This window comes from Clavelina lepadiformis, chromosome 4, assembly GCF_947623445.1.
Source record: "Clavelina lepadiformis chromosome 4, kaClaLepa1.1, whole genome shotgun sequence".
In the NCBI taxonomy this organism is placed as follows: Eukaryota; Metazoa; Chordata; class Ascidiacea; order Aplousobranchia; family Clavelinidae; genus Clavelina; species Clavelina lepadiformis.
The window spans coordinates 15,126,730-15,181,309 of record NC_135243.1 but is presented as its reverse complement, the minus strand read 5'-3'; the positions used below and the strand labels follow the sequence as shown (position 1 = coordinate 15,181,309).

Here is a 54,580-nt window from a genome sequence, read left to right as displayed (position 1 = left end):
GTATTGCATTGGGAGCAACATCTTCTACAAAAAAAGTACTGTGACGGTTACGTCATGAGTTGTTTTGTAAATGCTGAAATTTTATTTTGGGATCTTGCAATTCAGTTGTTGACCAGACTTGAATTCTCCTTAATGACGTTGAGTTATACCTTATGTTTGTTCTGCGTAATCCACGCATCATTTTATCATAAACAAGAAATCAAACTTGAACTAAAAGTTAATGTATTCCTTACCCCCCTATCAACTTCTATCTATAGGCCTACTTATTTTTCAATATTATGTTTTGAGGTAGATGATTTTTTATGTTACTTTATTTGCATGGACATAGGCTAACTAAGCCAAATACTTATCAACGGTCACTTAGGCTTCTCCCCATTATCTACCTACAAAGCATTCTTTTAGTCTTTTCTTACGCTAAGCACTTTTAACTACATTTTATATTAACCCACCTTTATTGCTTTCATAAATGACATACATTAAGTACTAGCGTTATCACACGCCGTACGATTATTTTGCCTTGTTTGTCATCATATACCAGGTTGCAAGCTGCGATCCTGTATAAGTCAGAACCTGTTAATTTGTGACTGTCCCGATATAGCCTCGATTTACATATGGGTCCGCTAAACTTGCATACAACAAATGCAAGGAGAAAGCGAATGGAGGCGAATGGCGATTTAAACTTATTATTCAGACTGATCGAACTTTTATTTTCTTCTCCTGCATTGCAAATCCCCTTTACCCTAACCCACCCTTATGCTTACATTATCTTGCAATAAAAATTCGGCAAACCAAACGCGTTGTCCGATATCATTTGTGTCAAAATATTGAAATGCATTTAGTTATAATGGCAATAATTTCATTCAATCTCTTGTGTTATGTTTTGTGTGCAATTACATTTACGATACGATATTACTTTGGTTGTGGTATAAGTAAAAGCTATAAAAAAATATCAAAATATTTAAAAACCCTTCTATACAACATAGTATTAGCGAAGAATCTTTACTGCTATTTTTTTCTATTGCATGTGTCAAGACGTGTGATTTTCGATGATTGCGAGAATCTGGCTGGAGAGAACACAAATGCTTCATTCTCAAGAACCTGAACGCTGCCAACGCCAACATTCCTACCTCAAAACTTTTATAAATTGGGGGAATTATTGTGCTGGTCGTGATAATAAATTATAATAAGTTCTATAATTGACATTTTAAAGGGATTGTGTGTTCTCAAGTTAGATGCAATTTAATATTTAAACAGGTGTATTTTTCTTGCTTAATCGGTTATTCAAATATTGTAGGGCTAAACCGACATACTACCCATAGCTGAAGTGTGTCAAGTAGCCATTGTGTTTACGGCGCAAAGTTTTGATGGTACTTGATGAAAAGTAGATGATGTAGAATAATACATGTGACATGTTACACGTAGCATGGCAAGCAACACAGGTCTGTCGCCCATTGGTTGGATACAGCGGTATAAAAACTTAGGTTTGGTTAAATCTCTCTCTTCTCATCTTATCCGTTTACCTTCTGGATTATTCATTATTGAATTCAAGTGATAGCTCTATTTGAATGTGAAATGGTGATGAAATTGTTTCTGATGTGACTACGACTACATTTCGAACAATATAACAATTTAGACTTTATGAATGTGGTGCTGATTTAAAGAAACAATTAGAGAAAGCAGGCGCAACAGAGTCAAAGACACAATTGTCTAGGAGTTCTAAAAGAAAGACTAAAAGCCTTTGGCTTTAGGCCAACCTTAAAACAATCAACATCGCCATCCCCACAATCTGTTGAAATAACATTAGCATTACAATTACCATCACAAACCTTAGTATTACAGTAAAATAAGAAACAGGATATAGTTTGGCATTCTTAAAGTTAACTTTATATTTTTCTACACGAGCTTTTGCAAGCATAAGCTTGCTTCTGCAGATGTACTGTGAAAATGTAGTATTACAAGTATACTTTGTTTCCACTGACTGCTGACTTTCGGATATTAATTTCATTCCCAACTTGATTTCTTCAAAAGAAGATCATAGCTTAAAATTCATGACAAGCTTGTAGCAAGACTTGTTGTCAGGATCACAAAACGAAAATAACTATAATAAATATTGTAGTATGCTAACTGCTAACACAGTATAAAGTCTGCAGTTTAGTCTCCAATACCTTATTCAAATAGAATGTTGCAACTAAATAAACGTTTTTACAAAAGTCATAAAATTTGTTACGTAATTGTCGGAAGCAAAGTCATAAAATCATTAAAGTGTTACGGTATCTGGGGTAAAGAGAAGAGATTGCATTAAAATAAAATTAAAATAGGATGAACGCTTTTGGTAATAAAATCCTTTGTCAAAGTATGACGTCACTTTTATGGCCGAAAGAAACCATCTGGTGACACCGACAGTTGTTCGGTTGGATTAATCATTTTACATGCGATTAGCCTTACAACGATTGCTTTAGTTTAAAAGATGGAATGTTTACCGTTAGCTCATACTAATGGTTAATCTGTGCCTTCCTTTTTCCCTTTTCTGTGAGCTAATCCTTGACGAATCGTGTGAAGAAACAGTGCCTATCAGTAACAGCTAGCATGGCCAATAAACCCATCTATGAATTAATACAGTTTATTTCTTGTTGGATACTTCTAGTTTATTTATTTTTTCCGACGTTTTTGTTATATTGTTGGCAGAAATCTAATTTGAAATCTGCACGGAAATTTCACAGTGACACCATAAAAGCTAAGCTAAATTTAAGATTTTTATGTAGTTTTCCAACTTAATGAAGGGATAGTGTTTATGTTTCGTCATAATTAGATCTTTATATGGAATGACTAAGTCAGTATAGGCAAAATAAGGTTACAGACCAAAAGGCTATTATTTGTTGTACCGGTACTTAATCCTGTTCAAAATATGAACAATATAGCCCAGGGGTCGGGAACCTTTTTGGCTAAGGCAGCCATGAAAGCTACATAGTTTTAATTGTATTTCCGTGAAAGCAACATAATATTTTTCAACGGTTAATGCAACTAACGTATGCGTTTTTAAGCAAAACTAACAATTTTAGACAACGTTAAATGTCTGAATTTACTCTTTAATAAGATGCTTCTTACTGTTAATGCGACTTACAAATAGAGAAAAAGTTTTATTCGTAACAATCGTGCTAATAAATGCCAGCAAATATTTATCTACGAGCCAGATGCCGTCATCAAAAGAGCCACATATGGTTCTCGAGCCATAGTCTAGTTTCCCGTCCTCTGATATAGCCTACTATTTTTTTAACTTTTGAGGATGATGTGATGTGCACCAAAGAAAACAAATTAGATTAGGTGCTATGGTACCAATTAGATCTATCTATCTATGCTTATGTCAATTTTTCTCAGGTGTTATGTCTCACTTCGTTAAAGTCATCATAAAAAGGTGAAAAACATCAACTTAGCCTATTGTTGTACTTATCAGTTTTATTAGGTTAAGCGATGCGATTCGATAAGGGTTCATGAATAAGGTCATCGGATACAGAATAAGTTGAAAATGGCCATACGCCAAGAAATTCAAAGAGGCAGATAATTGACTTTGATATTGACAGCACACCATTCTATTGTTGGCAGACAATAGTATTTGCGACATTTACATTTTACCTTCAAACATAATACATATTAACAAAAATTAGTGAGTCTTAATTCAAACCGTAAGTAGGCCCAGCATTGCAACTAAATGGTATTAGGTCTACGAAGTAATAAACAAAGAAAGTTGCAGATTTACCAAAGTGAGTAATTAATTTCTGAGCTAGTTAGGTACTGAGAATAATCTTAGATTACAGCTGCATGTTATCGTATTTAGTTGTGCATCGTCTGTTCCGTTTATTTGGCATGTGTCTCGTCAAGCAAATCGAGTGAATCATCTATGAACCCACCTATGTTATGGGGACCTGTGCAGCTAATTTGATGTTGTTGGTCCGCAATAAAATCTCAGTGCAAATTGTTAATTACACGAAAAGTACTTTCTGTTATTTAAAACTTTTATTATTACTAAGTGTAGATAGGTACCATCTTCCATCCAAGTGTGGCTTATTGCAAGTTGATACACCAGCAAACTTGTAAATTTTATAAATTTTCCAAAAAAGTGCGTCTAATTAGGAGGTTTGACCATACAATATATACAATACATTCCAGATGAATGCTATGAATTCATTATAATATGACTCAGTTTTATTACTGGTAAAGCTGGCAAATCGCACTGTTGTGAGCTTGAAAATATGTCGTATGGTGACGCCACTATCATACAATGTTTTCATGAGGAGTTTACGATAAGAAAGCTATTTTAAAATGCTGCCAAGCAGACATATTTAGCTGCATCTATTTCATTGGAAATATTCTTCCTTGAAAGCTATATTTTATGGTTTATCCAAATTTAAATGTTATAACATAGCCAATAAACCTAACCTAAATTTAAGTTTCCATATAAATTTTGACTTAAATTAAACCCCAAATAGCTTCAATCGATTTTTCGCATACCCATCGTATAACTGCTTGTCTTTAACAATGGCCTGCATGACCTACTTACAGTAAAATAGTCACTTTGCTTTTGTGACAAACGTTATGCATCATAAAGAAGACTACTTTTTATCACTAGGCCTACTGGAACATTATCCGAATTGTTTGCATTGACGTTCTCATTTGTTAAAACTGCAAAAAGTTAAAGACATGTCTTATTTTACTAATCGTTTTTGCTGGTGGGTAGTGAAAACGAAGAGAAGATGTATTTAAATGGCAAGTGCTTAATCGTAATAACACCACAGCACAAAGTTTGTGACTGATAAAGACAACTGAGCTTTTGCACGTGAATCCTGCCAATGAAATGTAGGTCGTGGGCCAAATTTGCAAGTTCATTATATTGTGCTGGCACACGCACTTTTATAATTAAGACGATAAAGGCAAGCTAGATAACCGTGTATCAAATAACAAATTATCACAACTTATTACTTATTTCGTCTTTTTTTAACCAAGTTGTAAATCTTAGTGCTGCACAGTGTAATGGGCTTTAGTTTGATAGTTCTGTACATGTCACAGTGTTCCATTACCGCAATACCTTGCATTGTGTTCGCCTTTTTCCTTAAAAGTCGTTATCGCTTTGCTGCCACCACAAAGAGCTGAGACATTTTGTCTGATGAAAAATTTACCTACATTACTGCTTAGGCATTATTTTTATTTTAAAGCGGTCATTTTGAAACATGGTCGATAAATCAACTTTAATTTGAGACATAATTTTTTTCAAGAATTTTTTTTGGGCATATAAGCCTCTGGTTTTTTGGCTCATTATTTTCAGAAAAAAGATGACTTATACCCTGGATTATACTTTTGCAGTGATTTGTTTTTCTTTTTGAGCCAAAGATGTCAAAGTCTATTTTGTCGTTACATAATCACAATAACTATATAGCAACGGTAACTATATTTATTTCGCAGTATACTTATACCCTTTTTATATCTAGTCATTGGTGGAACTAGAATCAGTTTATTGCCATAATATTTCAGACTTTTTGTTGCAAGATTATAGGCTTAAGTATTCCATTTCTATAGTTGGTTGCCATTACTTTTTATATTTAAGCTGATACTGTTAAGTTTATGCCCAAATCTATACTGTGATTGTAATGTAACAAGAACTACCGTTAGTCTAATTATGATTAATTGTTTTAAAGGAGTTTATAGAGCTAAACTAGGCGAAAATGCACTTAAATGATAGGGCTCCCATCAAAGCTGGCCCCCAGAGCACTCTACCATATAAAGCCAGCGCTGGAGGAGCCAACTTTACTACTGTATACTGACTGTATGCATCAGACTGTCCATCAGTGCACAACGCTTTAAAGGCCTACCACTTACCAGTACTTTCTAAGGCTGTAGGCTACGTTATGATAACATGGTCATGCCATTATTCTTTGTATTATACCTTAGCTGCCATACATATAGGCTAGCGCTGCAGAGTATGGTAGTTTTTGCCGAGATCTCGGAGTTGCAGAATCAAAATTTCGCTATGCACGGACTCAGCTGGTGTGCACTGCGACTCGTGGCCCAACCTGTCTGGCGTTTGTAGTAGGCAAGGCATAGCCTTTTGCAATAGAAAAGGAAACAAACATCAGTGTCTTCTTTTTGTTGTTTTACTGTTTTGTGCAAAAGAACTCTGGTGTGCTCATGCCATACTCTGTAGTATTGGGTTGGGTATTGACTAGTATTGCTCTATGTCATGGTATGTTACCGTAATTCCTGTATGGAAAACGTACATTTTAGCACAGGGAGATTTATGCCAAAATATAGGGTCTAGGCCAGTGGTTCCCAACCGCGGCTCTTAGAGCCGCATGCGGCTCCAAGGTAGCTTTCTTGCGGCTCTCAATGACCCCTGAAAATCCCACAAAAAAATAAAAAATCTATTTGTAATAATTAGGGCGATTATTTTTTGACTTGTCAAAAAAAGTCAAAAATTGGTCAAAATTTATAGCGTTAGGTCAAAATTGTTTACAAATTTTTCATTTTACATCTTACAGTTACACCTTGTAGCCTACTTTATACTGTTGTGAACGGTCCATTGTCTACTTATTGTGAATCATAAACCGCCTCCTGAATCCTAAACCACAATTTCGCCTCGCTTTGACAAAGTTGTTAAAGCTGAAAGCCAATGCCAAGTCGGACATTAAATTGATTTGTGTTATTTTTCTTGTTAGTGTTGCTATTCGTTGGTACATGATTTCATGCTTTAAAATTTTCGTTATAATTACTTGAGTATTTTCATGCGGCTCCATACGTACTCTCAAGTTTGAAATTCGGCCCCGACACCAAAAAAGGTTGGGAACCACTGGTCTAGGCTGTATTTTACGCCACACCATAAGTATGAAAACAATTTCGTCACAATAGATTTTTATTTTAATAAATGGAGCCGATTCAAAAGCGATAGGCTTTGTTCTGCTTATACTGGTATGTGCATTGTCATAAGATAAAATTAAACGGAATTTCTCATACAAAGTTTCCATACAGGACGTAAGTCCGATTAGCAGCAAGCCGGCAACATTATTCCGATTAAAAACTGTTCAAAGTTGAGTGACAAAACAATTTACATATTGATGTTAGATAAATGTATAGTTACACACAAGAAGTTTTAGTGTAGATATGCACTGATGAAAGATTGGATAGGGTTGGGTAGCCAGTGTATGGAAAAACGTTTTATGCTGATAAAAGCCTAAATAAAGCAAGGTATAATCAATGTATAGCGACAAAATTTGTATTGTCACTTGTATAATTTTATCCTGCCTAACATACTTAGGAACTGTTTTGTTTAGCCAATAATTATACAAGTAATTGTAACTTTTTTGTAGTGGACTCAATTTTTCTTCAAATACAGCCAGTCTACGTAATTTCTGCCAGTGTACAAAAACAAAATTTTTCACTTTCACATGTATTCGTGTTAGTTTACCCGTTTTCTGATTGGTTGATTTTTTAAAAATAGACATGAGATGTTTTTTGTATTAAATTTTTAGACAATTTTTTATTAGTAAATTCAGCGTTATTCTGAAAAATGTTTCTTAAAGCACCCCCTAAAAATGTCAGGTTAAGTTGAACAAATTGTTTCAGTCATGTAGTGTTTGAAGGCTCGGCTCTGATGCATAGGACACGCGAAAACAAACGGTATGTCAGGAAGTTGCAGGTCACTTGAAACAAAATAACTCCATCTAGACAAAATTCGATTGGAAATTAATAAGAACTGAGAATGCTTTCTCTGCATGCTTTCATACTGACAACAAAGATTTATTTTAAAAGGAAAAGATTGTTGTCACATGCTTTAATCGTTTCGTACTTTTTTGCTGCTATGATTATGTCCTTACTCTTTACTGTAGAGGGTACCTGCGCCTCACAGTTTTATTGTCCTTCGTGTTTTGTTCAAAGCATTTTTGATGAAGCAAATTTTGCTAACAAGAATAATTGATGAGTTTGCAGACTATTAAGCGGCTATATTTGGTATCTGAATTAAGGCTTATTAAGTCAAGTGTCCAAAAAGTTTTTATATGAAATTTTTATCTGATGTGCAGGTGCTACAAAATACAGACTGAGAATTAGTTATTCTCAACCACTGACTTACAGTTGCTTTATGTCAGTGTTAGTACTATGGAGGTAAGTAACAGCTCACTGTAATTCAGTCGCAGGCTTGGACACATGGGGTAATTTTAGATTTTGGTCCCCCACCTCTAAGTCTCTACCTCATGATATCTATTGTTGCACTCTGAAAGTTAACAGGTTGAAACCTTGTGTTCCTGAAACCTTTCTGCAGATTGCAGCTCTTGTTAGTGTTGACTGATAGCAGACTGCAAACTGAGTGGTGGATACAGTACCAGTTCGCATTTGATTTGTGTAACTTACTGGAGAAAAATACAATACAATGTTGGACATATCCATTGTAGTGTTGTGCTAACTTGATTTTCAAAATATGCATGTTAAGCATTTAAAATAAATCTTACGGTTTTGAATTTCTTTGCAAGACGTTTTGCAACACATGCAACACTTTTCGTTTTAAAGGATTTCTTATTACATTGTAAGCTATCTGGCAGCTTAACATTAAATAGGCTAGTGATATGTTTTCTGCATTTTACAACGATTTTGTTGGTGATGGTAGTTGTGTTTTTATATATTATGCATTAAAGCAAACTTTTTTGTAGGTTAGTGGCTGGTAAAGAAAAATTATAAATTTAAAGCAAGTTTCACTATGTCACGTCATAGGCAACCTCAAGTGTTAGAAATTGAACCACCAAGTGAACTGCATTTTAAAGGTGATACACTATATTAATGTTTGCACATACTATACCACTTTAGTTAGAGCAAGATAAGTTTGCTATATACCTAATCTGCCGAATGGCGTCCTTTAATTTCAGTTTATAATTTGCTTTACTCGGCCTCTTCAGTATTTTCTATTAAGCTATAGAGGTCAATAAATTACATTGTCGTATATGCTCGCAGATATTGAAGATGCCGATTTAGATAAATATATATCTGAAAATTACATAATTAACAATAGTCGGCAAGTTTATGAAAAGTCAATGTAACCTACTAATTAAGCTTACTTTGTTATTACTACGCTGTATATATGTTGGATCATTAACAAAGATACTCTTGACCAAGGAGATTTTAGTAAACAGATACTGGTACACGTAAAATTCGCATTGGTAATGGAGTTAGTAGGGCTGGGTAATTCATAATACCGAAACCAGAGCATTCAAATCCAAAATGCCAAGTTATTCTTTTATTTTTCAGGACCCTTTAGTGAAGTAGTAACTTCACATTTAAAACTCACAAATCCCTCAAGTCAAAGAGTGTGTTTTAAAGTAAAGACTACTGCACCAAGAAGATATTGTGTGCGACCAAACAGTGGATTTGTTGAACCAAGTGGTCATGTCAATGTTTCTGGTACGGTTTGGTAAACCTCTTGTAAACATTATTAACTTCCAGGAAGTTGCTATTTTAGAGTTTTTATAAGAAATGCATTTATACCTGTGATGGCCTACCTTGGACACGTGCACCGATTATGGTGCATTGCATGATTGTTGGTGGAACATTGTATTCCAAGAAAAAGTAGATCTTTTGATTGAATTATTTTATACACCACATTTTAGCAGACTTTTAAAGAATTATAAGACAACCTGTTGAACCGTAACATAATTGGTATGGCACTGAAAAAGTGGTGTATTGGCATGTTATTAAAATAGATATCCTCAATCTTCGCATAACTAATACTTGACGATGATTAAAATTATTCATCGCCCAAGTACTGTTACCGAATTCGTTTTCCAGTTGATTCACTGGAAGCTCATTAACTTTAATCTGATAGAACTGAAGAAATTACATTCAGCTATCTGAAGTCGCGAGTTATTCAAAATTGGTTAGTTGTCAGGATAGGAAGTCTACTACTTTTCGAAAGCTTCCACTCCGTTTTTTATTTGTTTAATATTTTTGTGGCTTTACCCAAGTTTGAAATTGCTCTCCTAGACCAAATGTCACTACTATGAGAGTAGAGCGGGGGTGTCCATACTTTTGGGGCACTCGAGCTACATTTACAATGACCCAGACAAAATGATCGACCAGTAAGGTTACCATTAGATCAATTGCTAAATGTAGGTAGTTAAAGGGCTATTTAGTTATGTAGGCACTTTAACTCAGAACACCTTTCTCGAATGTAAAAAAAACTAAAAGTTCTATCAATTTTTTATTGTCATGCTCTCGATTTATTGGGCACCCCTGGTGTAGAGTCACCGAGTATCTGGTACTAGTATATGTACATGCAATTAATTTTAATTAACGTTTCTTTTATGCTGTTTTACATGTCTTTTTTCGTTTATGGAGAGCGATTGTTTAAAAGACATGAAAAATTTTCTCCCCATTCTTGCTTTTCTAACATATTCCATGTATGTGTAACCATTAAGTGGTCAAAGCATTCACACCATGTTGTCCAACGTTTTTATTCCCTCCGTCTCCCTTACTAATTTAGTGCAAAATGTAGTAAGCTAATTTTACAGAAATGGATGCAAGGAAAGTTAACCAACTGAAACGTAGCATATATTCGATTTCAAAACACTTTCAACGTATTGGTTGTAACTTAATTGCGTTGGCAAGGTTTGAGGTTAAAATCTGCTGGTTACAACAACATTATTGGTTTATTAGTCCGTCCACTGCTATGCCAGATGACCTATCTTTGTAAATAGGAGTATATATAAACTTGTAAAAATTTTGTATTTACATATACAAGTGTTACATGGTTACATTTTAGTATAAGTATTATACCTTGTTACAAATATAATAAGGTTGGCCATCTCTGATTTATACTAATACCTAAGAAATATGTTTTAAGTCATGCTCCAGCCAATGGATTCTGATAGTCAGGACAAAGGTAAACACAAATTTATGGTTCAGTCTATGTTTGCTCCAGAAAAAGTGGACGACGTGGAAAAATTGGTATGTATGTTGCTTGTTGTCTAGTCAGCGTTATTTTTTTTAATTTTTACAAATAATGATGAACTTTTACAGATATTTGAAACATGTTGAATTTATTGTATACCTCGGTTGAACATAAAACTAAAAAGACGAGAAAAGTACATGATAATTAAATCAAGTTGTAAACTTTCATACATAATACCAAAAATGCTGCTTTGTTCAATCATCTTGGTCCCACCCCATTTTGGATTTCATAAATTTTCAGATTTATGTTTTGTTCGCAAAACTTTTAGTAGTGCATGTGGACCAGCAACAAAATGCTGTGCCTGCATAATAAAAATGCAATCAATAATTTATTCAACACAGCAAAAACGTAGTAGCATAGTTTGTTAAAGTGTAAATATTTTCTAAGGAAGATCAAATATTTCAGTTTTTTTCTGTGTTAATTGATGGTACGTTCAGGAACTGTGAGTTATGTCGGAAAAAGTCTTTGTTCACTTACAAATACAGTGCACATAGCATTGAAAACAGATATATAAAGCAAAGCCTGGAGTTATTTTTTATAATGTAATTTACGTTGGAAATTTCTGTCCCAAAACAAATTGGATTTAATAGCCAGATGGTGGAATATTATGGCAAACGTCCTAATTAGGCGCACTCTTTTGGAAACTTTCCAATTACAAGTTTGCTTGTGCATCAACTTGCAATAAGTCATACTTGGGGGGGGGGGGGATGGTACCTATCTACACTTAGTAATAATAAAACTTTAAACAACAGCAACTACTTTTCATGTAACTAGCTATGTGCACTGCGATATTGCGGGCCAAAAACATCAATTTAGCCGCACTGGTCCCCAAACATACCCGGTGAGTATTGATGTTAAAAAAACGATTCACTCAAATTGTTTCACGAGACACATGCCAAATAAACGGAACAGTTGATGCACAACTTAATATGATAACGTACAAGTGTACTTTATGACTATTTTTAGTACCTAACTAGTTCAGAAATTAATTATGTACTCGTTTTGGTAAATCTGCAACTTTCTTTGTTTATTACTTCGTAATCCCAATGCTATTAAGTTGCAATGCCACTTACGGTTTGAATTAAGACTCACTACTTTTTGTTAATATGTATTATGTTTGGTGAAGGTAAAATGTAAATATAGCAAATAGTATTGTCTGCCTACAATAAAATGGCGTGCTGTCAATATCAAAGTCAATTATCTGCCTCTTTGAATTTCTTGACGGTTGGCCTTTTTCAACTTAATCTGTATCCGATGACATTATTCATGAACCCTTATCGAATTGCGTCGCTTAACCTAATAAAATTGATAAGTACAACAATAGGCTAAGATGATGTTTTTCACCTTTTTATGATGACTTTAACGAAGTGAGACATAACAGCTGAGAAAAATTAAAACACGTGAGACTTAACACTAAACAAAACACGTGGGGCACAACACCTAATAAAAAAAGAAAAAAAGGCATTAACAAATAATAAATAGCACTAAGATTGCTGCAAAACGTTGCAAAGCAAACAAAGAATACCACACAAGATATTCACATCAAAAGCTTTGTTGCCACCTCTCGTCTATATATAGACTTGACATCATTGAATACACGCTTCACTGCAGCAAATACGCCACTTGCACTAATTCCCTTTACCTTTAGAAATTTATCAGTAGCATTTTTCATGTCCTCATTGGTCCACTGTGTTAAAGTTTTTTTTTCATAGAACAAATAAAAACTTTTTTGAATTTAACAGTGTAGAACGTGCCGCAACAAAGTTCAGCCAGCCAATGTGAAACATGTTATTGGCATAAAATACGTTCAGATGAGAAGGTCAGACCACATGCAATGAGCCTATCTTTATCATATGGTTAGATTAAAGACAGGTCAACAAAAGGACCTGGAAGGCGATAACTTATTTTTTGTTTGTTTCTTATAATGACCTGTGCGCATTTTTTGGTGACCATTCTGCGTGCGCCCGATTTAGGACGTTTGACCATAACTGGTTTATACTGATCTATTCTATTATGTTTTATCTAAGTCTGAACAACATTTAATCCTACTGATAAAATAGAAAACCTTTCAAGTTTGCATGATTGAGTATAATACAGTATTAAGTATTTGCAAGTACTGCACGGTAGTTGTTCTGGAATGTTTTTATGAGATTGTTGCATTCATATAGAAACAGTATTGTGCCCTAGTTAAATTAACTGTGTGATGTTGGCAATATGACTATTGGTGGTGTTAATGATCGTGGTTGTAACAAGTACAGTACAAATACTACCTAAATAGTTCTAGTAATATATACTAATGCAGTATAAGCTATCATCATCAAGTGATCTTTTTTAATAGGATTTCATAAAATTATGGCTCGTTTATTTTGCTTTTTTGTTAGCTTTGCAGTTATTCACTGCTAAGGCCATGTAAACCAATATCATTCAAAAGTATTCTTTTCAATATTGTTTGTGAACTCAACTTGTAAGCTTGCTGTGTGGCATTTTGTTTGCATACGTTATGGTCATGTTCATGTGGTTTACATTTATTTTACCTTATGTCACCATTATTATCATGCTGGAATAATGCAATTAACTAATAAGATCGAAATTCTTTTTTGTTTATTTAGTGGCAGGATGCAGACCAAGCAGATCTCATGGATTCTAAATTGAGATGTGTTTTTGAAGAAGAAAATGAAAATGTAAGTGTATTATGTATGAATTACAATTACATTGCTTTGCCCCCGAGCCCTCTCAACTTATCATTGGCCACGTTGTGAAATAGACCAGGTTGCCGAAGTAGAGCACCACCACAGAGTATACTTTTTGTGTTGGCTACGAAAAACATCTCTTATTCCCGCTCTGCAAAATTTTAATTTGCATTGCACAAGAAACGCGAAACATCTTTCTAGTCTGATTTATGTTAAACTACTAGTATTTACTTGCTGAGCACCATGTAACTAAAATTTTGTCTGTTATTGTCGAAAATATGTATCATGTTATATTAAAACCTCTGTTTTTTCCCAAACTTTGACCCATGATGTAGGCCTGGTGCACAACTGTACATGGTATACAATACAGATATCTGACTTTTTTGTGCTTATAGCCTTTAGTTTTATTAGTTGTTACACATGTGACATACAAGTTAATTTTTTTGTGCTTTCTCAGCATACCTCTTCTAGCATTTTTAACCTCTTCGGTACCCGCAGTAAAGCAGGGGTTGGCAACCTACCGCCCACCAAGCAAAATCATCCGGCCCGCAGTCCCTTTACAAATTGTAGTAACTATGTGGCCGACAGAGTGCTATTATATTTTTTGAATCTGCCCTTCGTGCAGTATTTGACATTGCCTACGTACGAGAAACTACCATAAGAGAAACCGTACTTTAAGGTTGGGAACAAAGCTATGATTCACCGTGCCGAACTTCATCTGTGCTCAGTTCATCACTGCGCATAGTGAATAAATTTTTTTGTTTCATCACAATCCTTTGTCTTTGCTTCACAAACACTCCACGCTCGTGAATGCAAGTAACTGTAAAGGTTTGGTAAACTGTTTGGAGTCTGTAAAGACGTAACTTCCAGTTACTTCAAGCACTCATATTTCGTCATTTTTTATTTGTATTCACCAAATTACTGGTATATTGATCGACCAGAAGTACACTCAATGTACTTTTCATTTTGGGCGCAGAAGTCACATAGTATAAGACCAGAGATGGGAAAACACTTCCAACAAAAGCATATATATAACCTTTTGACTCAAACTGTTTGACTCAATCCATTCATTTATTATAGAATTTAAGTCAAGTTTGTCTGCTTGTTCCTTTAACATGTTTAAAATACAAAAGTGATTAAGCCATTTCTGAGACATGGTCGTACGCAAATAAGTTTTCAGACGACGTATGGTACTGAAAGATCGTTCTGCTTCACAGGTGGTACACGGTAATGACAGATAAATGCGAAGCAAGGTCAGAACATTTGGAAATAAATTTTTATAGCATGCATCGGCTTTAAAAAAATCACAGAAACTAGCTCAAATAATTTTGACTCAGCAACTATTCTAAGCTGTTGTATTTCAAGATTAAGACGATTTGTGTCCAAATCATTGCCATACAGCTCTGCAATGCAAGTTGAAATAGGTTTGCTTGGTTGGAGTAATGCATGTTCAACCGCTGAAACTGATGTAAAATCATCCTGAGGGTACCTTTTCTTCAGTGCAATGCAGCATTCCTTGAGAACTTTCACGTAGAGAGACGGATAGTACTCTTTTGCAGAAGCATTTCCTGTCTGCTAAAGCACAAGGCTTCTCGTACCTGATCAACGAGGTAAACTTGGAAGTTGGAGGCCCAAGTATCTTGATTCTGATTCACATTTTTTGAAAAACAGCTTCGCACGCTGTTTGTTGCCAAAACCAGACAAGATGATATACATATTTTCGCTAAGATTTTGAAAATGGCCTACAGTAATGCCACGACGTTGGACTTCAACATGAATAGGCGGCACGTGCGTCAGAAGAAATTGTGAAACTTGAAACATGAAATAAGTTAAAAATTTCTTCATAGAGTGGAGACGAGCATTTGCATTTCTATGAGTGGAACTGTCAAATGAGAAATCGTTTGACAAACTCGCCAACCAATCCCGAACGCTTTGATACTGAGAAAGGAATGAATCCAGAGTAGGAACTCGTAAAACCCGAGATCACAGATGGTCGGCGAGATTTAAATGAGCTGCAGTCGCTATTGAGTTTAAACTGATTGTAGCTTGATAATAATCGTTTAGGAGAAGCCATGATTAAATTCACCACAGCACTTAAGATTCTAATGGCAGCAATACTCTCAATAGTGGTGTTGAAAGCATCTGGTATAGCAAGATTTATTTGATGACCTGCACAGTAAATATTATGTCATCGCTGGATTAGTCTGCTTAAACCATGCTTGCACACCGGTGAGACGGCAACACATGTTATCTGCGCCATCATATGTTTGCCCACGACAATTTTTCAAGTCGAGTCCAACTAAAGTAACGCAGCTCTTAATAAGGTTAAATAAGATGAGAGAATCTGTGTTGTCGGTTGCATAAAACCCTAAACTTTGTTCTTGTACACATAAATTCTCGTCAACATATCGAGTGCAATTGCAAACAATATCCCAACTTGATTAATCACCCCAAAAAGTTGGCATCAATGTTTGGCAGCACTTACACGTGTGAACAACTCTTTTCGTCAATGGAAATCACCAAGAACAAGTTGAGAACACAACTTACTGATGAGCACTTGCAAGATGTTATGCTTCTTGCTTCATCCAACCTACCACCTGAACTTCAGGAACCTTCAAGTATGAAACAACATCAAAAATAACATTAATCTTCTACTGTCAATAAACTTATGTGTTTTCGTTGTGAGCTGTTACTACTTTTGTTAGTATTCATCTATAGCTAAATAAGGAGATAATCTGATTAAAATGCCCTAATTCGCATGTTTTAACACCTTCATAAACAGTGAAGGAAATAGAATTGTTACTGGAAAATTACTATGGCCCGCTGTGACCTTGCAAAGTTTAGTTTTGGCCCACAGATTTGCCGACCTCTGTAGAGCACATTCATTGGCATTTTCTTTATTTAAACTAATCAATCAATTTAAAATACTGTAGAACCCCGGTTAAAAACTTCTTCAACGAGGTACGGAATCTTGCTATTGCAATGTGTAACTTTTTGTTTCGCTAATGTGACCGCTCCAATTTGCAAAGCATAACCGCAATAAAGTTGTCACGAAACAGTTAATATAGAACCTCCCGTAACACAACCATTATTGTATTATTATGTATTATCATATTATATTATTACGACGGTATTGTGTTATTGCGCTAACTCGACTACTTCACTATGATCCTGTTGGTGGTCGACCCGGGGTTCTGCTGTACTTAATTATATTTCGTGGTGTCTTTATTATAGACAACAAAACATTCAGAATATACCATGATTTATTTTAACTATAAAGTTGATGGTAGCTGAACTGTGTTAACCCAATACGATCAGTATATAGTAAAATAAAAAAGCAGGACATAGGATGGCACTCTAGAGTTAACTTTTATTTTTAATACCGGTTCTCAATTATTTTAACTATGTTTTACTTGTGCAAACATTTCATTTACTACCTTTTAGCCTTGTTATATCTGCAGTTGTGTTTTTTGTTTTGTTTAGTTATTTAAGTATTTTCAGTTAAACAATTATCAATTTGTTTTAAACTGAAAGCAGAAAAATCAAAGTAGTTCGGAAGCACCTCCTTCAATTGTCCCTGCTTCTGTTCAGCAAAGCTTACAAGCTCCTGATCTGCAGGCTGAACTTAAATCAATAATGGAGGAGTGTAAAAGGCTTCAATCAGAGAATGCTAAACTGAAGCAACTATATGATGAAGCAAAGGTACATTTGTAAAGAATTTTGAAGTTGATTTAAGCTGTATTTTTATGTAATGAGATGTTATGTTTGCCTTCATGAATAAATATACAAGTAGTTTAGTCTCTGATTATATTAGTAGTAACCCTCTTTCGGAGTGTTTTCTTTAAGATCATAGCTGGGCAACCGCTCTTTAAAAGAGCGTCGCACCATATTACCAACATCATCATGTCAGGTTGTTACTTATTGCCTTAATTTAGTCTCAAAGCAGTTTTCGTTCACAGCATAAAATTTTTGTCCACATAAATGTAAAACAAATCTTTTGGAAGTTCCCTCTATTTTTTTGAGGAGAAAGCGAAGAAAAGAATTTCAAAATTAGTGATTTTAGCTAATGTAGATCTGCTACATATTTAGTTTGATTTGACAGATTTAATAACAATTAGAGCAAAATCAATGAAATTTTACTGCTTTCAAGGTCATGTCATTGAAAAGAATAACATTTACATCACTGAAAGAAATTCTCCTTTTTACTAATATGAAAACAGAAAACTGTTAAAATTGGTTTAGTGGTCATACCTATGCTAAAAATAACATGAAAATCAACTGCAACTAATTGCCTTGCTACGAGTTGTTAAACTGTCAAAAAGACTTAGCTGACCTGCCACTGACATACTTGATTTAAACACCAGTCTTTAAGCAAGAATGTTTTACTTTGTGACATCATAATCTTCTCGACCTTAATAATCAGCAAAATTGTCATATTTTGACAATTGTTTGACAACCACACCATGATGAAAAATTTTTTCTGATATACTCGTTCATATGCATTCTCATTATACTTTCTGACAACTATTCTTATCATTAGAGTTTGCTTGTTTTCAGACTTGCTCCTTGCTTTAAATCGTCTAGTTGGATTGTTTCTCTGTCTTGCTCATTTAAAAAAGTGTTTCAATTTTGCTGTTTGTTCTCCCTGTTTTTAAATGGTTGCTGTGTTTTCTAGCCCTTCCGCAGTTAAACACCTGTGTTTCCCTGCCATTTTTGCAATCAGTGACTTTTTAAGGGTTTAGGCGATCCATTTTTGCAATTTTATTTGATTTTATTTTATAGTTTTGAAAAGTTTGTGAAAATGAAAACACAGAGATCTTAATTTTGCAAACATTCGCTGTGTATACTGCATTCTTCTGGATCATTGTTACTGTGGATAGGTTGCAAACACAACTTGTGAGATGCTCGATTGATCAAAAGTTCCTCCTGAAAACAACAAGTTCTTGCTTACTGTAATTTATGGGAAATATCTGGCACAATTACTGGAAAACCAAAGTTGCCATAAATTCATCGCAGTAATTAGTTAAAATACCAATGAAGTAAACCATATTAATTGATATTTGAATCAAATTTGTAATGATTTGAAGTTAACCAATTCTAGCAAATTTTGTTTTAATTTGTTCTGTTATTATTGTTAATTCTACTTTGGCTATTTTCCTTGCTTGGTCTTTGAGAAATGTTGAGGACTTTTTTAATACAGTAGTTTAGGAGGTTCGTCAGAGCAAGCAAAATTATGGCTACTTAACATCATTTTCTTAAACAGAGCTTTTCATTTGCTTAAGTTCTTTGAGGCTCTGCCTTCCAGAACCAGGTTTTTAAGTCACATTCTGTTATAGTAACCATTCCCTAACAACTTTCAAAAAAGTTTTATGCCACCCCCCACGTTGGACAGAACTGTTTAAAGCAGCTGTGGAGTATTTATTTCATTATGTAATATTGCCTATTGCAGAATACTGATTAACCAAAAATTTGTGCCTGTTGTCAGTTTTATTCTTATCTTTGTCCTTATATCCAAAATAGAGCAAGCCTTCACCAGCTTCTTCAGAGAACAACAAAATTCAGAAGAACCAGCAATTCACACTTTTCATCATACTTGCTTTTATTATGGGAGTTTTATTAGGATATATTCTCCTATAAAATTGCAGTCAGTCCGCATCACTGAAATCAATAACATTGAATGGGATTTCTTATTGAACGATGATCAGAAAAATATTATCTGGAATTTGGCAAAGTGCAAAGATATACATCTTCAATGCAATATCTTTTATTTATTGTTGTATTGATAAACATTGTATACTTATTTATCCAACGTTAAGCTTTTATAGCGGTTAATTTGAACGAAATGTCTTAATACCTGCTAAATGACAAGCAGTACCCATACGATTCATTTTATTCAATAGATAGAATATCCCAAATGTGCACACATTGATATAGGAACCATATGTATTAACTTTGTGGTTTGCTAAGTGTTAAACTGTTCATACTGTATTTGCTGTTTGTTTACCAATTGATTGATTAGACAATTTAAAAATGTCTCATACATCCTCATTCAATTTATTTTCTGCACCCCCTAAAGGTGAAAGTTGTATTGTATATAGTTTGGATCTTTGTATTCCTTTTGTTTATTACAGCAACTCAGAACAGATCTAAGTAAAATCTGTGATGAGAAAATGCAAGTTTGTACCGACACATAACCTTAATTTAAGTTCTGTGCCATGATTGTGCTAAAACAGCAATTACGTGTATAACAGATTATACTGCTGTAGCTTCACAATGGTGAAGACATTGTGCTAATAAAATAATACTACAATGTTTTATTCAATTTGCCTGAACATATGAAGATAATCACTAAAAAGCACTACCCTGCATGTATCTTTATTGTATCATGTTTGTCTTTAAAATGTTGGCCATAGGCCTATATAAGTCATGTAAACATACAGTTGTGCTTGACTTGCTGGTGTGAAGTATTTAGTTAGCGTAAACGTGTTACGTATGAATGTTTATACAAATTAGTGGCGTTATACTAGCATTCTTTTGGGAGACATTCTTTATCAGTAAAATTCTCGCTTTTCACGTTCCTATAAAATGTAATATAATAAAAATGAGCTGTCTGTTTGCAATTTATCTTCAAAGCAACTGCGGACTAGGCATGCTATAAAACAAAAAATGCTTTTCCAAACAAGTACGACAGAAAATGCTCTTAAAAGGAGAGCCCTGAATCCTGGAATCCGTCAGCCGAAATTTTGTACACACCATCAAATGCGTCTGGCCTTCACGAACAATACTGACCATAGCTAGAGCATGTCATTACACTTAATCATTCTCGAAGTATAGGTATCACGTGTGATATGATCTAGAATCTAGACCAGCACGACTTTTTTCGATTTTCATTTGCCGAAATTCCTCGACCGGTTGTCGAATTTCTTCGACCCATTAAGATTAATGCTTTCTTTTGGCTCTTCGAATCGTATCACGAGCCCTACGGCAACGACTAGTACGACAACAAAGTATCGGTGACCCCTTGGAAATTCACGATTGATCCGTAATCGGCCAGGAAAGGCAAATTCAAAGTCAATATAAGTATCGAAACGGTAGTGGACCACAAAGCGAATCATGATATAGTAGCAAAACTGTCGACAAAGCGGAAATTTGTGGACAGTGAGCAAGTAGCACAATTGAATTAACTGCCCAGAAAAATCGCAACAAATTCAGGATCTAATTAGTCTCCACGGCACAAAGTACGAGACCTTAACGGAAACTGGAGCTCATTGCCTGCCCCGCAAAAGTTGGGGGACCTGAAAGAATGAACTGAAAATAACTGAAATGCAAGCTTTGTCGCTCATCAGGCGAGCCACAGGGAAACCGTAATCAATTGCAAAAACGCCCGAATTTGGAACTTTGACTTCGCTAACCAGGCGTGTGATAAACGGAATTGATTAGAAAGGGATAGCGTCAATGGCTTGGCTCTATAGCCGACTAAACCAATGCAGTAACTTAAAACTATATCTTCCAAAAAGGCAACAGCAATTCCAATCCTGCCAACTGCCAGTCAATAATGGAGAAAAAACAATGTGGAGGTTCAAACTTATATCGCCTGCCAACTGTAGGCAGCAAACCAGCACTATGAGCTGGATTTAAAACTGTTCATGTTTTCCGCACGAAGGCAGGATCAAAGTGAGTAATAAAATACCGTCGTACAAGCTAACAAATACAATGTAAACGTGACGCGTTGCTTAAAGGATCAGCCTCCGAAGCAAATTGCTTATCGAATCGGGAAGTCCACAAAGAGGGTTCTCCACCTCGTACGCGTAAAACAAACTCCGTGTCTCCTAGGTACGGGCCGCGGTATCTCGATCGCAATTACCAATCGGCCAACTAAACGTGTTACCAACAACTGGCCGTCGGTTAACTACCGACAAGCTGGGCTTCCATAGAAAAAAGCACTCACCGATAACTTGAGACAACAGTCAGGAATCGCCTGTCAACTCTATAGTGATGAAAAAATTCTGATTATTCATAGATTCATAGATTCATAGATTCATAGATTCATAGATTCATAGATTCATAGATTCATAGATTCATAGATTCATAGATTCATAGATTCATAGATTCATAGATTCATAGATTCATAGATTCATAGATTCATAGATTCATAGATTCATAGATTCATAGATTCATAGATTCATAGATTCATAGATTCATAGATTCATTCTTAGATTCTTAGAACCTATTTATTGCAAACTAGGCAATAAGCTGTGGCGTTTGGATATAATCAAATTAAACAAGTTTTATAATTGGCATTATAAAAAGCGGTTTTTTGTGTGTTTCTCTGGCTGGAATTAAGTAAATGTTAAAACAGACGTATTTATCGTGATAATCTCTTATTCAAACAAGAAATTCTGAACCGACATATTTAACGCAGATTGAAGTGTTTCAAATAGCATTGTTTTCACGGCGTAAAGTCTGAGTGTACTTGAAAACGTTCAGATAACGACAATATGCGACACGTGGTTTTATGGTAGCAATGATTGGTTCTAGTATCTTTAATCAAATCGTAGTTTCAAACCAACATGTGGCGTAGTTAAGTATATCAAGTGGTTTTCTGTATGTGAATTCTTTGTGAGAAAAAGGCTTAGATTGGAATTATGTATACGTGATTGTGGGCTAATTGGCAAAAGCTGATTGGTCAATATTTTAGTATAAAAACAAATGTTGGATTTTAAATCGCTCTCTTCTCTTATTCTGAGAAATTCTCTTCTTTCGGAGTTATTCCTGTAAATTGAAGTAATTGCTAAGATATTGGGAATTGGAATCATGGTGTAAATATTCTAATTCGGACAAGTTATTCGGACAATATAACAATTTGAACTTACGAAGTTGGTGTTGATTTAAGAAGCAGAATAGAGACAGTAAACGCAACGGAGTCAAAGACAATCATAGGAGTCAGACAATAAAACTGAAAGACTGGGTTTGGCTTAGGCCATCCCTAGACCATTACACCACCACCAAAATCCCATAAAGCAAACCAAAAAGGCCGGAATTGACTGCCTCCACGGCAACATTTAAACACAAAGCACATTGGTACTAATTAATGCGCGGGGCCATTAAAGCTAACTGCCCATAAACAAATTAGATTAGGGGGAGCGTCATCTCGCGGCTAGAATTTTATGATACATGTATTTACTGTAAACAGTAAACTTATTTGAGTTTCGTAGACATGCTAATCTTCAATCTTTGTGGAACCACTATAATTCAATTCTGGCATGTTTTAAGCCCTCCAAGATTTTCCGCTTTATCCCGTTTACTACGAGCGTATTCTTGTTTGACTAGTCTACGAGGAGATTAGCACCATATTTTTCGCTCGCCAAAGGCTGAAGAACTCTTTTGACTTGAAGAGCACATTCACTTATGAGTATCTTAACTTAATATACTTGTTGAATTATCTGAATCTATTGTTGCGTGCGGTTAGAATACTCTAAATTTTTGTCAACCGAAAGGTTTTAATATTACAACAGAAATTGTTTACAAGAAAAGGTTTTTATTGTAGGTGCTACTACTGTTTATAAGATGTCTAATACATGAGTTGCAATCACCATGACTAGCTCAGACAGCTCGTCTGTTGATTTCGATTATCCACGCAGATAACGCATTCTATCTCTATGATTAACTTGACTAAATCTCGACCTCCGCTCGCTGGTAGAAGTGCGAGCTTATAAAACGTGAAAGCGATGGGAGTTAAAATGTTCGATATGAAAAAAAGCTGTGAGTCAGGTAAAAAGCGTAACAGGTATAACGGGTAAAACGATATTTTGACAATATGATACATGTAGCTAAAGCTGACACATTGAGACATATATAAATAATAATCAGTGTTAGAGTTAAAAACTGGACATTTCCAATAAAACCTTCTTATCAGCATAGATGCTGTAAAACAGCCTGGAAACGTACTAAAAGGGGTGTTAACACAAAGTTATTCAGAGCAAGTTTCCAAATATCAAATGATAATTTAAATGTTTATTAAAAAACAAATTTATAAACTTCGATCAGTAGCTAGAAAACACTTTTGCAAGAAATATGAAATGGTATCAAAAAATACCACACAGGCTGCTTCACATCTGCAATGAATTTGGAGTGAAACCTTCTAATATATAATTAAAGTACGATAACATTTTCTATATGGTATTGCTATACCATCGCTATACCACCAAATGATGTAATGGTATTAAAAAATACCTCCCAGGCAGCGACAAGTCAATGGCGAAAATACATAATACAAGAATACAACGCGGTTCAGCTATCAATCAACCATCAAATTTCCTATTGTGAATAGAAAATAGTATGAATTTCATATCATAATGGATTCTATCGTCAACAAGTAATACCATTGTCTGAGGTAACAATTTATCATTGTAATTTTTAATTGTATGTTATATTGTCGTGTCATGTTAAAGAGCCTGTCCAGTGCCAAGCAGTTTGTTGAAGAAGATTTTAAAATCTGCTGATCAAACCATACTAATACACTATTTTGTTATGAAGATGCTTAATTTTTAAGTAATGGAATTTCTGCTGTTTCCCATGCCAATAATTGCGGTCAAATTGGTTTTGCGGACCAAAAGTGGCGGGTGGGCTTGCATTTGGACTGCGGTGGTTTAGGCTACTCGACGTCTTACTTTTATTATAATTCTCAAATAATTTTAGATTTACTTTGAAAAAATAATTATTTTTTCTTGGAATAATTCTAACCTTTTCTTTTGCCTTACACAAGTCTTTTTGGTGGAAGTTGAATGATTAAATTGTCAGTCAAATTAATTCCTAGACTTAGAAATTTAACACTATTTTTTATGAAGACAACTCAACATAGTAGAGTAGTAGACGACGACGTTAGGCGTTGATAGTGCATTTGTAATAAAAAGCAGTCGCCCTTGCTTACGCAAACCGCAAGATAAAAGGACCAACCCGATTTCAGGTTAGCGAAATATAGTAAGCCTATTTAGGGTGATTCATGGTTGTGAATACGGTATCTAACTCGGTATTCCACCACTCGACTGATGGCCGTAAATCTCTTATTGAGGAACTGATGGTAGGTGACGATGTGCAAAATCCGCTCGAGAAACCGTTGTCCAGTAGAAGACGCGTTATTTTGCCGAACTCTTGACCCAGGTTGGGATAGGAGATGCAGGTTTTGAAGACGCCATGAATTTAGATTTGGTGTTAGATTGGTATTAATTAGAATATATGTTTTTAGGTTAGCTTTATGTTACATTACTATGCTGTAATGTTCAAGTTAGACTAACAGACAACCTCGAAAAATAGATTCAAACGTGTAGTTCTTCTCTTTTAAATAGTGACATGAAAAAAGGGCTAATTGTATATTTTGATAGGTCTACTTTCATTCTGACAGAAAAGTGACGTATGAACTAATTAAAACCTTTATTCTTTATTACATCATTGAAGGGAGTGTTTGATATTAAAAAATGTTTTGCATGGCTTTATGATCGTAACGCATGCTACGTTAACTTTTCCATGAACAAAAAAGTAGTTTACTGAAGATCAAAGTTCTGATTCAAGTATAAATACTTCAGATGATTTTATGACGTGCGAGGGTAAGTGTGGTGTTCATTACGAATGCGTTTAGAGAATGCCATATATCTGTTATTTATAAGATAAGACCCTTAAATCTGTTAAGTACTGGCATCGTACCTGGTAGTTTTGTTGTACGATATCACGGCTGTTAGCCTATAGCCCTATACCATGTATCATGGGCTTATTGTTAAGCAAAAGTTTAACTTGGCCTTCTAAAATTACGAGACTATCGAAGAGTAAACGGGAGTTTCATTCTTGCAGAGAATTCGTTGTCATTGAGTGAATTCAGACTCTTACTTCGTGATGATGATTTCGTCGACTACTTTAACAAGTTTACATGTTTACCGGTAAATTATGTTTAATACGTTGCATTGCTTTGACCAGCAGCCGATACACTAGTACAAAATGCCAAAATCAAACTTAGTTCAAAGCGACGGGTATTTTGATCAAGTTGTCGAACCGGAAATGAACCTTAGCTTCTAAACCGGTTTGACCGGATGAAAAACAGAACTGGACTCGGAACCAGAACCCAATATATTAAGCTTTTCTGAGCCCAAACTGAACCTGGACCAATGAAGCAAAATTTCGAACCGGAGTTAAACCTTTTTCGACCGTAACCACTTTTTAAGTGCGGTATAACTTCATCGAAAAGTAACTGAAAATCTTTGTTTTCGGCTACCACTCTTAATAAAATTCACTGAGCCAACAAAGTGCTACATAGGAAGTGCATTTGAAGAAATTAAATCGGCAATTAGTTTGACAATGTTATCGTAACCCAGAGCATACTCCCCAAGTAAGTTTCCTGAACCTGGAGCGGAGAACGTGTGTGTCCTATGCAAACCCAAACTGGAGTAGAACCGGTAAAACAAAGTTTCGTCAAACCTGAATCAAAATTAAGCCATTTTCAGCTGCGGTTCGACACCTTGATTTTGATGGTATAAATCGTGGCCTGGGATTGATGTCTAAAGTTTTGAGCCAAACTTTTTTACAGGCTTTTTGTCAGCTAGTTGCTTACAGCAAGAAACAACAACAGTTCATTTTGGAACCACGCTTACCCAGCCAACATTATGTAAGTATCTTTTTGTGTCTTTTGTAATCATTTATACGGTTGGAAAATACTTTTCTGTACAGATTTATTAAATGGATAATAAAATAATCGTAATTTATGTCGAAAGTGAAATATTTCATGTTTTTGTAAAGGAAAATTACGTAAAATTAAAATAGGCTGTCATATTTATAAAACTCGGTCATACAAGGTATACCCACAGGTATATCAGTCAGCGCAAACTAAGCCAAGCAATCCAATGTTATCTTTTAGGTTTGATGAAGGTTTAAAATTCCATGTTAAAAATTTGTTATCGTATACCAATATCATTTTTGATAGGTGGTAGATTGTAATGGTATTATCGAATGGCTTTGGAGAAAAAGGTTTTCCTTGTTTGTAAAGTGCGCGCTTTTCCATCAGTACAAGCTAGCAAAGCTTCTAATCGAGTATAACATGTTACAACAAGAAAATGGTAGTTGTACCACAACAGGTGTGATATGTTTTATTTCCCTACGTTTATATTTGCAATTACAAGTCATAGTAAATTGTGACAGAAAATATTTTTAAATGTTTGTATGCAAAATAGTTATTTAGCTTATAAAATAATATTCCCAGTAAAGTATTATTAACTATTTCTACTCCAGCTAGTTTTTTGGTTATACAGTATTAGTTTAGTTCTAATCGATTGTTTAGTTCTATAAATTTTACAGTTTTAAAGAACTTTTATTAAAAGATTTTATTTCAAAAGGGGATTTTGAACTCTGGTAGTAATAAGCATGGTACCGATATCTTTTAATGGTTTCATTATATTCACAGTAACATCATGGAATACTTAAATTTTATAAAGAAATCGCTGCAATAAATTTTTCTAACTTAGGGTAATGATCATGCGAACTTTGTAACGTCAGATCGAAGTTCTCGCCAAAACTTATGTGTAAATAAAGATGATTTACAGAATTCCTTTTCACTATCTTTAGGTTTTCGGAAATCATTTTGATATTCAGCTCTGACCCAAAACCATATAATTTTTAAATAATCTTTGTTTCTAATCATTTCAAGAAAAACTTGCAGAAAGAAATGCAACAAAAGATGCACTGAAATGGCTACAGAAAAAGTGCTTCGGGCAAGTATCTTCAATGCGTCGTTTTAGAAAGTTTCTCCAAAGAACTTGGCATGGTTACAAACTTTATCTATTTTGGATAGATGCTGAAAACTTGTAAGTTTGTATAGTAAGGTGGATTTACTTAATAATGCTGCATCATACAAAAGAAAAATAACGGCCTTAATATGAATGCAGTATAATTACAATGTCATTGAATTGACAATTTCATCATATATTTCACATAACTTGGGGAAACGAAAAATGTGCTTGTTGAGCTATTTTCACCATATTGTTCGGTTATAGTCGTTACACACTACGATTGTAACAAGTACTTTTGGAGATGGAGTTATGTGATGCTAAGTGTGGCTTTAATCATGATGCTAAATATGGTTCTAACTTTGTTGAAAACTTCTTATTAAATTGAAAGTTGAACTGGGTTGAAACTTAAGTTCTTTTTCGTGACCTAAACTTGTAACTTTTTTGACAAACGTAGTTTGAAATTTGTTAACAATTTTTTAAATATACAGTATTCTTAATAGAATTGTCTGAAATCAATCGATGGTCACAATCCATAAATTGATGTAAAACAAGTGCTTTGACTTATTTTGTGTTTGCGTAACTTTATAGCTTAGTGTGGGTAAATTCAGCTGTTGTTGATTAAAAGTGTCAAACTTAATTTTGACATTTTACCCGGATTTGTGTGTCTTTTAAGGTGGCGCATGTCAACCTAACTTGTGACGGCTCCAGGGCATATTATATGCTCTTCTCACAAATTGTTTGTATTGGTAGCTTATTGGCAATGATCAAATTTATTACAAGTCATTGTAATACTCTTGGATAAAGACTTCGATAAAACAACACTTCAAAAAGTTTTTAATCGCAGATGGCGATTTTGTTGAACACTGTATGTAGACAATGATTCAATATGCTTTTCATTGGTTTGTAAAGTTGTACGTCATATAGTTACCAGAATTTAAAGAGAAGAACAACGAATTGCATGGATTTATTTTCCCACATCAAAGAAAAATATTTTGTCGGTACCAGCGACCTTTGTTTTCAACAGCACATATTAAACGCAGCATGGTTAAATCTTCCAGATTTTCATTGCCAAGCAATGGTTGACATTGGAAGTCGCATTTACGACATAAAATTTGTTCTTTGTCTTCAAAAGGTAAATATGCTTTTTTTTAATTTAATCATCGCACTGTATTCTGTAATAAAAAAAATATATAAAATCAGTTTTATATGCACGGCAATGACAATATTTTAGTTAATCTTCTTCGGTTTTGAAACGTTTTCCTTTTGCTAATCAAGGAAAAAATTTTTTAAATTAATCATTTTGTAATTATTACCGGTAATATTGATATAAATTGTAATGGTTTGTTATGGTTTGGTAGAAATGAAGTCTGACCAAATATATTTTATTGCCTTGAAACCTATTGAACCTATTGCGAACGGAAGCATGCGTGACCATAACAATGCACATATATTCAAATTAGACGACGAGTTGTTCCAGCTTTGTAGTTTGGCAGCGATATAAAACCATGGTAATGCTGTTTGGCAACATATTCTCCACGCTAGCTATACTTAGTGGATCTGGGAAGATAAAGGATAATAACCTCGTGAAGACTACTAAACGTTTATAAGAAATATTCAAAAATTGCTACCGAACTGTTGAAAGAATAGCCATATAGTAGCTTGGAGTTTGAATTTTTCATGGTGAAAGATTTCCTCCGTTCGATGTCAAATGCGGACAGCGACCATTGAGTAATTAATAAATACATGAACAAATACCACTCCTGTGAGCTTATACGTCATATAGTTACAGTAATATCATTTTCTTTGCAATTATTGTCTTTTGGCAGTATTAATTAAACTCAGTTTACACATAGTAGTAACTTCTTGTTTGGTAAAAGCTCCAGTAAGAGGCTATCTTTACTTAGACTGTATGCTTTGTTAATTGTGTTCTGTTTTTTTTTGAGATTTCGATCCATTTGGAGCTTACATCTATGTTTGTGGCCGCTATTGTGATTGCCTTAAAGATAAAATTTGTAATTATGCTATTATTCTGTATATTTTAGCTTTGTCTTCATCGGCTTACCACGTATTGGCTTCCTCGATATCTAATAACTGCTCGAATAACTCCTCATTCAGACGATGATAAATTACGCTACAACTCGGCACAACAATACCTGAAACGGTCAAATACGCCTTGCAATTTACCCAACGAACCTGTGCCAAAAAGCAAGCACAATATTGATGGTAATTCCTTTAGACCTCTACAGTCATGAGTACTAGATAATTAACTAATTTACCTGCAACTAACCAAAATAAATTTTTCAAACTTTAGATGACAAAGAAGTCAACATTACAGAAGCGCTTTCGGGCTTCGATTTAATAGCCCTTAAAAGCAAAGCAACTGATGAATACAAAAATAAGCAAGAAAGATATGAAATTCTTCATGAAAGCCAAATAAACACAACAATAAATACAGACATAAAGCGGACGGTTTCCTTTGCAGAAGACAACCATCTGGAAAAGTCAAGCTTGGGAAAAACGAAAGGCGATATACTCGTACATGCGCACTCCAAGCAAGCTTCTGAGCCAACAATAAGAAAACAGTTAAACCAAACTTCAAATGGAGAATCTTTTCCTGAGCACAGTCGTCCTGAGTTGGAAAAAGAAAATACAAACAGAAGGCGAACAGTTTCCTTTGCAGAAGAAAGCTATCCGGAAAAGCCAAGCTTGGAAGAAAACACCAAGAAAGAAAAGAAAGATGATGCACATCCGTACCCCAAGCATGTTTCTCAGCAAAAATTAAGAAGACGATCAAGTCCAACCGCAAATAGAGAATCTCCCGCTGGGCGCAGTCGTCATGGATTGGAACCGGAAAATATTGTGAGTAATGATGAGTTGAAGAGTTTCAAATCAAAAAAAATAAAACATGGGGAAAATGGAGTCTCAAAAGCATCTTCTGGAGGAAGTGAAAGTTCGGAAAGTTGGGAGGGTGTACATGACATATTTCGGAAAAGCAAAAAAGATAAAAACTTCCAATTTAGTGATCGCCATCGAAAACGATCGATAGTAGCCCGCCGACAGCGCTTTGAACAAGCTTTACAAAATACTAGCAGCCGTAAAACAAGCATTAGGTCTGAGCAACTGCAAAAACTGAAAAACGAAGGAAAAACTAAATCTGACCAGCAGGTAAAGTTGTTTAAAAATGTTATTCTTATTTAATTCAAGATATAACCAACTTTTTGCACCCTCTACCAATTGATCTATCCAAAAACTCTTTGATCAATTGTAGCCTATTTGGAATTTCCTTACATTAGGTCTTTGTTGTTCTTACGAACGGGATAACTTGATCCTCGTGTAAACTTTATGAAATTGAAATTTGACTATACTGAAACAAGCTTCTACATTCATGATAATAATCCATGTCACAAATACATAACATCACTGACTAGCTAAATCAAACCGCTCTGCATTATAGTTTTCCTGTCACGTGGTAGAGTACAAAGAAATCAAACAGATCATAAAAAAACACTAATTCCCCTATCACCTATAAACTTACGTACGTGCCTTTGCAAAGTTGTTTATGTGATATTATTTTCCCATTTTGAACACACTAAGAGATCAACAATGAATTAATATATTCAGTTACTCAATCTGATCTTCTTTTTACGTTTCATACATCCAGCTTTCATAGTTTCTGCAATGGCTTTAAATGCGGTTGATTCTTTTATGTACACGGAAACATACACAGAAATGTACTACAGGTTATCAAAAATTTTCAAAATTTTCATGCCATTCAAACATGCTTGTAGGCATGCCTACTCGTAACCGGTCGTTCGATAACCTCGGTCAAATTTTAAAACATCTTTATCCGCGAGCAGAGGATCGCTAGGATTGAGGTATGTTTTTCCAAAGAATTTTATTCACAGACATTCCAGTTTAGTACGATGTACACCTCGTGCACGGTCGTTCATTGATGTTATGTATGTGGGTTATGGTTTACTATTACACTTCGTTACTTTTACATTTCGTAACGTTACATATTGTCAGAGCTGTATGCAAGTGTTAAACTTGAATTTTGATAACAAATACCGAAGCTTACCGAAATGTTCGGGAAATATGTGAGCAGCTGGCTTAACCCTTAAACAGTAATTGAGGGCCTGGGAGGCCCGGTGAGAAAGAAAATTCTTTTATTTTTTTTATTTTTTGGTTTTAAGAGCTGTTGCTCCAGAAATGCCTTAAATAGTGTCGTTTGCAAAACTTAAAACCGAAGTGTAAGGATTAATGAGTCCAAAAAAAAGTTTGTTGGCTAAAAACAAAAGCACACCTCAAATTGTAATTTAGGGCCTCGGAGGCCCGGTTCTAGTTTAAAGTAAACTTTAGAATTATAATCAATGTAAGTTACATTGCATTTGTACAGTGAATCTCAATAAGATAAGTTTTTTTTTAGGTGCACAACAAAAATATGTCATAACAACCAAAATATATCATATGTGTCCATAGTTAGGTGAAGTACTGCTAACCGGGTTTGCGAGATGCTTGGAGTGTCTGTGGTTAGAGTTGTGTTTGTCAAACACTCATTCATTCACATTCCTGTTGCTACATCCATGCATTTATAGGCAACTTTGGCCTAAAATCATTTTCTCAAAACGAATACAGCCGATGTAATGAATCGAGAAACTATTGACTTACTTTTTCATATTATTTTAGTATTGGGCCTGAGAGGCCCGTAATCGCTGTTTGTGTTACAGAACAGTAATTACAGTTTAAGGGTTAAATAGGGGCAAAGTATCAAGTGCATAACATCGGTACTAAAGTACTTTTATTGGTGTGGTATTGGAAAACAACGGGAAATAGGCTATCAAGAAAATACTTACTTTTCTTACTCACTTTCCTGCTATGCAGCATATTGAAATCTTGCCTCATTTTGTCTCATGTTCCTAAATACGTAGTAGGCATCCTTCTGTTTCGTGAGGAGTTCCAGCTGCAGAATTTGCTATATTCATAAAAATTAATGACTTCAGAAAGATAAGCCCAGTGCTTTCCCATTCAACAGAATATCGATGGCTTTGCTGAGTTCTTCCATGGTAGGCTCGGTGTCAAATTTCTCTAGAACGTGTGGTTCTTCGGTGACATCAAGTGCAACCTAAAAGACACCGCGTGTAACAAGCAGACGAAAGATAACCCGCAGTTTAGGTTCTATCTTTTAATTAACTTCAAATTTACATAGATACATGTAGGCTACAAGTACAAATAAAAAACATACTGATTCGGCATAATATGGTAGCTGCGATCTCCTGACTTTTGTCAAACAAGTTTTCAGTGATTGACTAACTGCTAGTGCGAAAAAAATCGCTCGCACTACCACGTTACAAACAACCGTATATCTGAGCGTGCTGTCCGTCACTGCTATGGACAACAGTTGCACGAGTTTGTCAATAACACTATCGGCGAAACCGTAATCAGTGACTAGCAATGGCCCAGAATGTCAGCGCAATGCCGTGTTTTTTCTCTATCTCTGACAGGGAAGAACCGATGTAGTACAACCAGACCGGTATACAATCTGGCTTGCGTCCGCATTTCCCTGCCAGAAGAAGATGTAGTTTTTCTACTTTACAGATCCATTGTCTGGGTTTCTCTTGCAGCGTTGCGATCACAATGTTTCCTTTTTGCCATTCGCGGGCCTTGACAGCCGTCTTACGGGCGTCGTCAACTGCTTTTAGACCCTCCAGTTCACACAGTTCTTACATTCCAGCTTGCTGCTATTTAAAGAGTTCAAGTCTTCTACTGCTAATTGTATGATATGGGACTTAACGACCCACCTGTCAAGCTGATGAGCTTTGAGCTACAAGCACCCACTGAAGTGGTTACTTGGTTAATCACATGGAGATGGCGATGTTGATTGTTTTAGGTTGGCCTAAAGCCTTTGGCTTTGGCCAAAGGGTCGCATAGAAATTTATTTTCTAAAATGGGGTCGCAGAACTAACAAGTTTAAGAAGCCCTGGCATAATGTATATACTGTAGTCTTAAACAGGAAAACGTTAAAACACTTATATGGTCGCACCGAGTTTGTAAGAAGGGCGCATTACCCAAAAGCAGACCTGGGCTAAGATATATGAAGACCTTGTGACCTGACCGTTACAATTATCTTATCATAAGAAAACAACATATGCTAAAATAAGATTCAACTATTGATTGCTGCAGAACATCTGTGTTTAAGAATTGCCCTCGTAGGTAGTAGGTAATAACACATGACCACAATGATCTCTGATTAACATGATATATTCGATATAGTATATCTTATATTAACACAAACACGACTTGACTTGAACTCAAATGATGGTACACCGAATGAGTATATCAGGACAGAAACTAAACATGAACCGAAGAGCGATCCAATAGATTGAATAATATTTAACTTACTAACTTATACCCAATGTTAGCTAGCTGATATCCAGTTAGTTTTTTCCTAATCCTTTCCGTTGTGATGATTGGCTAATAATCACACTTCATTAACACAACACATTGCACTGCACAACACATAACTCAGATAGCGTTCTAATCACAATGAATGAGCGTTCGCCACACTCACCACACAGCACGATTAGAATAGTTTGTGGAGAAACTACCATAGTGCCCTCATAATAATAAACACACATACATAACTACAGTAATTAATTAAATCAAATCGCATCGCACTTGTTTTACTGCCAAGTAGAAGAATTTAAAGAAAACAAAACACTGATTAGTGATTACCCTATTCCACCTTCGCCCCACACCGTGCTTGTGGGAAAAGTATATGTATGACAACTAGCTGTCGTTGTCATTTAACATTTTTCATTAAGTTCGAATTACCGTATGGTTTTGTTTACCAGATCGTAGATAACTTGCAAAGTGTCATAAAGCCAAAAGGATCTTGGAAAACAGTAAGAGCCAAATCATACCATCAAGAAACCGCAAATGAACGAAAATTATCCTCTTTATTCAAGACAAATGACACAAACTTGACTATGAAAAAAGTTGGAGGAAAAACTTTGTTAAAAGTAAATTTGGTTAAATTTTAGAAACAGAATAATTTTAGAAATTGTGTCACCGTTAAGTACAAAATGCACCGATATCATAGCTTACTTACGTAGTAACAATGTAAACTACAGTTCATGTTTTGGTTAGAATTTTATCCTTTCCTAAATAGTGTTAAAAAGTAAAATATGGCAACATGAAAAACATTTCTACTTTTTTCTGTAGACAGCATTGGTTGTTTCCACTAACATTTCGCCTATTTCTGGATCTAATGATAACAAGGGCGAAAGTGTGCCTGGCACTAATGGTTCATTTTGCGACATAACTCAGGAAGATGCTAGTACACCTGTGATTCGACGACATTCACTTGCCAGGTTCAGTTGCAATAAGTATAGTTTGTTTGTTTTACTTTTATATATTTTCTAACTCAGTGCAAGATTATTAGTAGTACTGGATCAAACGTGCTGGAGTTGATAAATTCGCCACATCTGCTTGCACTTTACTTGGGAGAGATATCCAGATTCGAGACGATCGGTGTCTAACATGTTTGTGTAACCTGCTTTGTTGGTTTTTTTAACGGTTTGTAGGGTGACCATTGAATATTCCTTTGTCAGTCGTATATTTCATATAGGCTTGGGTGTAATTGCATATGGTAAGGTATAGCATTATAATCTTTACACTTGGACTGAGGTTTTTGAAAATAATTTCATTTTAAAATTGAGATGCAAATAGGGTAAATGTCGTTAAATGCTTCTTGGCTGTTTTATATTTTTGTTTCTTTTGTATGCAAAATTTGCCCTGTAACTTGATGAGTCTAAGATGGCTTTTATCAAAATTCTGCCGAATATAGGAAAAGTTAATTTATTTTCAACTGCCTAAAATGTTCATTTTTAACTTATTTTGTTACATTGTGATGTCCAGATCTGTGCTTACAAAACTTCCTGAAAGTAGAAGAATGGATCGCAAAGGATCTCATGAATCAACAGATTCAAATGCTATCGTTACTAATTTAAAGAAACGACGCCAAACTGTTAAAATCAAACCAAAAAAGACTAAGCAGGTAGAAACAAATAATGTACTATTAGCTACTGTTGCACTAACTTTACTTTTTGTGTTTTTGGCAGGTTACTAGTACTACCGTAACATTCAGTTTGTCTGGCGATGGACCTAAAGAAAATTCAACTGGAAAAGTACACGACGAAGAAAAGCCTAAGAGAAATATCATGCCGAAAAAATTTCATTTGCGAAATTTTTCAAAACAATCGGTTTTAAAACCGGCACAAAATGTGTAACTAAATAAGCTATTAGTTATAAGCTGTTGGTTGATGTTTTGAGCGGTATGATTTCATTTCATGTAACTTTTTTAACAATATATCCATTTAAGGGTGAACGCAATAGTGCAGCAATCCTCGCGCATTTTTACAATCACTAAAGACTACAAGTATCGGGAGATTCCTTTCAACCACAGAATGATTTTAGCTCTACAAACGGATCATGCTGCTGGAAACCCATTTTATCAGTTTTTGATCAGAACTGACAACAATGAAATGGTGGTTTATCTACACTTTTGGCAGGATATTGAAAAATGTCGTTTGGATTACAAATTTGGAACCATGAATTTCGTTACTTTTATCAAATCGGTGAATATGTAATTAAATTGAAAATAATCCAGTGCATTCAGGCCAGTCTAGTTCAAGCTTAATGTGTCAGTATTTAACGACTTATTTTTGTGGAGAAAAGATGAGATCAATCGTTACCCACTACTTGCTCCCTAACTCTCCACGTCGCGTTGAAGCACCAGAAAGTTTACGAAAAGCTGTAATCGACGAGGTTCTATTTACAGACCTGCATGATATGCCTTGGGAATTAAGAAAGTTACAGATGGAAGTCTTGGAAGATTTAAAATACAGCTTTGAATCGTATTGTAACCAGGAGATTCAGTCATTTTTTAATGCTGCTGTAAGAAAATAAATTGTTGGAGTAGTATGTTGACCAAATGTTATGCTGAGCGATTGCTTCTTTATAATGAACTTATAATTTTTAGGCCCTTAAAACGGATGACATGATCGAGGGATTTCAACACAAGCCCGGAATAAAAAGTTCAAACACTTGTACAAATAATAGAATTTCAAGCACGATTTGCATAGTTTCAAAACCGCCGAAGCAATGGAATCTCAAAAACCGCCATCAGAGTTCAAGTACCGAAATGACCGCCCGAATGTTAAGGTCGCAAAAGCTTGTTCTTGAAGGCAATTTACCCGGTAAAGTGTGCCACACTGTTAATACTAGAAAAACCGCTTTCTGCAGTAGATGAAAATTAATAAGGCATTATGTTTACTTTATTATTACAGCTGGTCGCACATTAATTTTCAAAACGGAGAGTGAGGAAGAATTGGAAGTTAGCGACGATGATGGTCACATACAAACTCCCCCACCTCCAAAAATTGTCATAAGTAAGGTTATTGTCAGTTTCTACACAGCCTGTTAAGTTAACTTAGCAAACGTGGGACAATAATTTCATTTCAAGAACATCTATATTTTTGTTAATTAAAAATAATAATGGAATCTATACCTGCATGAATCTATCTACCACTCAGAAGGAAGTACTGGTAGATACGTTTCATGCTTCATAAAAATGTTTTTCTTTTTAAATAAACTGGCCGTTTGTTAAGCAGTTTCTCTTGCACATTTAGTGAGCATATTTTGCAGAAACACCAGCAGACTTAAAACACATTGCATCTATGGCTATTCGTGAATATCCTGATCCAAGCAAGCCAATGAAAAATCATACGCGCGTACAAATTGTTGAGGGCCATCCCCAGCAAGCTTCTTTTTATAAGCCGATCAAGCGAGGGGGTCTATACATAAGACGACCACTGAATCGTCCCAGGTATTATTTATGTGAACCGGGTACAATACCAAGTATTAATTTCAGGTGGCTATACACCTTTTGTCTACCTATTGAATTTATCTGCTTTGATGAATTTATTTTACCTTAACAATAGCGAATCATAAGGGTTTGCATTGATTATTGTCAGCAACTTCAATGAGGTTTTACGGGACACAACACATTTGGAATTTTTCAAGCGTTATTTAAAAGCTCATAGAAGTGACAGACCTTTCCTGTTCTGGATAGCGGTGGAGGGGGTTAAGAATATAGAAAATGTAAAAGAACGCCAACAGAAGGCTCGATCTATTATCAAAAGATATTTTCACAGTTCTAAATCGACCGCTGACAAACTTCTGCAGTGCGATGCAGACATCATTCGGTAATTATTAATAAAAAATTGTCTTTGTGCCCCACCAGGTTGCTCATAAGTTCTAATTACTTTTCATGGATGAAAACTTCTTTTTAGGGAGATCCCACTTCTGAACATTGTAACTACTTCAATGCTCTTTACTGCACAAAATATTATAGCGAAGATGTTAGAAGATCGGTGGTTCCGCAAATATGCTGATACTTTTACAGATCCTGTGTTTCTTTCTTCAACAGACGAAATTCACAGTGTTGGTGTTAAATCAACAAATATGAGACAACAACATTTGGTGAGTCTATCATTGCAGTCTACCTATCCATTGCAGTCAGCTAAAAGTGTAGTAACATTTGTTGTAACAGCAAATTGTGATAATGAATCCGAAATATAGAAACAATCAGAAAATAATGAATGATATGTAGAGACGAGTATGGCTTGTTTTCACTGATTTTATCAAACGTGCTGCGATGTTCATGCGATGTATGAGAAATAAGAAGTTCATTGACTTGTTTAACAAATTTCTGGATCGCGAAATACATAGTAAAGAAGATCTGTTTCAACCTGTTGATGATAGCATGCAGTCAGGTTTGTTACTTAAAACCACTTGTCAAAATAAAGCAAAAAGAAAAGGTAATTTGATACAAACGTTTTGTAGACGTGGTCGCCGAGCATAGCCTTGCTGCAGTGCCCATGGTTGATCCCTCACAAAACATGGACAATGAGAACGAACGCCAACCGCATAAGCAAAGAATAGTGAATGGTCGGCTTGTAATTTTTGACTTCCTTCCAACAGATTTGCGATTCTGGAGAGAAATTCTAAGGTCACTATTTCATACGTTAGCTATTAATTTTAACCCTTAGCAAAATAAATTGGTGGCATTTTCATATTAAGACCAGGGCTAACCGGTATTTGAAGTTGCTTAATGGTTTACTTGTATTACGATCGATATGAGGATGATTTTAAAGAATTCTTTATAAAGTAAAGCACACAATGCTTCATAAAAAACAATAATTTTTGTAAGCAAAGGAGTCATTTTGAAGCATGCTGTGGGAAGCAATATAAAAGTCATTTTCTGCGTGTGAGCTCACCACAACTCTCACCTCAGTTTTCTGTTAGATAATCATGCTGACCTAGTTTGGATTACCAGCGTGAAGCTTTTTACCAGTTCCCTGCTGGTTATTTATTTAAAGTTTGAATTTAATTATCTGCCATGCACTCTAAAAAAGGAGTGATTACTATTTTCGAAGAATAATGCGGTAAATCACTCGTTTTCACTTCTTTGACATAGCTAAACCTTTTTCTCAACATTTTTCTCAAATTTGTTTCAATTCACTCTGCGAAAGAGTGATCATGATAGAGCCTAAAGCGAAAGTCGAATCACATCTGCTGTTTGGTCATTGTTTCATAACTGTGCCGAAAAAATATTTTTGTCGTAGCAAATGAAAATAATGTAAAAAATGTTTAAACGTTAAACCATATAGCTTACATAAACATATGAGTACCAACAACACAAAAATGTGTAATAAACAAAGTTAAATGTCCAATTTATTGCAAAGGTGAAGTGTAAATATTGGAAGATATTACTTAATACTGCAATGTTGTGAAATGCAAAATGCAATAACATAATATTTGGAGTGTACATAGCCAAGAAACCTACGTAAACATTGTTAAAAATAACATGTCTGAAATAGTCGAAATTATCACAGTGCTGATTATTGACGCGATTTCCTGTTTGCTATCCCGCATTGATCACCTTTTTGACCTCTCTTGTGTGATGTCATGTCGAAATCAGCCAATCGGAATCGATTCTCCGTTATTTATTTATTATCAGCATTGTCTTCTGCTGCTTCTATGCGAGAGCGGCTTCTATTCAAGGGCGGCTTCTATTGTTTATTTTTAATCAAATCGTGCGGTTTCTATTTGAGAGCGGCTTCTATTAAAGGGCGGTTTCTATTCAAAAAAATACGGTATGTAACAATAGCGCGGTGAATAGTAGATACATATTATAACGTCACAACTTGGAAGACATTGGAAACAGTGTCTTTCACTACTACTGATTTTTACACTTGTCATTTGCAAGCTGTCCTTTGTGTGATGAATAATTTCGTTTACTTTGAAAATTAAAAAAAAAGTTTCATGAGACCATTAATCGTGGGTGTATGAGCTTATTGCAACATGATATTGTTTGTTTATTATTACACTTAACTTGATTTAAATTGATCATTTATTTCGAAGCTTCATAATGCAGCAGTTTTTCAATTATGATATACGATTTTAACTTCTTTTTGTGTAATTGTGTAATGGGGTTTCGTACATGTTTTTGCTTTTAATAAACAACGGAATAAGAGATCGAATGATTTTTAGCTATAGAAATTTTGGTCAGGCTGGTTTATCTATACAATAAGCACGCAGGAAGGTTAGCAGTGTTTAGCATTGCACTAAAATTGACATTTATACTCTTTTAGGAGTGAAATGAAAGCATATAAAACGGTTCTTTCAAGAATGATTTGACTCCTGAAGGAGTGACAAAAAATGAGAGAACCCTCGATGTCAAAATAGTAAATTTCCCTCTTTTTGGAGTAAAATTAGCACTTTTTCAAAAACGTAAAACCGAAGCACTCTTTCTAAAGAGTGGGAGGTAAAAAATTAGAATTTTTTTAGAGTGTGAGGTTTCTTATTGAGCTACTTCTTTGCGTTTTGCGCTAGAAAATAGCAGTAATGAACAATAACCGTGATGGACAATGGCGGTTGTTGTTTGTTTTTCCATTTATATTATAACAGTTCAGCTCTTTTTAACTATTTACTACTTTTTACTTTTAGCTCTTTGATTGCGCCTAATTCTTGTAGCTTATGTGTATTCCATACGATCGTGTTTAAGCTTATTAAACTCAGAGACGTTAGCTGAGTTTTGCTGGGTTTAGTCGTCCTGGATTTAATCGTTCTTCAATCTACATTTTACCGATGCTTGCTTCAGGTTAGTGGTCAGTGGTCCTACAGTGAACACGATACGAATAATACGGTTACAAATAAAACATGTGTGCGTCTATCCAGTGTCGTAACTTGCACAATGACTGGGTTGGGCTATACAGATCTCGAGCGATGAGGAATCATAGCAGAGTTTAATGTCGAGAAAAAACTTTCCTCAGTCCTGGGATAAAAACAATTATTATATTATACCAGTGGGAAAGCAGTAAACATTTTATTTATCTTGTTTGTTTGCAAAGGGTTTAGCGTTCGCCACTCTATCCGCTAAGTAGCGACAAGACACCAAGTTTATTAGTTGAAAAAATCATTGTGTTTTTCTCTATTTCACTGGTCACATTTCTAGTCAATGGTCTTTTAGACAAGGAGGCAGGCACACAGACGTCGAAGGCCACCAAAATATACAGGTGTGCTTGGAGGGCTTGTGTACGGGTTAAAACTGTAAAATTACATTGAAATTTTTTTTTGAAAACGTGCCGTTTAGTAAGGTGATTCCACAGTATTCAAAACACCGATTTTTGAGACTTGCTGCTTAAATAAAACAGAAATTGTCACATTAAGGTTTATTAAACCTACGTGTTGTTCAACCTTTGTTTAGCATGGTCGTCGAAGATGGCACTCTTCGTATTCTAAAATAGGCTATCAGTCCCCATGTCGCGAAATTCACGTTGTGTAATAGCCATGCCGACAAGCATGTTATAGTTACACTATTACTATTGTATCACTATTGATTTAGTTTAGATGTGTTTTTAGTTACATAGGCCTATTTAAAGGTTTTTCACCCATGATGTTTGACTTCATGCTGTTTAGTATCAATGATTTGTGCCACTTGTGATCCTTTTTACTGTTTTCTTAGTAAGTTTTAGAAACATTTACCTTACACGTTTTATGCCCTTCACTATACAAATGCTTCTCAAGTTACGCTGCCTGCGATTCCTTATCCCGCTCCCACGTAAGGTTAACTTTGCGGTGGTGATGGGATTTGATGTCGTTCTACGTTTTCACTCAGTGTACGAAGGACTACTGATTTTATTGACGAATAATAATAAAGAACGTTGTTTTATTATAAACATACACGAATGAATGTTATCAAAATTTAGAAGAACAGAGATTGGCAATGTGACTAGCCGTAAGAGCAGTGGACTGGAGGATTTAGCGTGATAGAAATTGGCAAGCGCCAGGATCCCACAGTTTAAACTTAAAAGGTACCGACATATTGCTCAACAATATGGGTTTAAACATGATTCTATCACAACCGGCACATAAGTCCAATGAAGACTTTCAGGACTTTCTCAATTTTTTAACTCTTACTGCGCCAGCATTAAGCCAAACCAACATTTTGAGAAGAAACTCCTTATTATTCAGAAGGAGGTGTGAAGAAATGTTCAGCTTTTGACTTGTTTTACTGCTGTTACCACCATTTTAACCCAACTTGGAAATGTTCCTTTTTACTGCGACAAATTGCACTTTTTTTTTCTACGACAATCTTCATCGCTCTGACGAAGTATCGCTTCGAATGAACGTGACTTTTAAGTCGTTTTTTTCTGTTAAGTAAAAGTTTCGGGCATGGCCCAACCTTTAGAGGTATTGCTTGACGGCGATTAAACACACTGGTGTCGATGACCAGCTCATGCGGAAAAAAACCTTCTGAAAAGTATTACACTTATTGTAGTTGTACGTACACTGTAGGTTTGATGGTTGGCGTTTGTCATTATCTTTTTATCATGTCTGCATATTGTTGTATAATATAAAATTAGAAAATTGTTTAAAACTTTTACAGATTACAGTTTTTCCATATATTGTCTCATATGGTTTAGCCTACTTTGATTTCCCTGTCTAAATTTGTCGACGTCAGATCAATTTGTTTCACTTTACTGTTTCCTACCTGTTAACTTAAACAACCTAACTTACCGTAGTTTTATCGTCTAGTGATAAATTGTCTACAATGAACAACAAACAACGACCTTCTTGGTCGTTCGCTAAACCCAAACTAAAACTTCATACAAAAGTTATTTTCTTACATGGATTCTAAGGCCGTGGCGTTTCTCGCCAATGAGAGACCATGTGCAAAACGTATTATTTTAAAACTTCTAGAAACAAACATGAAACATGGCCTGGAATTAATGCAATGAAGACAACACTTTTTTTTGTTTTAATTAAGTCGTTTGTATAGCAGGAAAATTGCTAAAACGGAAATCTTTGCTATTCTTAAATCTGTAATAAACAAAAATAAGCTTTTTTGAAGTTACAAAAATATCTCAAGTATGATGTAGATTGTAGACCATCACAGGTTTCATTTCAGAATTTACAGACGTCAATGGTTTTAGTTTAGCATAAGTCTACTGTGAAAAGACGGTCAATGCGGAGTAGCAAACAGTACATCGCCTGATAACTAACTACCTGTATTGTTATATGTCATGCACCTATAGTGCTGACATCTGCATTTTTACACGCGCTTAATATTTAGTAATGTTAGGTCTTAAAGATGAGTTCACTTTAATCATTATAAGCTTGTAAATCATTGCTTTTTGCAATAAACAATAGGCTATAGGGTTATAAGCCAAATGCAGTAATGAAAAGATTTGTTTCATATTAACTGCTACACTTAGACGCCACCCTTGCAATAAAATACGACTGATGGTTGTGACAGCATTGAAGCAATTTTCGTTCATTGCTTGAACAAACCACTTGATTGTCTGCTTAAGTTTCGCTTTTTCTACTTAACTTTTATGGATTTAACTAATTATAGATTTAGTGGTCGTACTATTTGTTACCAGCAAATATTAACGTTATTTCTCTTGAGCACGTTTTAAGCCTTTTCGGCTTTGTCACTTCTTTCTGTTCATCAGCGCGTGTTAGTAACAACTAGCTTGATTTTTCGTTCCCATCACGCTTTTGGTGAAAAATAAAATGATTAAATTGATTGATTAAAATTATTATTAATTTTATACATATAACGTGCAGATTTGAAATATTCTTTTTATTCGAATTTTGGTTGGAGTCATGATAAGATGCTTTGATAGCAGACGCAATCCCACTGTTGGTTTCTATCCATAACTTCAAATATATTTTTATAAGGAGAATAGAAATATAAATGAGAGAAATGGTAAAAATTCGAAAGGACACAAGAAAAAAGTATGATTTTCCACACTGCTCTTTGAAAATAGCGGTCCATTTCACTATATAGCAATATTTCTTAAGGTGGGGTGCCCGCCTCACAGGTGGAGCCTAGTTGAATTTTGGTGGGGTTTCACAAATGTTTGGTGAAATGTGTGAATTCAAATTTAATGAAGAAATACGTAATTTTGCAACTTTCACTTTGAAATTGAGAATATATGTGTGCAAATGTGTGATAAAAAAATGTGAGAATGCAACTGTTCCTGTTCAATAGCGTACTAAGCAGGGGCATCCCCACCCCTCATGAGCCCAATTGATTTATTTGCTCTCATGAACCAAATTTTCGGTACTATAAACTTTTTTGCATCTTTTCTTCATCGCATTCCCTTGTTTGCGACCACTTATGGGCTATTACGTAATTGTAAAAACGTACTATAAGCGGGTATATGGCGTTCCACAATCGTTACATAATAAATAGTTAGCTATTGTATGTATAAATGCCCTACTGGAAAATTTGTCTTCAGTGCGCCGGATAAATGCTTGAATAAATTTCATGCCAAAGCTTGCACCACGCCAACGTAGTACTTATAATAATAGGTCAAAGTGAAAATTCTGCGCCATGCAAAAATTTGGTGCAGAAACTTTCCGGTTGCGTATTTTCCAGCAGGGTAGGAGTGTGAGGTTTATAGTTCATTTCTTCAAGACCTTCAAAAGCCGCTTTTGGGACATAAAACCCAAAATTTTGCAATTTGTGCGTTTTGGGCGAAGTGCACAAATGCTGTAATTTTAAACTCGGCTCCAAAAACGTTTGGCCGCCGCTTGGCAGGGGCGAAAACCAAATCCTAAATATGCCCCTGATGGTGGGGTGTACAATTCTTTTGAAAACAGAAGTTGGGCTGGGAAAAAAAGTTAAGAACAAGTCATTCATTTCTTAATTTTATTACTATTTAATGTAAATAATTTCTTGCGCAGCTTTAAGGTTATGGCTGACAGTACCTCAGCTACGAAAAGATTATCGAAATATCGAGACAGTGAATACAAAATGCTAAAATGGAAGGCAAAGTTAATAGTAAATTGCTATCTTGACTCAACAATTCAACCAGCTGTACGAGTAAGACGATTTCACAAAGATTTCATACATTTATTGTGTCTCTATGGAGACAAACATAATACACTGATTTAATGGTTACATCTTCAGGTTAATGTGCCACCAGAAATTGCTGAAATAACGATCGAATCGTTACAAAATGGTCTGATCGATGGAGCGTTATTTCACGAAGCCACAATCTATATATTTCCACTACTGCTTGTCTTCTGGAAAAAGTCAGCTGAGTTTGACAACAAACCTTTGTTTGTTATAGCAGCTTGCAGTTAAAGAAACCACGTTTATGAATATAACGTGGGAATTTTTGTTATACTGTAGTAGATTAACTTAGGCTAAAAATTGATGACGTTCAACTTGTAGGTTTTGCGAAGAATACTACAAATACACACCAGTACTTTCTAAACGATATAAGCGTTTATATGGATTAAAGATGACTCCGGTCGTAGCCGCGTCTGTGCGACAAAAAAAGAGAGCAAGTTTGGGAAAAGAAAGTCTTTCTAAAAGCGTATTTCCGGAGTTGAAGCCCAGACTTACAACTGCTGATTTTCCAAATTATCTTCATATGGATCCTAAAACATTTAGAAGAAAACGTGGCTCCGTATTAGGAGGTAATCATATCTTATGAAGATGTACCGTACTTATAAACATTTCCAGAAAAGATGTTTCAAAAACCAAGTATTGAATATACTGTAACTATAGGTCTATAGCTGTGGTTTTTTATAATAATCTAATTCTAACAAGTAAAGCAATATATTATATTAATTAACTTTTGCATATGGTAGTTTCTGCAAAATTTTTATTTCACCGTTGTATATCTTGTTATTGACATCATCAATGCCATTAGCACCAGTTTGTTACAGCCGCAGATGACTCGGGCCCTCGGCTTACGTTTTCAGTTAGCAAAGGCGTAACATTATTCCAGCCCGTTCATCGCAGAAAATATACTGTGACGAAAAACGAAAGGTGAGTTCTTTTACTCTTCTATATAGGAGAAAGTATGTTTACTGTATCTAGGTTTGAAACAGCCGAAAAATTTAAATGCAAATACTTTTACCTTTAAAATGCGCTATACCAAGGGCACACGCCATTTGTCTGGATAAATTAAAAATCGTTGTAGATATTGACTGAATTCATCATTCTACAATTGAAAGTCAAATGCAAGTATTAGTAAAGTCTATACTCTATAGTGTACTTATCAGAAAGAATTAGTAAATATAAGTTGAAAAGTATCAATGATTAAAACTTAAAATATGACTAGGTCTAAATGTTGACTTTTGGTGTGTGTCAGGACATGTACATAGTCTCCTGAATAGTGAGATTATGTTTTTATCAGTAATAGGATGATGCCATCATCACATTGCCTTTTATAAATGGCCCAATTAAATCTATTAGAAGAGTTAGCTCACGTCTTTTATTTTTCTTTATAAATAGGTTTAACTCAATACGACGTTGTATTGGTCGTTGTAAGGTGTCGTTATTTTTTATAGTTGCTTGTGGCGGAACGAAAAATAAAGTTGTAACCATTAATTAATAATTATTATTGCGGAATGAAGTTGCTTGATTGGACGCATTGAAAACTATATTTTGGTAAGAAGGCGACATTACTATATTGCATTTTCCGACCACCGTCTCGATCTGGAATTGACAAAATGATAAAATTCTTAAATTGAGGTAGATCTCAGACGAACGAAATGGCAATATAGTCTCTCTCAGATTGTAGGATGAAAACGGTGCGAATGAGCGTCGGTTTCAGTCAATTTCACGTTATTATCTGGACAACGTTAAACGTTTTAGCCAGATCATTACCCGTTTTGCCATATTGAACTGGATTCCCATCAAATCCCGAAGACCTTTTGCGGACTGAGTGTACATAATGAGATGGCAAACAAGTAAAATATATCTTTCTGACACAAGAACCATTGGCTGGCTAATTCAAAAAATTTATATTATACTTTATATTTTATTAGACTTATAACAGATAGTAACTTTAATAATAATTTTTTTTCCACCTCTAAGTACACCTGATGAAACAAGTTGATGTCCGCGAAAGCTTGTGTACAGTAATTAATATCAATATTTTAATAAATTATGTGTAGACTATAGTATGTACCTAAAACTGTAATAGAATCTAAAACATCAGAGAATTTTCACAAAATGCTAACCTATAAATTTTACTTTAATAAATGTATTATAATGTAGTTTGGATGTGCACGCAGTCTTGGATACTGATTTAATCAGCACTAACAATTCGTCTCGGAACCCTCACACTTCGCCAATCCCACTAACACGACGGGGACGTCGAACTAGTATTCTTGATACCAGCTTGTTAGAGCAGTTTGCAAAAAATACTCAAGATTTCTAAGCACATTGACTTTCTAATAACACCCAATTCTTTTATTCCATTATCGTAATAAACAGAAATAGATTGGTATGAATTAAACAAAATCTCGCTAGTATACTAGCATGAATACTGTATTAAAATAAACCACTAGGTTAGACTGCATTGCGTTGGTTACTCACGTCGGTTTTATGTACTCTATTTTGTACAAAGCAATAATCGTTTGTAGCAACCTTGGACTTTTTAGCACTTCTACAACCAGCACTTCAAACATCTGTCAGTATACTGTAGAGCAGGGGTTCTTAACCTGTGGGTAATTACCCACTAGTGGGGAATTTGAGGATTTCAAGTGGGTAACGAAACACAATGTTAAATCTGGAATCAGATTTGCGTTGTGCAATCTCAAAAATAGAGCCTGACATTGACTCGTTCGTCGCTGAAAAGCAAGAACAAAAATCGCATTGACGTTGTTTGAAACTACGTAAACGTTCTTTAATGTTATTCTTCTCATTGAAATTGTTCTTTTTGTTAAATACCATTGTGCTTTGGGATATGTCACACAGGTCACTAGGATTCATTTTGATTTTTCAGTCAGTTTTAAAAGTATGTGGGGAATATAGGTTTATTAAGTAGCGGAAGTGGGTAATGAAAAGAAAAAGGTTAAGAACCCCTGCTGTAGAGGCAAGCGTACATTGGGTCACCAAGCTGCGCTATAAGCTAAATAGAAAAAGTGATTTAAACGAGGGTCGTTTGGTATAGTTTAATGCAGAAATATATTTCCCCTGTATATATGTATACAGGCATCATCAGTTTTATTTAAATTCAATTTAAATTTGTACATAAAACAAAGGTTCTTTTTTCATAGAATTATTTCTCGGCTCGGGAGCGCAGCGATTAGGTTGCCTGATATGCAACGAAACAAACCCATATACAATAAGAGAGTCAGTGGTCAAGTGGCTAGAAAGCTGCTCACCATGAATCTGTTCGATCCAGGATCAAGTCTCGTGTAGTTAAGGTTTCGGAAGAAAGCTCTCTTCGCAATTGTAGGGTGGAATACGAGTGCCACTCCGAATACTGCAAAAGATTCTGAAAAAATACACAAAAAATAAAAAAAAACTAACAAAATGATTTTTGACAAATTTGCTTGCAACGCTTGGGATGGCTTACTCATAGTGATCCATTGTGAGCTTGGTTTTGATAAAAAAAATCACTGTACAAGTGAACTGTAGATATAGGTATATGACTGCATCGGGACAATTGTCTTCATACGACTGCAATCGTCAAATGAGAATTTGAACACAACACACTTTTTAGAAATAGAATTTAAAAAGCAAGGTTCTGGAGCTGTGGAAACAATCAGCATTTTCAGAACTAATTTTTTTTCATTTTCTAATGTTTTTTGAAATTTTTGTTTTTGACAAACACTTTAAATTTCTTTAAATGTTTTGTTTACTTAAGAATGAAATTTTAAAATTTTTCTTAGCTCTCTTGTTTTCCAACTTCTTTCATGGTAATTAATCCTTCGGATGTGTAACAATATTCACGCACAACAATACTTTGTGCGTTCATCACTTCCTTAACACTAGAAGGACGGGGCGCGTCAATTGACGCATTTTCAACCTAAGTGCATCTATAACTTTTAAGTGGGGCATCGCACAACCGTGATATTTCCTGACTTTTCCTACATTAGTGTTAGGTAACTAACCCATGAATATGAAGTTTTTATTTTACCGGTAGAGATAATAAACGAGGTCACTACCTAGAAGGACGGGGCGCGTCAATTGACGCATTGTTACTTCACACTACAAAAACCAGTTCTCGCAATAGAGAGCAATGTTTTGTTTCTGCTGATAATTACAGGTTTATCGAATTAGGTCACAGCTGCTAGCACAGGGGTGTAACAAACGTGTTGACAAACTATGCAAGTCGATTTTTCGGCAAAACAGAGTAGTTTCGTCACAAGCGCAGCCTAATATCGGAATTTTTGAAGTTTATCGAAGCGTAAGTGTAGTAAGAGTTTCTTAGTTAGATAAATTAGATAAATTTGTCGGGTCGGTGGTTGCTCGTGGCGTGACAGGAGGGCGCAATTTCCTTGTGAAGAGTTTGTGGGGCAATTCGTGGGAATATCCGATGTTTTCCCAAACCATGGCAAGAGACAGGTTTCTGGAGCTCATACGATTCCTTCGCTTCGATCTGAAGACGGAAAGGCGTAGGAATCTATTGCATGATAAATTTGCACTCGCTTCACAACTTTGGAACAGTTTTATATCAATCTGCCAAAAAGCACTCATTCCACAGTGGAAGATAACTGTGGATGAGCAACTATTGCCGTGTAAGGCACGCTGCAAGTTCATCCAATATATGGCCAATAAACCAGACAAGTTTGGTCTAAAGTTCTGGCTGACAGTTGACGTCGAAAACAAATATTTATTCAACGGTTTTCCTTACGTTGGAAAAGATGACGCAAGGAGCCCCCAAGGGAGTGTGCCCACCGACGTTGTACTGAAACTCATGGCTCCGCTTTTTCAAGGAGGTTACAACGTCACTTGCGATAATTTTTTCACCTCACTTGACCTGGCGTTGCGACTTGCGGAAAAGAAGTGCAGCCTCGTAGGGACAATGCGCCAGAACAGGAGAGAAGTCCCGAAAGAGTGCAAGAAGAAAAAGGAGTTACGTGAAGCAGAAGTGTTTAGGCACGACGGCTTGTATTTTCAATGCGATTGCTTTTGTTAATTAAAATGGACATAGCGGACATGCGATAGAAGTAGTTTTTTCGAAGCAACAGCACAGTTTTCTCAACAAAAAATGTTAGATTTGCGCCGTTTTGACCTTTTGCGTCAATTGACGCACTCCGTCCTTCTAGGTATACGAAAATTGCCGTCCTTCTAGTGTTAAGTATGTTACACTTTCGAGTTTAATCTTTTATTGCTTGCTTCTTGCCGTGCGTATTTTATGGAAGCTTGTCTGCACCTCTCTTATATGTAAAAGTGGTGTCGTTTGCGCCGGGGGCTCAGTTTGTAATTTGGTTGTGCTAGCGCACTGCGGTGACGAAGAGTAAAAGTATAATGGATCTTTCCTGAAAGTGTAGTTGGTGTTGCGGCTCACCGTTATTGCAGCACAGAACGTGGCTGAAATAAGGGAAAGGTTATTCTCATTACAGATGCTTCGCTTAATTTAACCTTTCGGGAGCTTTGCTTTGATCTAGAACATCATCTATTACAACACTATATTTTTTCCAGGTTTTTCAGTTTCATTGGTTGCACATTTTTATCATAGTCATAAACAAAATATTTAGGATTATCTGTTTTTGGAATCACACACTTTTTCTCAAGTATTTTAAACAACTTTTGTTTTGGAAAATGAAAATATCCTTTGATATTATTATGTTTTAAAAGAGTAATTAGTAACGATCTAGAAACTAAAGAAACAGGATTTTTAGTTTTCTCCATTTCTGTATAAGTATAGGAAATTCTTTAAGTAAAACTATCATTTAAAAGAATTTGTAAATGTAAATCTTTGTATTTTTATAGGAATATTTTTTTCATTAGAAAAGAATTTAATAATTAATTTAGAAATGTGTTAGTATCAATTGACAGAGTATTTTAAAACAAACAGTTCTAATAACTAGTACCTGGCCAGCAAACTTCAATACGGATCAAAGTATTAACGCGGATGTTCTAGAGGTGATAAATCTTCCCAGCCAGGTCCCGCTTCATTACGCAGATGGACGTAGCAGTGACAAATAGACACCAGTCGCATAAATGTAGCCAAACTTCCAGTATTACGAGTAAATATATAAATAAGTTTAAAATTTAAATCTTATAAAATCATTAATTTCAAGAGGGATTGCTCGAAATTAAACGTATTGTAGTTTTACATCATAGTATTTTAAAAAAATCCGTTTTGCCGTGGAAGTGGTAGCAAGGAAATAAGTAGGTATTAAAAGAGCATTTAGAAAATTCAAGTATGCAAAGATGTCTTAACATTGTTGTATTGAAGTTGCATTAGAAAATTTCAAAACAGCTAGAAATTAAAACGGTAGGCTAGATAGCGCGTTTTGGACGGAATACGTTGCCATAGCTGTAGGTGATTAGTAGCAGGTAATGTTTATTTTCAGCATTAGACTGTCACGAATGACAATACATGAACAGTTAATAGCATTCTTATTTTTACCTCGGTTTACCGGTACCAGAAGACTGAACTACACTGTAGGCTGGCATCTACATTAACCAGTACAAATACACCAACGGTAAAATAGTTTAGGCTTATTTATCTTACTGGATCCAAAAACTAGAGTCGTCATTTATGAGCAGTATTATGGCGGTTCTGGAGCAGTTTAGAACCACGTGAGTTTTTGGATAGTTTGGCTAGGTGACCAAAGTCAAATGAGTTCAAAGCACAATTTAAGATTTTTGAGATCACGTGACTAAATTTCTTAAAGTGTAAAAATTACTTAAAATATCTTATAATATGAAAGATGAATATTCAACTTAATAAAATGGAAATTATCAAAGAACTTGAAATTACAAATAATTTAACAAAGTTACTACTTGGGATGTCACACGTTTATGGAAGATTTAAAGTAATCAAAGTTAAAGATTTTTTATAAAATAATCCATTTTTACAAGATTTGGTAATCGTTTGTAAAGACGAGAACGGTCGTTTTCATGTATTCGATTTACATAGAATTTCAATAACGAAATTATAGAAATCCTTTTAAATCCTAACATTCGAAAGTCATTTACTTTCCATAACAGTGGGGAAAGATGATAACAATAATGACGAATGGGGATATGATAGTGACGACTACAATAAATGATTAGACGGACTAATTTTTTTTCATATTAATTTATATTTAATTTATTTCGTTTTAGACAGCACAACGTGTAATACGAAAGGTTATAATACCATTCATACTTAAAAATTAGCAGACCGTGATGAGGGGATTCAAGCACAGTTTAGGTCACGTGACTTTTATGAAATTTAAACAAATGTTAGGATAGTATTTCTTAAAGTATTTTTCTACCTTAAGGGATATTGTTAAAGATAACTTATACATGTATTTTGAGAAATTTTTATTGTAATTTGATTTGATTCATTCCTTTGCAAGCTTTGCTCAAAGCCTCATTTTGCTAATACGCTATGTTAAATTTAAAAAGCTCATGGATGCAAAAATCCAGATTAGTTTTTTATTAATGAAATTACAAAAACTATATTCTTTATTCAAAACAAATTTCTACAAACAAATGGTCCAGTTTGTGGAAAAAATTACCAAAGTTTGAATTTAATAACTGACAAGTTTAAAATAGCCGAAATATAAAATTATATAAATTTATAGTTTATCAGAATGGTTTAACTATAATTGTAAAGCAGAAATTGATTAATTAAAGACAAAAAAGTTCTAGAATTTTGGAGAAATTTTAAAACACATAGAGATGATATAATCAATTATACTAGTAATTATAAATAATAATTTCTGAAGTCTAAAAATAACTTGAATAAAAATGAAACATCTTTAATATAAAAAGATAAGCGAAACTTCAAAAAGAATGAATCAATCAAATATCTTAGATAAACCTAAAAAAGAAATAAAGACACTTTATTCAAAACATCTTTGAAAGGTTATACAAAATTTTATGAGATTGATATCACTTATAAAGTGTATCCATTAAAACAGCTATAATTTACAAAGAATACTGTAGGAAATGAAATACGGTTCAACCTAAGAAAAACGAAAGGTGTGAAACCATTAATCACTCTCAAAATCATCTTTAAAAAAAAGAAACTAAGGGAGATGAGAATAACGTCTGAAGAAGAAGAGAAACGGAAAGTTATAAACAAAAGACGAATGGATATTCAAACCAGAATTTTTAACAGTAAAGCAATTGATTGTAATATATAATGAGAATGAAATCGATGACATGTTGGAAAAAGTTGAAATAACATGGGGTTGGATTATTGGATGCTTGGTTTAGCAGCAGCTACTGGTGCTATTCAAGGAAAAGTTAATAAAACTTTATAATAAAATAAGACCTCTATCAAACTTAGATATTGATAAAATTATCAAGGATGTTTTAAATTATAGAAGAACTTTTAGTAAAGATATGCTGCCTGAAACACTCAATAAAAATGAATCATTTATTAGTAATTTTCGAGTTTATTTTAAGGAAATGGAGCTCATAGCGTTTGTTGTTATAATAATGAATATTTTCATAGTTTTGGATTATTTTCACCTAATGAAATTGTAAAATATACGAAAACTTCACATCCAGCAAGGAGCAAAGCTAATCCCAAATGCGCAAAACGTAAAAATATTATTTATAGTTATTCACAAATTCAAAATATTAATTCTATTCTTTGTGGATTTTATTGTATTTATTATATTATTGAAAAAAATAAATGACGAAACTAGAAGAAGTTTTATCAGATTTTCATGAAGAACTTGCAATCTTCAATGAATGGTTTATATGATTTTTCAAGAATTATATTCACCTGCAATAAAGATAGTAACATATTGTGTTAAAGAAAGAAGGAAAACTAAAAGTATTCCTGGAACGGAAGTTATTTATAAAACAAAAGGAAAAAGGAAGATATTAAAATGTAAATTTGTTAGTTGTGGTATAATGCAATAATTTTCTCAGTAGCAATAATGGTGGATTTTTCTGTGGTATTCATAATTTAATTGGAAAATTACCTTGACCAAAAGATGGATTTACTCCACCAAATCATAAATGTACTGGACCTTATAATCCCCTTAGTAAACCACTTGATGTTAATGATAATCCTTTACCTGGACAAGAACCTTATAATCAAGTGGATGCAATTGCAATGAAACATGATATTTGTTATGGAGAGGGGATAACAATGAAAGACAAATTGAAATGTGATAAAGAGGTATCAGATAATCTTTTTCAAAATAATACATGCAGCAATTTAGTAAATGGGTAAAGGATATAGATATTTACTTATGGTGATTAATCTATTTTCTAAGTTTAGTTGGAGAGTTCCTTTAAAAGATAAAAGGGTCAAATTATTGTCAATGCTTTTCAGATATTATTTGTTGATGATGATAGAATCCCTAAAATTTTATGGACTGATATAAGCGAAAGGAAATTTACAATAAACACATGGATGATCGTTAAACATTTTATAATATTAAATTATATATAACTGAAAATGAAGAAAAAGTTCTGTGGTTGAACCATGGTATCAAACATTTAAAACTAAAATGTGGAGGAAGTTTACGGAAAAGAGCGTAACCATGATTTTCTTCAGCTAGAAAACTTCCCGCTCTTACGGCTAGTCAATTAGCCTACCTATTCTTTTCTAACTTTTATTAGCATACAATTT

General features: G+C 34.7%; 2 protein-coding genes across 3 annotated transcripts; both read left to right on the top strand.

Moving 5' to 3' along the window:
* Window positions 1-8,647: 8,647 nt before the first annotated feature.
* Window positions 8,648-20,288, top strand: LOC143451383 (vesicle-associated membrane protein-associated protein B-like). Of its 2 annotated transcripts, none has more exons than XM_076951879.1 (6): window positions 8,648-8,798; window positions 9,280-9,432; window positions 10,871-10,974; window positions 13,588-13,659; window positions 17,206-17,370; window positions 19,189-20,288. In XM_076951879.1, exons 1-6 carry the CDS (start codon window positions 8,735-8,737, stop codon window positions 19,303-19,305), a joined length of 675 nt encoding a protein of 224 aa, XP_076807994.1. In that variant the 5' UTR covers window positions 8,648-8,734; the 3' UTR covers window positions 19,306-20,288. The 2 variants fall into 2 exon arrangements, with proteins under 2 accessions (XP_076807994.1, XP_076807993.1); XM_076951878.1 differs by having other exon boundaries at window positions 17,203-17,370.
* Window positions 20,289-25,169: 4,881 nt separating this feature from the next.
* On the top strand, window positions 25,170-47,417 carry LOC143452997 (uncharacterized). Its single transcript, XM_076954149.1, has 26 exons — window positions 25,170-25,271; window positions 25,513-25,598; window positions 26,243-26,320; window positions 26,636-26,786; window positions 27,356-27,512; window positions 28,362-28,569; window positions 29,480-29,660; window positions 29,749-30,602; window positions 34,289-34,462; window positions 34,659-34,807; window positions 35,355-35,493; window positions 35,558-35,721; window positions 35,818-36,073; window positions 36,174-36,392; window positions 36,478-36,694; window positions 36,785-36,886; window positions 37,143-37,323; window positions 37,472-37,702; window positions 37,790-37,979; window positions 38,110-38,272; window positions 38,343-38,508; window positions 44,760-44,898; window positions 44,986-45,110; window positions 45,253-45,500; window positions 45,753-45,855; window positions 47,092-47,417. Exons 1-26 carry the CDS (start codon window positions 25,259-25,261, stop codon window positions 47,252-47,254), a joined length of 4,857 nt encoding a protein of 1,618 aa, XP_076810264.1. The 5' UTR covers window positions 25,170-25,258; the 3' UTR covers window positions 47,255-47,417.
* Window positions 47,418-54,580: the final 7,163 nt, after the last annotated feature.

Excerpts from the sequence above, each read along its gene's own strand:
- LOC143451383 (XM_076951878.1), top strand. The coding sequence starts at position 8,735 with ATGTCACGTCATAGGCAACCTCAAGTGTTAGAAATTGAACCACCAAGT. Across the intron at positions 8,799-9,279 it reads AAGTGAACTGCATTTTAAAG|GACCCTTTAGTGAAGTAGTA; the intron begins GTGATACACTAT and ends TTTATTTTTCAG. Across the intron at positions 10,975-13,587 it reads TGGACGACGTGGAAAAATTG|TGGCAGGATGCAGACCAAGC; the intron begins GTATGTATGTTG and ends TTGTTTATTTAG.
- LOC143452997 (XM_076954149.1), top strand. Across the intron at positions 36,393-36,477 it reads AGTCATTTTTTAATGCTGCT|GCCCTTAAAACGGATGACAT; the intron begins GTAAGAAAATAA and ends TATAATTTTTAG. Across the intron at positions 36,887-37,142 it reads ACCTCCAAAAATTGTCATAA|AAACACCAGCAGACTTAAAA; the intron begins GTAAGGTTATTG and ends CATATTTTGCAG.